Below are 62,446 nucleotides of genomic sequence, written 5' to 3'. Positions count from 1 at the left end.
ACTGGAGTGTTCAAATTTCTTTCATCATTACGTAAGTGAAACTTATATTAATTAAAACTGTTATCAAGCGCGAATTATTCTACTGAGGTGTTGCTTTCATTTCACCTATACATATGTGTATGCATAAATAATAGCATGAACGCATTTAAGTTTGAAGTTTGACATTTTTTGTGGTGCAAAGGGCCCATTATAAGAGACATTTCGCAGATTGTTTGACTCTTTCTATCGGTGTGTAAGTGTTGACTGTCAACTGAACAAATTCACATAACTTCCAATGAAGAGTTAAAATGAACAAAGTATCATTGTTTTTCGATTACAGCATTCGTTTCTAATGTCATTAAATTTAAAAGATGTAATAAAGAAGAAAACATATTACTAACTTATGAGGTCTAAAACAAATCAAAATTCTAAAAAAGGAAATTAAAATATTAAGTAATTGAGCCATAACGATTTTTTTTAATTGACGTTGGTGTTTACCAAACCAATATCGTATTATTATCATATATCCTGAAATCAGCTTGTTATACACGTTTTATCATAATATAGTGTTCCTTACGCAATGATAAAAATGCAGAAACGGAGAAACTTCTCCTCATATGCTCTCTTAAAAACAAAATAATCTTCAAAGTTATGACAACGTAATGCATTCCCTAAACCAACAAATTATCAGTAATTGTAGTTATAAAATGTTTTCCTTGACATGCACTCTAGTTCATTGAACCCACTGACCGAAAATTCCCGGGGCACATCCTCGCATGATCTCGCTATATATCGTGTTTCATAATAATAATTTATACATAATGTATGATTGAAAATAACAGCCAACAGATGAAATCCCACGGAATTCTAGAACTTATTATCAAGTATATAAATGGCCAAACACATCATGAGATCCTATTCCCGTAGCATCTTAGAGCAAATCGTATTAGTTTCATGCAAATAATTAAGTTTTAGACTTACATATTTTATGGTCAAATATATGAGAAGTGTCAAATATTATAATTTTGTTCGTGCTATACAAGGCGTAAAGACGACAACCGAATCACTAGCCAACACAAGGCCAATAATGTATGTCACCTTATAGTGATATGCCATTATAGATTTATGTCCCTTTGTGTGCAATGCGGATTTCATATCAGGGGCCTACAGACCGCCAAATGATAAACTATGGTGTCATATAACTGCCGCAAGATAACCTGTTAACCTGTTAACGTTCAAGGATTGTTTCGTGTTAACCACTTAATTTTTCGCGATATTTCTCTAGCTATTTCTCTAACCTGTTCAATAAGATACATATCATCAGATTGAAACTGGCTTGAAAGTGCCTAGAACTGCCATCTGTTACATTTTTAGCTGTACTTCATTTACTGGTTCACTAGTTAATGTTTGCAAATGACACTTAGTAAGTAACGTACTAACTAGTTAACTAGATAAAATTCGTGTTGCCCTTCGTATACTAGTTAACATGTTAGTGTTGTATAGCTAAAAAGAGTAATAGGTGGCAGTTCTGGGCACTTTAATGCCTGTGTTTAATCTTTATTTATATTTATCTTACCAAAAAAGTATCGAAACAATTCGCGAACGCTATCATGTTATTTTACGGCAGTAATATGCCACCATAATAAACACCTCATTTACATTATTGGTTTTGCGAAACGGAGTCTACACATCGAGACATACAACTGAAGAATGATGATTCGTATTTGTCAATATTTTGGAAATATCACATCGTTATTGTACATGCTCAAGAATACGTACTAGCGGCCAAGGATATATAAAAAACAAATCATGAACAATGTAGTATAACTTGAGCTGCAAATATTATTTTGGAATAATTTTTCATCTTAAACAAATGTTATCTCTGGGACCCGGGACCGAACCATTTATAGGCTAATTTATATAATATCAATCTGATATTGGTTAACTATTTAGATAGGGCCCAGATGAATAAGAATTGATTGTAAAAGGGATAAAGAAATAACCATTCTTGTATGAAAGCACAACACATGTTTTCGAAATTGATCAATTTATTTTCAACACTACCGAAATATTTAAACTTCTGAAATTAATTTACAATTAATCACATATATATGTGGCATGAACTCCCATTAGATGGCATCATCTCCGACTTCATGTTTTTTCACCCTTATTGTTTTATTCGAGAGAAATCCGGAGCAGTCCACAAAGTTTTCACACATAAATTGTTAATACTCTGCCAAATTTAACAGGTAACGTATAATAACTTAGTTTAACTCTACAATACTAATGGTCTTTCCGATGGGACCTCAATTCTGGTCCCATGTGACAGTGTTATAGCAGGGTAGAACTAACCATGGTTAATTTTTTCTGTGTACTATCCTCAATAGATAACCACCTAGTATATTAAACTCATAAACACCCAGATAAGAAGCTTGACTTTTGCTGTCGGATAGCCTGGTTTGGACACAAAACAGCCGTAATTTGAAAGGGCAAGTATTTATCCTTCTTTAAATAGCAGCGAAAAAGGAAATTTATTACCGGCTGGATAGAAATTGTTTACTATATAATAGTATATAATAGTTACAATATAGAACAAATGATGTTCACGAGGTGTTTACGGTCTTTTTTCTATATGCCTAAAATTGGAGTTAAAAATGATTAACGTTACGTCATTTCGGCATGCACGTTACATTTATGTTAACAAATTTACAAGAACGGAGACCAAACTTCTTTTGTATCAAACAACTGTTTATATTGAATCATATCATGTCAACTGAACTTTTGTTTTAGACAGCGATCGATCACCTTTTAACAGCTTCCAGTAAGACAGTAGCATTACTGTTGGGACTCAAGTGGCGCATCGTGGTGTTCAAAACTCATGGTATTTTTCGTTTCAGTTATAATCATGTAATGTTGCAACTATTTTCGGTACGTATAAGGCCAAAAGGAACGAGGGACCCTTTAGTTTTTCATCGCCGTTTCTTAGAATATGTCCATTAAAGATTAGTTCACCGGTAGAATTATAAGTGTGTCTTGTACGTTTTGCATTTACTAATTTCCATGAGTGAGATAAATCGACCTTTGTTGTTTGGACGTTCTCCTTATTCAGCTCATTAAATGCAGGTTAACACATTGCCTTTGAAGTTAACGGAAGAAGTGTTTCCTGCTTTTTGCGCTTAGTACTTTGTATCACTGACGTTATGTTTCTGCCTGCTGGCACAACTCTCGTCTAGCTATCTTTTAAGTCAAATCATTTTTACAGACTGTTGTACGTTTTCTGCAAAGTATATCAAAGAAATATAACAATAATAATATAATAACATTTGTGACTACATGTACATTATACAATTTTTAGCAAGCATACACTAATTTATATCTCCGTAGTCTTCCTTTTGTCTAATGATCAACTTGCTAAACATTACAAAATTCAAAAACTGGCAAACTTTTAGAACTCTACAGTTTCTTCGTCCTAAAATTCATATCTTTAAATACTACATGTACAAACGTCTGAACCTACACCGTATTTGGAATCACAGTGCACGATTCTTATCCAAGCTTGCATGCCAAATCTATTTGCTCTCAGTTATGGATATCAAAACAGGTTTGTTCATTTGACCAAATGTTTTATTTAATAATGATGGTTTTTTAATATTGGCAATATGATTTTGTACATAAAATTGATTATGTTTTTGCATTTATCTGTTTTGTCAATGTCAAGGCTTGTTTTGTTTCCAGGTCAAGCTTTGTGCCTCTAAATGGGGTTTTTCTTAAAAGTTAGATACTGGACTTGTCCCTGCTTTGGGCTCCACCAGTAGGCGAGTAGTTCTCGGACACTTTTAGAGGTTTTATCGATAAAGTATCCTTATTTTAAAAGATATATGATATTCCAATATTTATAACAAACTTCAGCTTTTCTTCTGTTGAAATAATGCAAAATCAAGTGAAATTAAACAACTTAGGTCCATTCTCATAGGCTCCGAATGTGGTGCTCAAAAGAGGTTAAATTTTAGTTCGACAGAAGTAGTTCTCGGACACCCCCTTAAATGATTAACAAAACCGGGAAACATGCGCTGAAGTGATTTTTTTATTTAATATATTTAAAAGTGGAATTTTCAAACCAGTAGGTAATATATATCTCATTATTTTTCATTAAAAACTAATCAAATTGTACCTATATACATATAACATGAAGCTCATAAAAATGAAATAAGTGGTATCTATTTTTAGCACAAGTGTAATGTAAACGCTCGACTTATAATAACATGAATATTTTCGTAAATGCAGAATGTCGTCTGCGTCAAAAAAGGAAGTATACCAAACAATTCATTTAACCTAACTGTTGCCCGTATTTTAAGTTGTAATTTTTGCGGATGCGCACTATAATTTTGATTCCCAGCGGAGGTAAAATGTGATTTTGTAAACAACTGGAAACTTTTGGAATTCAACGTCTTATAATCCTAACCTAAAGAAAAGATTTGGTACCTGCTGAAACTTTTCAAACACCTGATTGATTTAAATCAGGTGCTTGATATGTAAATTCCAAAATGAAGCGAAAATCCTGAGTGTCCGAGAACTACTCGCCGACTAGTAGCGTTTTGCCTCTCACCATGAGTTCTATTTGTATAAAAGCTAATGAGCTTGACCCTGCTTTGGGCTCTGGCTCATTGCCTCTAACCAGGAGTTTTACTTGAATGTTAGATACTGGGCTTGACCCAGGTTTGGGCTCTATCTTACTGCCTCTTACCAGGAGTTTTGCTTGAATGTTAGGTACTGGGCTTGACCCTGCTTTGGGCTCTACATTACTGCCTCTAACCAGGAGTTTTGCTTGAATATAAGGTACTGGGCTTGACCCTGCTTTGGGCTCTACCTTACTGCCTCTGACCAGGAGTTTTACTTCAATGAATAACTACTGGGCTTGACCCTGATTTTGGCTCTACCTTACTGCCTTTAACCAGAGTGTTGATTATTTGTAAGCTACTGGGCTTGCCCCTGCATTGGGCTCTAGCTCATTTCCTCTAACCAGAAAGTTTGCTTGAATGTTAGCTACCGGGTCTGACCCTGCTTTGGGCTCTAGCTCACTTTCTCTAACCAGGAGTTTTGCTTAAATGTTAGCTATTGGGCTTGACCCTGCTTTGGGCTTGACCCTGCTTTGGGCTCAAGGTCACTTCCTCTAACAAGGAGTTTTGCTTGAATGTTAGCGACTGGGCTTGACCCTGCTTTGGGCTCTACCCTACTGCCTCTAACCAAGAGTTTTGATTGTATGTAAGCTTCTGGGCTTGCCCCTGCTTTGGGCTATAACGTACTGCCTTTAACTAGGAGTTTTACTTGAATAATAGTTACTGGGCTTGACCCTGGTTTGGGCTCTAGCGTACTTTCTCTAACCAGGAGTATTACTTAAATGTTAGCTACTGGGCTTGACCCAGCTTTTTGTTCCACCTTACTGCCTCTACCAAGGAGTGTTGATTATATGTAAGTTACTGGGCTTGCCCAAGCATTGGGCTCTAACTCACTTCCTTTAACTAGGAGTTTTGCTTGAATGTTAACTACTTGGCTTGACCCTGCTTTGGGCTCTACCTTACTGCCTCTAACAAGGAGTTTTGCTTGAATGTTAGCTAATGGGCTTGACCCTACTTTGAACTCTACCTTACTGCCTCTGACCAAGAGTTTTACTTGAATGTTAGCTACTGGGCTTGACCATGCTTTGGGCTCTTCCTTACTGCCTCTGACCAAGAGTTTTACTTGAATGTTAGCTATTGGGCTTGACCCTGCTTTGGGCTCTAGCGTACTGCCTCTAACCAGGAGTTTTGCTTGAATGTAAGCTAACGAGCTCGACCCTGCTATGGGCTAAGCTTACTGCCTCTGACCAGGAGTTTTGCTTGAATGTAAGCTTCTTGGCTTGACACTGCTATGGGCTTAGCTTATTGCCTCTAATCAGGAGCTTTCTTGAATGTTAGCTACTGGGCTTGACCCTACTTTGGGCTCTAGCTCACTGCCTCTTACCAGGAGTTTTACTTGAATGTTAGCTACTGGGCTTGACCCTACCTTGGGCTTTAACTTGCTGCCTCTAACCAGGAATTTTGCTTGAATGTTAGATATTGGGCTTGACCCAGCTTTGGGCTCTTCCTTACTGCCTCTGACTAGGAGTTTTACTTGAATGTTAGCTACTGAGCTTTACCCTGCTTTGGGCTCTAGCGTACTGCCTCTAACCAGGAGTTTTGCTTGAATAAAAGCTAACGAGCTCGACCCTGCTATGGGCTAAGCTTACTGCCTCTGACCAGGAGTTTTGCTTGAATGTAAGCTTCTGGGCTCGACCCTGCTATGGGCTTAGCTTATTGCCTCTAACCAGGAGCTTTCTTGAATGTTAGCTACTGGGCTTGACCTCACTTTGGGCTCTAGCTCACTGCCTCTTACCAGGAGTTTAGCTTGAATGTTAGCTACTGGGCTTGACCCTACCTTGGGCTTTAGCTTGCTGCCTCTGACCAGGAGTTTTGCTTGAATGTTAGATAGTGGGCTTGACCCAGCTTTGGGCTCTACCTTACTGCCTCTGACTAGGAGTTTTACTTGAATGTTAGCTACTGGGCTTTACCCTGCTTTGGGCTCTAGCTCACTCACTACCTCTAACCAGGAGTTTTGCTTGAATTCAATCTAACGAGCTCGACCCTGCTATGGGCTTAGCTTACTGCCTCTAACCAGGAGTTTTGCTTGAATGTTAGCTACTGGGCTTGACCCTGCTTTTGTCTCCACCTTACTGCCTCTGACCAAGAATTTTACTTTAATGTTAGCTACTGGGCTTGACCCTGCTTTGGGCTCTAGCATACTGCCTCTGACCAAGAGTTTTACTTGAATGTTAGCTACTGTGCTTTACCCTGCTTTGGGCTCTAGCTCACTCACTACCTCTAACCAGGAGTTTTGCTTGAATTTAATCTAACGAGCTCGACCCTGCTATGGGCTTAGCTTACTGCCTCTAACCAGGAGTTTTCTTGAATGTTAGCTACTGGGCTTGACCCTGCTTTTGTCTCCACATTACTGCCTCTGACCAAGAATTTTACTTGAATGTTAGCTACTGGGCTTGACCCTACTTTAGGCTCTAGCTCACTGCCTCTAACCAGGAGTTTTATTGAATGTTAGCTACTGGGCTTGACCCTGCTATGGGCTAAGCTTACTGCCTCTGACCAGGAGTTTTGCTTGAATGTAAGCTTCTGGGCTTGCCCCTGCTATGGGCTTAGCTTATTGCCTCTAACCAGGAGTTTTCTTGAATGTTAGCTACTGGGTTTGACCCTACTTTGGGCTCTAGCTCACTGCCTCTTACCAGGAGTTTAACTTGAATGTTAGCTAATGGGCTTGACCCTACTTTAGGCTCTAGCTCGCTGCCTCTAACCAGGAATTTTGCTTGAAAGTTAAATATTGGCTTGACCTTGCTATGGGCTTAGCTTACTGCCTCTGACCAGGAGTTTTGCTTGAATGTAAGCTTGTGGGCTTGACCCTGCTTTGGGCTTAGCTTGTTGCCTCTAACTAGGAGTTTTCTTGAATGTTAGCTACTTGGCTTGACCCTACTTTAGGCTCTAGCTCACTGCCTCTAACCAGGAGTTTTATTGAATGTTAGCTACTGGGTTTGACCCTGCTATGGGCTTAGCTTGCTGCCTCTGACCAGGAGTTTTGCTTGAATGTAAGCTTCTGGGCTTGACCCTGCTATGGGCTTAGCTTACTGCCTCTAACCAGGAGTTTTCTTGAATGTTAGCTACTGGGTTTGACCCTACTTTGGGCTCTAGCTCACTGCCTCTTACCAGGAGTTTAACTTGAATGTTAGCTAATGGGCTTGACCCTACTTTAGGCTCTAGCTCGCTGCCTCTAACCAGGAGTTTTGCTTGAAAGTTAAATATTGGCTTGACCTTGCTATGGGCTTAGCTTACTGCCTCTGACCAGGAGTTTTGCTTGAATGTAAGCTTGTGGGCTTGACCCTGCTTTGGGCTTAGCTTGTTGCCTCTAACTAGGAGTTTTCTTGAATGTTAGCTACTGGGCTTGACCCTACTTTAGGCTCTAGCTCACTGCCTCTGACTAGGAGTTTTGCTTGAATGTTAGCTACTGGGCTTGACCCTACTTTGGGCTCTAGCTCGCTGCCTCTAACCAGGAGTTTTGCTTGAATGTTAGCTACTATGCTTGACCCAGCTTTGGGCTCTACCTTACTGCCTCTAACCAGGAGTTTTGCTTGAATGTAAGCTAATGAGATTGACCCTGCAATTGGCTTAGCTTACTGCCTCTTGCCAGGAGTTTTTCTTGAATGTTAGCTACTGGGCTTGACCCTGCTTTGGGCTCCACCTTACTGCCTCTGACCAAGAGTTTTACATGAATGTTAGGTTCGGGGCTTGACCCTGCTTAGGGCTCTAGCGTACTGCCTCTAACCAGGAGTTTTGCTTGAATGTAAGCTAATGAGCTTAACCCTGCTATGGGCTGAGCTTACTGCCTCTAACCAGGATTTTTGCTTGAAATTTATATACTGGGCTTGGCCCTGCTATGGGCTTAGCTTACTGCCTCTTACCAGGCGTTTTTCTTGAATGTGAGCTACTGGGTTTGACCCTACTTTGGGATCTTGCTCACTGCCTCTAACCAGGAGTTTTATTGAATGTTAGCAACTGGGCTTGACCCTACCTTAGGCTCTAGCGTACTGCCTCTGACCAGGAGTTTTGGTTGAATATTAGCTTCTGGGCTTGACCCTGCTTCGGGCTCTAGCTTACTGCCCCTTAACAGTGTTTTTCCCTAACATTTAAGCTACTTTGCTTGTCTTATGTGGCTATGGCTTAGTGCCTCTTATCAGGAGTTGTATTTGATTGTTAACTACCCGGCTTGCCCTTGTAGTTGTCATTGTTTTCATATGAAACGTCTGTTTTTTTATTTATTGGGGTGTGGGTGGAAACGTTTCCTTCTATACCATAAAAAATACTACATAATTTACATTGTTACAATACTTGGAAATGACTTATTCTTATGTTGTCATCAAGGTATCTAACCCCAGTCTTATCAGCACGAAGGTCAATTATCTTCATTCATTTTTAAATAACGCCCGAATTCGCCACTTTTAAAGTTCTCTAATACATACGCTTAATTTTATTTTGTAAATTATTTCAAAAAATCCTGTTACATCTACTTCAGACCTTCCTTTTAAATTAAATTCAATTTTGAGAGAAACTGGAATAAAACAAACAAGATTGTGTTGCAATTGATTTTTCTATTCTGATTCCACATCAAATAAATCCAAACTTGATCAGTACAAATCATTGCACGCTTCCTTTTCATGTATTGAATATCATGATTCAATTCAGTAAAAATTGAAACAACTTTCTGATCTTAATTGAAAAAAGCCTTGTAAATTTTATATCGAAATACATTTACAATGTTCATAGTTTTGAAAACTTTTAATTCACTTCTTCTTTGATTTCCTTTTATTTTCAATGCCAACGCTAAATAAAAACCGTCACTTTTAGTCTAGGCTAGTAATCGACCACCAGCATACTTTCATAGACTCCGTACGCGTTGACTCCATATATAAGTTTAAGTTGTTGTTAGAACGGATCAATTAAATATGATTATGTAGTTAATATTGCTGTCCTGGATATGGCCGGTCGCAAATTTGATTTTTAATCTCAAATTTAATTCACCTGTTAACGTTCCACAGGCAGACAGCAAAATTTTAACCGCTAATCGGCTAATGGAGAACTTCTGATTATCGTCGCGTTGTGGAACAAATATATAAACGTACAAAGAGTATAGTTACATTTATTTCATTCGTGTTTTTGGTTCTTTTTCACAAGAAATCCAACTTAAAATGACCTAATTATCATATATCTAGGAAAAAACTTCTTGTGTATTTTTTGCTATACTTTTGAACGTATTATTTATCTATTTTAAATAACATAAATATTTTAGGGGGTCAACAGGCATCTAAACGTCACATACTTGTACAAACTTAATCACTCACTACGTACGTCATGCGTTCTTAATGTCTTTCTTGCAGTCCTCGTCATTGTCGTTGTGTTGCTGGAGCATAAAGGTAAAACACAAGGATTCTATTATTTTTTCTGTGAAATAATATTAGTATTGTATAATTTGAACATCACTTTTAAATTCTTTGCAATTCTTAGTTCTAAATGATCGATAAAAATGTATTTTTTCATCATTGCTGAAAGCACACCCACTAGTTGAAAAAAATTGTAGCATAGTCTATAAAATGCTAAAAGTTTAAATTTTAGTTACATTGGTTGAATTTTAAATCCAGTCTTATTTTCATTGAGTCTTAGTTGTTATATTTATTTAGTCAGTTATCATTGTGCGCTCTTTACAGTCCATGAACTAGCATAACGGTCACCATATTGAGATAATATTAAAAACGCCCAACACTCAGTGTTTAGATTAACTGGCTACGTTGGAAACATTCCTGTCTTATGTTTTACCTACGGACCGCTTCAATTGTGTCCATGTTGATAAAAATAAACGTAAACCAGGGTGCGTGGCTATGTGGTCTACTATTGAGAGCTATTCAACCAGACATAATGCAACGCAAAGCAAGCTTTTAGCGCCACCTAGGTCCTCGTGGATATAATGTTGTTGACTCGCGGATGGAGTTTGTACGATTCAGGTCACTACATAGAAAACATGCGTCCTAAAACTATGTGGACTGGGCTTGATTTCTCCCTATGTTTCTAATAGTTGTGTTATTGTTGTTTTTTATCCTGAAGAATATTTGCTGTTTTGTATTACATTTGTCGTTGGAAGCCATTTGATAATATTCCGACTACTTTGTAACCTTTTGATGTACATGATGAATACCTTTGAATTGTTTGTCAACGCTTAATGATCATAAATTATTATTTTAAAGATGACGCTTAGATATTTGAGACGTCTGTTTCAAAGCAATAGCGAGGCTACCTTAAAGCTTCTAATATCAAACAGAAGGGGGATCAAATGTTAGTTCCATACGTTTTAACCTAAATATATTATAAATCTCAAGTAAATATCATTTTTTTTGAAATCACAGACTTCAGCACCTAAACGACAACCCCGCACATGACTTTTTAGCTTCGTTTTTCAACCATTATGCACTTGTAAATGTACCATGATGACTTATTGCAGATCTAAGATGCTGTGGCCAAGATGGTTCTCATCAGCATGGTAAGTTTTGCTTCCTCAAGTGAACATAGATAATAGTAGAGTTGGAGTTCTATTCAAATGTAAGGTTCATTATTGAATTTTATATCATAATCACAGTTACAGTTACATACACAACATAGTAAATCATTGCAATGGACTCAGATTCGTTATCTATGAGCGAGTATGAAGTCCATTGATTTAAGGTCCGTGCCTTCGTATATCTTAAATTATGCAACAGTGACGTCAAACAGACACTTGCGAAATCTCAATAATAGCAATGTTTATGTGTATGACATATTGCGTATGATATTAGAATACAACATTTACTAGTAATTATCCTTGAATTTTCAAATTTGACCATCTCAACATGTGTTAGATTTGGTTGTATGAAGTGTACGAGCACGAGATAGATGTTGGAGTGTCCAATGTCGATGACGTGTCAGCACGACATTCATCTTTTGAATTTCTTATAGGGACAATTATATGTTTTAGCAAACTTCACACATTAACTTTATCAACCTATAGTGAAACGCATCACTCCTTCTAATATTCAGTATTGGTTTTATCATTGTTCATTCCAAATGATGGGCGCTTAAAGAAGGCCATTTTCAATTGGTCGAAATCTAGTATCAATAAATTGTTGTCTAACCGCATTGAAACTGTCTGTGAACACTAGAGTTCTTCAATCAACGTCAAATATATATTTCCAGCCTTAACTTTCCACGCTAATCAAATAGTTTTAATGGATATGTGAGAAAGGCATGGGTTCGTTTTAATCTTTATAGCACCGTTTCAGTAATTATATACATTTATTTCCATATAGTTCGAAGAGCGTAATAACGTATAATATAAGAGAGCACGTTCTAAAAATAGAAAAGACTTACTTATTACAATACATATATAACTGTTCTTGTAATAGAAACATAATGTAGTAAACAAATAATATATGCGTTGTAATTGTCACGTGGCGTTAAAAAGCCATAACATACAATGACATAACAAAGTACATATACCACTAACAAACATGTACAAAACAGTTTACATCAATCACCTACCAAGTCTGTGGGACTGAACTCCTCACTATTAATCATACATCTCGCAGGTGAATGCAGTTCATGCTGGTTATAACTGAAAACTCAAAAACATGAATGCAATATTAGATCTAAAGAACAATTTGCAGATTATGCTATATTGAAACCAATCCTCAAAAGTCTACTAACACGAAAATACAAAATTCAGCCTGACAAATATACCAAATGCATGATTTTATTTCCAACAAATTGCAAACACAAATAAAATAGTTAAAAGATCAAATGCAAACAATACTGGCCATTATAATTTTCCTTTACTTACACCAACTTAAAACTAAAGCTTCAGTCACCTGACCAATTTCAAAGAAATCACTCAACCATATAACATATCAAGGGAAACAATAACAAATAACAGGTAAAACATTAATGTCAACCTGCATGAATTGTCTCCCTTAAACTATCAGAATTTAATCTGGGTTACACATACAGCATGTATTTTACAGACTCCATACAGTGGTTACTTCCCTTGCTTAACAGTAATCACTGTTATCGATCATATCACATGACGGCATTCAAAAATTTCGTATCGTCATTAAAAGGACGTTTTTCCTCATTTAAAATTTGAAGATTTGTTATAAAACATTGAAAAAATGTTGTTTTTGTAACTTTGTTATAATAGTTATAATATACATGCCAATTTTTTTGTAGTTGCTTTCGCATGTGGTGGTAGAGATCAATTATGCTTGTCAAGGCAGATAACTACGTACATGATTGTATTTTCTCGTGGATTTACTAAAAAAAGTTTTGCTTCCTCAAGTATATATAAATAAAAGAAAATATCGTATTTAAGACACTGCTTTATTCCAAATTACAGTTTAAAACACGGTAAATTAGCGTAATTGACAGCGGTTCGGTATCCATCAGCGAGTCTGCAGTCCATCAATGAAGTGAATGCAGAAATATTTTCGTTCGTAGTGGCAGATACCTGCTCTACACGTCATGGGAAATCACTATTTCATAGATTGGTACTTTTGCAGATTGCGGTCACCACGGCTAATGGAGTGATGTTTTCAAAGATGTAAACAAATACGTTTAAAGTTAAGTTTTCAAAGAAGATCTTATGAAGCTGAAATCAGGCTTTACCCGTTCATGGTGGCTAATATCCATATTGATATTTTACAGACTGTGGTAAACACAGCCATTGGAGTGATCATTTTCATAAATGTATATGCTTCCCCGGGTACAGCGGAAGCAATTGCGAAAGAATGTTTAGTTTTTATTTCAATTATCTAGATGTTTGTGTATTTTTGTTTTTCTTTCCAGACTTGAATAACACTGCTTTTTCTTTGTATTAAATATAATGCTGACCACTTATATGTATTTATACCTATCAATAATTAAGGTACCGTCTTTAAGGCTATTTAATTTTCTAGAGGATATGAGAAATAGCATGATATGATATCGTGAAAACAATTAACATGAATAAGACGTCATAAAACAACGTATGAGCTGAATGGATCAGTCTATAAACATTTGTATTGAATAAATATATTGCAAGCATAAAATACATATTTTCTTAGTAAAGTTCGTATATTATTTTAATAAATAAATTTTGTTTGCATAAAATGTCGTAACGTTGGTCGAGCTATTATATATAGCTCGAATCAAGCTATTTACGCACTTGATGGTAGACAAGCTCTAGTCGTCAATGTAGATCACTTCGTATTAGATTGTATTTTTCAGTTGCTCCTACTACCCATGGTAAGTTGTCCTTCTTTAAATTAATATAATTACAGAAAATTTAATTATAAAAGGCACTGGTTTATTCCAAATTCCAGTTTTAAACACGGCTAATTAGTTTAAATGACACAGCTTCGTTATATATCAGCGAGTATGCAGTCCATCAATATAAAAATCCGCATATTTTAGCCAGTTGAGTCCAATCACTGCCTAGTTGGTTGGATACAGCTTCGTTATCAATCAGCGAGTTCGCAGTCCATCAATAAAACAATCCGTAAAGTTTAGTCCATGGAGTGATGTATTTAAAGATGTATACAAATACGTGCAAGTTAAGTGTTGGCGTTTACCAAGTGCCATTAAACTAGGTTTATGTTTAAACTTTTTGCTACCGAACTTGTTTTTCACATATGTATTCAAAGAAGATCTTATAAACCTGAGATAATGAACGTACATGTTGGCTGATATCTATATTGGTATTTTTACAGACTGTGGTCACCACGGCCATTGGAATGATAGACATAATTATTGTGAATGCTCCTCGGGATACAGCGGTAGTAAATGTGAAAGTATGTTTAGTTTTTATTTCAATTATCTAGATGTTTGTGTATTTTTGTTTTTCTTTCCAGACTTGAATAACACTGTCTTTTCTTTGTATTAAATATAATGCTGACCACTTATATGTATTTATACCTATCAATAATTAAGGTACCGTCTTTAAGGCTATTTAATTTTCCCGAGGATATGAAAAATAGCATGATATGATATCGTGTAAACAATTAACATGAATAAGACGTCATAAAACAACGTATGAGCTGAATGGATCAGTCTATAAACATTTGTATTGAATAAGTATATTGCAAGCATAAAATACATATTTTCTTAGTAAAGTTCGTATATAATTTTAATAAATAAATTTTGTTTGCATAAAATGTCGTAACGTTGGTCGAGCTATTATATATAGCCCGAATCAAGCTATTTACGCACTTGATGGTAGACAAGCTCTAGTCGTCAATGTAGATCACTTCGTATTAGATTGTATTTTTCAGTTGCTCCTACTACCCATGGTAAGTTGTCCTTCTTTAAATTAATATAATTACAGACAATTTAATTATAAAAGGCACTGGTTTATTCCAAATTCCAGTTTTAAACACGGCTAATTAGTTCAAATGACACAGCTTCGTTATATATCAGCGAGTATGCAGTCCATCAATATAAAAATCCGCATATTTTAGCCAGTTGAGTCCAATCACTGCCTAGTTGGTTGGATACAGCTTCGTTATCAATCAGCGAGTTCGCAGTCCATCAATAAAACAATCCGTAAAGTTTAGTCCATGGAGTGATGTATTTAAAGATGTATACAAATACGTGTAAGTTAAGTGTTGGCGTTTACCCAGTGCCATTAAACTAGGTTTATGTTTAAACTTTTTGCTACCGAACTTGTTTTTAGACTGTCGGCTGCAAGCCGACAGTCTTTAGAGAGCGGTATTTCAGAAACGCGACTAGTCGCCTGACACGACATATTGAACATGAATATATTGATACACACCACCTGCGTAGCAACAGATCTACTTACGTGAATGTGGGGCGTCAAGTACCTGCTTATGTGTATTTAACGCGTTATTGCCCTTTTTATGACAAACATTGCGTGTTACTCTTAGTATAGTTGTACCGTTGCAATTTGGTGAGTTTTATTGAACAAAATAATGAAAAATAATGAAAGTATAGCATTTACATACGAAGTCATTTTACCCTACATCCAATAGTAAGCTACACCACATGTTTGCACCCCGTGTGACGTCACACATATCCCGTCATTCAAGACTGACCCGGCAAACCCCGGCAAAGAACTTATTTTATGAATGAAAGCTATTAAGAAATAAATCATACGCGGTTAAAGAGTTCATGTCATGTAATATTTTGTGAAATAGCTTTTATGTTTCAAAATATTTTTTTCAGCAGCATTCGAACTATTGTATTTGTTTGAGTAAATTATCTGGATTATACCTATCACAGTGTGTCAACGTTATGCCTATTGTTATTTTGGACTATAGGGTGTAGTTTTTAAAGTCATACACAATATGGCGGCGATTATGCGGAAATGAAATTGAATGTTACTTCGAAAACGTTCTTCTACAAAATAACCGACCTGTATTTAGTGCTATTGCTTTAACATCAATCGAATCAAAAATGGCATCAATGTATGCGTCTAAAAATGTTAAATTTAGATGGAGACAATCCAGAAATGAGCTGTCAGGAAGTGATCGATTTCGGACACGAAGGTACATGTACATTAGTCTGAAATAATAGACGTGTTATACGGGATTCTTCCAATCCCTGACGTCTAAAAGGTTTTGTGCAAAAAGCGGGGGTGTTTGAAAAATATTGAAATTGTATTAAGTGAAGTATTTTAAGGTTGAAATGAATAATAAAGTAAAGATTTATATTCATATTTTACCATGGAAGTGCAAAGCTATTTTGCAAAAAACAAGCATCTAATGCATTAAAACACATTATTCACCTTTTCATTAAAAGAAAAGTTGACTGACACAGACAACAATTATGCCAAGTGGAACAACTTGACCCAATCGTAACAATTCGGCCACCTCCGACAAGCTTCGAGATAATACAATCGTAACAACTCGGCCTTGGCCGAACAATCTGAACACCTTAGCCAGTATCCAACAGGGATTGACTATCTCGAAGCTTACCGAAGATGGCCAGTTGTTACAATTGATGGCCGAAATGTTCCGATTGTTGTAAAATTGTGAACTGCAGCCTTGCAGGTGCCCTTCATGTATATATTGTTATGTTTTGACAGAATGAAATGAAGAAAAAACCATCAAACTCATAATTATTTGCTTGATATTACTTTTTGGTTACGGTATTTATATAAAATAACATTATCTGGTAATATTTCTTGTTTTTATGATATATTATAGATGCAATATGCTTTAACCCGGAATAACTACCCACTATTCGTACAAAACAATTTGTACGTGAAGGATTTGCTGTATCAAAAATAGTAAAAAAATCTGTCAATGTACAATTATTTGGACTAGAAGGTACATCTAGCTGATCTACATCTCTTAGTCTAAATATTTGTACGTTGACGGACTCTTTTTACGATTAAAAAAAAAATGTATATATATATATATATATATATATATATATATATATATATATATATATATATGGCAAATCCTTCACTACAACATCTTCATGTTACTTTCAATTCAGAGTTAATTATTCACTAAAATTATTTCGCATTTTTAATTGTTGTTTAACCTGAAACGTCTCAACCATCAAAAAAGAACATATATGCTTCAATAGTCTAAAAAAATAGACGTGTTATATGGGATTCTTCCAATCCCTTACGTCTAAGCGGGTTTGTGAAAAACAGGGTGGGGGTTGAAAGATATTGAAATCGTAGTTAGATATGTATTATATGTTTGAAATAGATATTAAAGGTTTATATTCGTATTTTAGTTATAACCATGTAAGTGCAAAGATTTTTTTCACAAAACAAGCATTTAATGCATTTAAACACAACCATTTTACATCTATGTAAATCTATGCACCGCAGCCTTGCAGGTGATCTTCATGTATAACAGTTTATATCATTATGTTTTGACAGTATGAAATGAAGAAAAACACTCATCAAACTCATAATAATTCGTCGGCTTTTATTTTTTGTGAACATAACTCATATTTTAGATATATATAATTACCTGACCCGGAATCCCAATCGGAATAGCTACCCACTTTTGGTACAAAAAAATTGTATGTGAAGGATATGCCATTTCAAAATTTGTAAAAAGATCAGTTAAGATACTATTATTTGGACTAGTGCTTCAAGTGTTTGATTTATTGTCTCTATAATGTATAATGCACCTGTCAATTGTAGAGCCAAGCTGGGAGCTGCCTAAAAATCAGTTACCCAGTTAGCTCAGTTTGACAGATCTCTATGCAAGTGTTCACATGGTCGTGGGTTCAAGCACCATACCAGTAGCATCTTTTCTCAAAGGTTTACTTTAGAACCCATCATCCAGGAGTAAACAATTATGATTTTTTTATTAAATATTACAGGCCATGTTCTTTTGTAAACTTTCAGATTGAGAAGTGCCTGGATACAAGGCTAGTATTGTTAGCATCATCTGATACAATCAACTGGAACAAAGCTGAAATGGCTGCCTGACCTGACTTAAAAATTGGATGGCAGTACATCAGACTAGAAGTATTGAGTTGGACAAAATGAAACCTGAGCCTACCAAAGCTGACAGATTGCACAAGAAACACATAAATGCAGGTATTTACTGAGATATTGTAATTATTTTTTGAAACTTCTCATTCATTTAGGAAGTTCAGTTGAAACAGAGTTGGCAAAAAAAATGAATTCAAATGAGAACTTTACTGGCCAGCACAGAATGGTAATATGCTAGTCTACCAATATAAATGTGCCTGGTTCGAATCAGTAAAGCTGATGAATGTACTGGTTGTGTAGCCAGGATGTGAGTAGGTCTGCACTTGGCTGATAATGCATATCATATGTTTAAGCTGCACTCTCACAGATTGTCTGTTTTACCAACTCTTTTTTTATTTCTTGGTCTTGTAATGAATTATTTTATGCGAATTTCTGAACACTGGACATAACAGACAACTGGAAAAAGGGGATCGCTGCTTTCTTATATTAATTCAGTCAAAAAAGACAACTGAAAATATTGGAACGCTGTTTTCTTATTTTAATACGGTCAAAAGATGATGTTCTGTGCCAAAAATCTCATTATTAGTAAAGCGTAAGTAATGCTTTTAACCAAAAAAAAAACAATAGTTACAAATGTAAGTGTAAAAAACATGATCTTATCTTTTGTCAGCAGTCTTATTTCATCAGTTTTCATACTGCTTTTCATTAGCTTATTCCAAGCCAAAAAGTAAAAGAAGTTGTCAAAACCTTCAATCTGTGACTGAGAGTGCAGCACTCTTACAGATTGAATGTTTTGACTACTTTATTTATTTTTTGTCTTGGAACGGGCCAATTTATGTGCAAATGCATGTTAACCATTCATATAAGATTGGTGACAATGAATTTGTCAGAAAATGTTTATATTTAAGTTCAAAATGTTTTATGTATTTTTCTTAAACCGTTAGTAACGCTTTAAGCCATAAAACCTTTGTTTTCGACCTGAAATATGGAAGTCTGCAATCTAATATTTTGTCAGTAGTCTTATATCACTGGTTTGCAGATATTTTAGCAAAAAAATAGGTCATTCCAAGACAAAAAATACAAAAGTTGTAAAAATAGTAAATCTGTGAGAGTGCAGCTTTAAATGACTAAATGTTTTGATTTGGCTCAATTTTCACCTAAAATCTTATAGTTTTGTGGCATATAAATGGTTTGTTTTTAACAACATTACATGTGCATATGTATATATTTGTTTTTATATTTGTAATTTAGATTGGAAGATTCATTCTCTGGAAAGTAGAAAAGGGCATGTTACATACTGTTATCACTGCCATGACAGAAACCATATTGAGGAGCTGGTCCACATGTAGGAAGAATTGTGCTATTGGTTGGAGCAGCACTATTCCCCAGCCATACACCAGCACTTAGTTTGTCATAGGGAGCATTTCTGAGCTGTTATGGAGACCACTAACTATGCAGGTATGTCATAAACAAAATCTTGGTTTATATTTTTTTTTTATAATTTAGCATATGTTGAGAAGAAATTTATTTCTAGATTGAAGGCACACACTATAATTTGATGCCCAAAAATATATTTCTTATTTTAATGCGTTATCATGTCTAACTCATTTGACTTAAATAATCAAAGCAAAAGAAATGCAATTGATTAATCTGCAGATATGCAAATGTAAACTTTTTAACTGGGGAAATTGTTGCCACTTGTCTATTTATTAAAGAACATATTTATAATTATTAAAGAACATATTTATAATTAATAATGTTTAATCTGTACACAAATCATATGCCTTCTTTGTTTTAACCATCAATGTCAAAGAGTCCAGCATGATAATGCATTAAATTGAAAAAAAATGCATTAATTTATATGAACCCTTTAAAACAAAGACATTTCCTAAATCCAATAAAAAATAATTGAATATTGATGCAGAGTTCAGTTAGAATATAACATAACTTTTTTTGCAGTTGTTGCAGTGAAACTTGCACCAGTGTGTTTTCTGTGGAGATAAAGAGATAGTGTCCAGCAATGAAGACCCAACTCAAGATCTGACCTTGTAAGGCCAATATGAAATAACTGTGTGGGAAAATGGGAAAAACCTGCAGTCAGGAATGCACGGAAATCATCAAAAGAACAGTGTTAAATTAATCTTGAATAACTTGACATTTATTTTGTTTGACATATTTATTCATGGTGCAGTGAAAACATTTTTTTTTCTCATGGTTATTTAAATTTAGAATTGATAGGAGGGAACATCACTATGTAGTTTCATGTTCATAGTCAGATCAAAACCCATGTACATGCCCAAATGAGCATTCGAAAATATCAAAATGGTACTTGTTGTATGTAGTGTAAGTTAATTAACATAATAAACAAAAATATTTAATCAATTTCAATTTATTATGCCCCTTTCAAAGAAGAGGAGTATATTGCTTTGCACATGTTGGCCGCTACGTCCGTCTGTCTGACAGTAGACCAAAGCTTATCCGGGTGATAACTCTACAATTCCTAGACCTATTGTCAAACTTGACATGAAAACTTGGTTTAACCAGTAGTTGACCCCTTTTGATTTTAGGGGTAATATGGTCAAAGGTCACAGTGACCTTGAACAGGAAGGTGTCAAACCATACATCTGACTGATAAGTTGACAATGCCTGCACCTATGGCCCTCAAACTCAACATGGAGGCTAAGTCTGACTATTAGAAGATCCTATTGATTTAAGCGGTCATTGGGTCAAAAGTCAAGGTCACAGTGACATTGAATGCTAAAAGGTTGTACTAATAATGACTGGAAAAAGCCTGCACACATGGCCCTTGAACAACTTGACTTTGGGGTTGGGTCTGACCAGTAGGTGAGCCCTATTGATTTGTCACAGACCATTGAACGCAAAAAGTTTGCCTGTGTGACAACTCGACAAAGTCTGCACCCATGGCCTTCAAACTTGAAATTTAGGTTTGAGGTGACCAGCAGATGACCCCTTTGGATTTGGAGGTCAAGGTCACATCTCCAATATTGGTCATTAAAACTGTCATTTACTTATTCCCTGCTGCTAAGAGGATACATGTTTATCAGCAAATATCAGCAATGATCTGAATATGAGTGAAAACTGTACCAACTACCCTCATACTTTGAATAGCATAATCTTAAAACTGCCTCAAAGGCATCTTTTGTCAATGAAAAACCAGCTGTCATTTCGGTCCATGCATATTTCATTCAATTGTCCAGATATTCTTGACAACATGGCGCTAATTAATGCTGCAGGTTTGAAATTAAGACATTAGTTTTTTTTCTTCAGCACCATGCAGATTTATTAACACTTTTATAATAAAAACAAACTAGAAAACAAATTTTAAAGATATTAATTTTTTTCATGGTATGATGCCACAGCACCATGCAGATTTGTTTTCACTTTTATATCAAAGAAAGTAACTCGAGCACAAATTTTGTAGATATGTGGACTCTGTTGATAGAAGTTCTGGGAGGCATTTTTAGGCTTGAAAGAGCATCATTTTAAAGTTATATTTTTATTATGTCCCTTGAATCTTGGGTATAGTTTGTATAGTATTTGCATTTTAAAGACATTGGCTTCAACAGACCCTAATGAAATGAAGGAATGTAATTGCTTGCTGAAACTGTTATAAGCGACGACATAAATTGAAGCAATTTTAACATAATGAATATGCATTTAACTAATTTAAAGCGGTTCAAAATTAGGAAATTTGAATTAAGAATCTTGTAGGCAATTGGATACATGATTAAGTAGGGCCAATATATTTGTGCTTATTATAATCACATTTATCCTTCTTCATCTACCTTAAAGAGTGTTCATCATTTGTATGAAATCATTTGATCACGTTTCATTTGAAAGAACTTTGCGGTAGTGTTTGCTTGCTTCAGTTACGTCACCGACAGTCTTGCAGCGCTTTCAGCGCTTTGATTCACATATGTATTCAAAGAAGATCTTATAAACCTGAGATAATGTACATTCATGTTGGCTGATATCTATATTGGTATTTTTACAGACTGTGGTCACCACGGCCATTGGAATGATAGACATAATTATTGTGAATGTTCCTCGGGATACAGCGGAAGTAAATGTGAAAGTATGTTTAGTTTTTATTTATATTATCTCGATGGTTGTGTATTTTTGTATTGCTTTCGAAACTTGAATAATAATACATTTTCTTTGTATTAAATATAATTTTGATACCTTATATGTATTTATACCTATCAATAATTAAGGTATCATCTTAAAGGCTATTTATTCTTACAGAGAATATGACAATAAACATGATAGAATATCGTGAAAACATTTTCATGAATTTGACGGCATAAAACAACGTATCAGCTAAATCGAGCTTTTACATTATTTAATAGAAATTAGTCTTACACGCCCAGTTTACCACGTTACCTCAAGTAAACATGTATAACTCAAGTAAACATATATAACAATAAAGTTGGAATTTTTGTGCAAATGTAAAGTTCATTTTTAAAGGCACTGGTTATTTGAAAAGGAACAGTTACAGTTTACATACCAACTATGGTTAATTAGTGTAATGAACTCATCTTTACATTTATTGCCTTTGGTGTGTGAATTTAGCAAAACAACCGACATTCGAGATTCAAAAAAATAATGTCGAGCGTAAACGACATTGACCATTTAAAATGAGTGTCGTGCTAATATGACATTCGACATTCAAACACAAATGTCGAGCTAGCCTGACATTTGACATTCAAAGAGAGAATCTCGTTTTGACACGACATTGGACATCAAAAAATGTATGGCATACTATCGCGAATACCCAACGACATCCTAGAACATTTGTTTGTCAATTGTTGTACAAGTACAAGTTATGAATGACAAATGTCGAATGGCATATGTCGAACGCACGATATTTTTTTAACGTTAAACAGCCGATGTCATGCAAGAACGACATTCTTTCTTAAATGTCCAGTATTTAATTCTTACCATCACAGCATTAATCATTTGAATGTCTTATATCGAATGTCGTACGTTTAGCTAACTTCACACAATAAGACCATATCAAATCCTGTTTAAGATGAACTTCCGCGGACGGGAAGAGTTATTGCTCTCCGATGGAAAAAATAACACATTTTATATGATCAACGATACTGCCTTATACTTTAATTTTCTTTTAGTAATATTCGGCTTAAAGAACACAGGCGTATAAACAACTTGTTTAAATAATGTATCATAATTCTCTGCATTGGATATCAGAAATGATGTATTCTGTATGATTTCCATGTTAAACATTCTAATTTACATGTTTTTTTGTAACTAAGTTTGAAAAGTAAAATATTTATATGCAGTATATTGGTTAAGACCAAACAATATGAAAACTCTGAATCACAGTGGCTTAATGACATGAGCTCATATAAGACCATTAAGCCTTGATAAATCAGTTCAACTAGACAAAATTATTATTTATCATGGCTAGATGAGCTCCTGTCACCAAGCCACTTTGATTCTGCGCTCTGATGTTGTTTTGCCTCAACCAATAAACACTCCTGTTACAAGATGTAGATAGTATCCAATGATGGTAATTACACGAAATATATTTCTTTTAACTTCATATACATGTTTTATTGAACGTAATTTTTTTTAATGCGATATAATTTGTTAACTTCATAAAAACTTTATGAATAAAACTATTTCTTATAGAACAATTTATATTTTAGTGCATACTTATTTTTTTATTAAACAATCTTTTCTTTAGTCCATAAACATTTTTACTGAATAAATTTTATTCAAGTAAAAAAGAGATATTTTTTTAGATAAGTTTGTTTATATCTTAATTGGATAAATATATTTGGCATAGGTTGTTGTAACGTTTGTCGTGCCAAATTATATCGCTGGATTCCAGCTTTTGCCGCACGTGATGGCAGATATATACTCTAGTCGTCAATGTAGATCACTTCGTATCAGATTGTATTTTTCAGTTGCTCCTATTACCCATGGTAAGTTTTACTTCTTTAAGTTAATATAATTACAAAAAGTTGATTATAAGAGTTGGTTTATTTCAAATTTTAAACACTGCGTATTAGTTCAAATGGCACTACTTCGTTTTCCATCAGTGAGTTTGCAGTCCATCAATAAAAAATCCGTAGTTAAGTCCGTGGAATCCAACCGCTTGCCTTGTACGTTTAAATTATTGCTTACTGCGATCACCGCCGGTCGTCTTATGGAGTTATTTTGTACTAAAAATTTTAAAAATTCCTGATAGTATAAGTTTTCAAAGATCATCTCATAGATCCGATATATTGTTATATTTGTTCATGGTGTCTGATATCCAAATAAGAATATTTGCAGACTGCGGGCAACACGGCGTATGGAGTAATACCGGACATCATTGTGTATGCTCCTTGGGATACAGCGGAAGTAAATGTGAAAGTATGTTTAGTGTTTACTGATATAATATAGCTTGACAACAGAATGGAGTTCATTGTGCCATTATATCTAAATTTCTTTAAAATAATGATACTGCAGATGAACTCAATAGTGTTTCAACACATAGGTTGGATCACTGCCCGCAAATTTGTTATTTTCTTAATTGAGCTGGTTTTCCGACGTAAAAGACCGACGAAACCGCCTTTGGGCGTGGGGTCGATAGTTTCAAGCGATAAATCTGGTGTTTATCTTATTTCAAACTGTCACAATAGAAACATTTCGCTGAGCCAATATAAAATCAAAACTGGTCTGTACCAACAGAAACGACCTTAATTACAAATAGTGCATGTCAACGCGTAATGTTATTAATGACACCAGTACGCTCATTAACTACGTGCACGCATTCTCATTTTCTTACTTTAAACATTAATTTGGGATGTCAAGTTAAAACGATATTGATATACCTTGGAAAAAAAGTAAACGCCAATATAATAACAGATGCCTAGATCAGTCATTATTCAAAAGATTGAAATAGTTGCCACCTTGTTAACTAATATGCTTGTCACACTCTTAAGATTTCAAAGGAGTTGCGGCGAGATATAATCATATGTCTATTACAAAAATGCAGGATATAAAAAGTGTGCCGTTTATCAACTTACTGTTTGTACCTATGCTATTTTTAGCTAATTAAGTATATTAAGAACTTTCTAGACCTGTCTACGAAAAGTGAAATAAGATATTGTAAAACTTATTATTTTATGGAGTAAACAAATCTTTTTATGTTTATATTTATATATGTATGCCGACCCAAAACGAAACTTATCTTAGATTAAATTATGACAAATGTATGGAAAGGCGAAGAAAAGACAAAAACAAAAACGGATGGAATATTAATATGATTAGGCCTTTCTGTTATTTTACTTCGATAGCCTACTTGTTGTGTGGGGGCCACGGATTTCCATTTGACGGTTACTCGTGCACATGTGATGTGGGATGGTCAGGAGAGACGTGTACCACCCTGGACATAGGTAGTAGCTTAAGCAGAAAGCTCTCCCATACCGCTGCGCAGCAATTTTGTTAATAAAGCACGATGCTAAAACAAAATAGCGCTATTAGGCTTAAACGGAAAACGGTTCACTAATATACAAGGTGAAGTACTGAAGTGTTATTTCAGACGTTAGAAAAATAACGTGTTGTTTTTACACGTACATTTTCTATGCAACAACCTATATCGATCAGAGCGCTTTCCGCGTTTTAGCAACATTCTGGACATTAGAACGTATGGATTGCTCTACGCTTACTTACCGTTACACGTCAAATGATTCAATTCCGGTGCCAAACATAATGCAATATGACGTACATTAGTGACAAGACTTGGTGTAACAAATTTAGTATCCCTGTCAGACTGTCACGAATTCTGCTACGACTTGCAGCGATTTCATTTAAACCCTTCACTTATAGTGTTTCCTTCTTGTAGTGTTAAAGTCGAAGTCGTGATATAAAGCAGGACGTTGAGCTGTGTCGTCTTTAATTTCATAGTGTCGAAGTGATATACTTTATTATGCGTGTCAAAAGAAATGCCGTGACGTTGTGACAGGAGTCTTTTGCATTGTATAGCACACCATGTCGGGACCAAATGTTGTGACAGTGTAAAAGTTTTTTTGTTGTTTTGTTTTTTTTCTTTCTATAGCTTGCCATACCGGGAGAAATGACGTCACAATATGAAAGGGGTCATTTCCTCGTATATCACAGCATGTCGGTGGAAATGTCGTGAGAGTGTGAAAGGGGTCGTTTCGTCGTTTAGCACAGCATGCCGGGGGAAATGTTATGACAGTGTGAAAGGGGTCTTGTTGTCGTTTATCAAGTCATGTCAGGAGAAATGACATGACAATGTGAGATGGGTATTTTTGTCGTTTATCACAGCATGTCGGGAGAATGTCGTGACAGTGTGGAAGAGGTCTTTTCGTCTTATATCACAGCATGTCGGGAGAATGTCGTGGCACTGTGTAAGGGGTCTTTTCGTCTTATATCACAGCATGTCGGGAGAGTGTCGTGGCAATGTGAAAGGGGTCTTTTCGTCTTATATCACAGCATGTCGGTAGAAATGTCTTGACACTGTGTGAAGGGTCTTTTCGTCTTATATCACAGCATGTCAGTAGATATGTATTGACAGTGTGAAAGGGGTCTTTTCCTCGTATATCGCAACATGTCAGGAGGAATGTCTTGACAGTGGGAAAGGGGTCTTTTCTTCGTATATCGCAGCATGTCGTTAGATATGTTTTGACAGTGTGAAAGGGGTCTTTTCTTCGTATATCGCAGCATGTCGGTAGATATGTTTTGACAGTGTGAAAGGGGTCTTTTCTTCGTATATCGCAGCATGTCGGTAGATATGTTTTGACAGTGTGAAAGAGGTCTTTTCTTCGTATATCGCAACATGTTGGTAGATATGTCTTGACAGTGTGTAAGGGGTCTTTTCTTCGTACATCGCAGCATGTCGGTAGATATGTTTTGACAGTGTGAAAGGGGTCTTTTCTTCGTATATCGCAACATGTCGGTAGATATGTCTTGACAGTGTGAAAGGGGTCTTTTCTTCGTATATCACAACATGTCGGTAGATATGTTTTGACAGTGTGAAAGAGGTCTTTTCTTCGTATATCGCAACATGTCGGTAGATATGTCTTGATAGTGTGAAAGGGGTCTTTTCCTCGTATATCGCAACATGTTGGGAGGAATGTCTTGAAAGTGAGAAAGGGGTCTTTTCTTCGTATATCGCAGCATGTCGTTAGATATGCTTTGACAGTGTGAAAGGGGTCTTTTCTTCGTATATCGCAGCATGTCGGTAGATATGTTTTGACAGTGTGAAAGGGGTCTTTTCTTCGTATATCGCAACATGTTGGGAGGATTGTCTTGACAGCGTGATAGGGGTCTTTTCTTCGTATATCGCAGCATGTCGGTAGATATGTTTTGACAGTGTGAAAGAGGTATTTTCTTCGTATATCGCAACATGTTGGTAGATATGTCTTGACAGTGTGTAAGTGGTCTTTTCTTCGTATATCGCAGCATGTCGGTAGATATGTGTTGACTGTGTGAAAGGGGTCTTTTCTTCGTATTTCGCAACATGTCGGTAGATATGTCTTGACAGTGTGAAAGGGGTCTTTTCTTCGTATATCGCAACATGTCGGTAGATATGTCTTGACAGTGTTAAAGGGGTCTTTTCTTCGTATATCGCAACATGTCGGTAGAAATGTCTTGACACTGTGTGAAGGGTCTTTTCGTCTTATATCACAGCATGTCAGTAGATATGTATTGACAGTGTGAAAGGGGTCTTTTCCTCGTATATCGCAACACGTTGGGAGGAATGTCTTGACAGTGGGAAAGGGGTCTTTTCTTCGTATATCGCAGCATGTCGTTAGATATGTTTTGATAGTGTGAAAGGGGTCTTTTCTTCGTATATCGCAGCATGTCGGTAGATATGTTTTGACAGTGTGAAAGGGGTCTTTTCTTCGTATATCGCAGCATGTCGTTAGATATATTTTGACAGTGTGAAAGGGGTCTTTTCTTCGTATATCGCAGCATGTCGGTAGATATGTTTTGACAGCGTGAAAGAGGTCTTTTCTTCGTATATCGCAACATGTTGGTAGATATGTCTTGACAGTGTGTAAGGGGTCTTTTCTTCGTACATCGCAGCATGTCGGTAGATATGTTTTGACAGTGTGAAAGGGGTCTTTTCTTCGTATATCGGAACATGTCGGTAGATATGTCTTGATAGTGTGAAAGGGGTCTTTTCCTCGTATATCGCAACATGTTGGGAGGAATGTCTTGAACGTGAGAAAGGGGTCTTTTCTTCGTATATCGCAGCATGTCGTTAGATATGTTTTGACAGTGTGAAAGGGGTCTTTTCTTCGTATATCGCAGCATGTCGGTAGATATGTTTTGACAGTGTGAAAGGGGTCTTTTCTTCGTATATCACAACATGTTGGGAGGATTGTCTTGACAGCGTGATAGGGGTCTTTTCTTCGTATATCGCAGCATGTTGGTAGATATGTTTTGACAGTGTGAAAGAGGTATTTTCTTCGTATATCGCAACATGTTGGTAGATATGTCTTGACTGTGTGAAAGGGGTCTTTTCTTCGTATATCGCAACATGTCGGTAGATATGTCTTGACAGTGTGAAAGGGGTCTTTTCTTCGTATATCGCAACATGTCGGTAGATATGTCTTGACAGTGTTAAAGGGGTCTTTTCTTCGTATATCGCAACATGTCGGTAGAAATGTCTTGACACTGTGTGAAGGGTCTTTTCGTTTTATATCACAGCATGTCAGTAGATATGTATTGACAGTGTGAAAGGGGTCTTTTCCTCGTATATCGCAACATGTTGGGAGGAATGTCTTGACAGTGGGAAAGGGGTTTTTTCTTCGTATATCGCAGCATGTCGTTAGATATGTTTTGACAGTGTGAAAGGGGTCTTTTCTTCGTATATCGCAGCATGTTGGTAGATATGTTATGACAGTGTGAAAGGGGTCTTTTCTTCGTATATCGCAACATGTCGGTAGATATGTCTTGACAGTGTGAAAGGGGTCTTTTCTTTGTATATCGCAGCATGTCGGTAGATATGTTTTGACAGTGTGAAAGAGGTCTTTTCTTCGTATATCGCAACATGTCGGTAGATATGTCTTGACAGTGTGTAAGGGGTCTTTTCTTCGTACATCGCAGCATGTCGGTAGATATGTTTTAACAGTGTGAAAGGGGTCTTTTCTTCGTTTATCGGAACATGTCGGTAGATATGTCTTGACAGTGTGAAAGGGGTCTTTTCTTCGTATATCACAACATGTCGGTAGATATGTTTTTACAGTGTGAAAGAGGTCTTTTCTTCGTATATCGGAACATGTCGGTAGATATGTCTTGATAGTGTGAAAGGGGTCTTTTCCTCGTATATCGCAACATGTTGGGAGGAATGTCTTGAAAGTGAGAAAGGGGTCTTTTCTTCGTATATCGCAGCATGTCGTTAGATATGTTTTGACAGTGTGAAAGGGGTCTTTTCTTCGTATATCGCAGCATGTCGGTAGATATGTTTTGACAGTGTGAAAGGGGTCTTTTCTTCGTATATCGCAGCATGTCGTTAGATATGTTTTGACAGTGTGAAAGGGGTCTTTTCTTCGTATATCGCAACATGTCGGTAGATATGTCTTGACAGTGTGAAAGGGATCTTTTCTTCGTATATCGCAACATGTCGGTAGATATGTCTTGACAGTGTGAAAGGGATCTTTTCTTCGTATATCGCAACATGTCGGTAGATATGTCTTGACAGTGTGAAAGGGGTCTTTTCTTCGTATATCGCAACATGTCGGTAGATATGTCTTGACAGTGTGTAAGGGGTCTTTTCTTCGTATATCGCAACATGTCGGTAGATATGTCTTGACAGTGTGTAAGGGGTCTTTTCTTCGTATATCGCAACATGTCAGGAGGAATGTCTTGACAGCGTGATAGGGGTCTTTTCTTCGTATATCACAGCATGTCGGGAGAAATGTCGTGACAGTGTGATAGGAGTATATTAGATGTGTAACAAAGCATGCCGGAATAATATTATTAGATAATTTTCAAGAGGACATATTTAGACCTGTTTATTGAGATTTACATTGATTGTGAAACAAATTTTAATTAATCGTTCTGATAAGCATGATGTTAATTAAGCGAGAGTGTGGTCTTGTAAGAGAAACCGCAGTACACGGAGGAAGCTTTTTTGTACGGCTTAATGACCATTCGAAACTCCTCGGCTATTTTCTACGAAAACAACCGCGGATGTATATTGACGGTTTACAATGTTCGAAATGGATACACTTTATCTACGCTGAAAGTAGATCGCGTTGTAATTTCAATTTAGCAGTTAAACTTAAAGACTTAACTCTTGGAAATCTTAATTATGTTTGCAATAATACACTTCACTGGCAATCAATTTAAACTTAGATCTACAAATACAAGCTAAAACATTCCATTTTATTAATAATACATGTATAATTCAAATTTTAAGAACTACTTCTACGCTATACCGGCACTAATCCGAGGTTGCATTCGCAAAAAAATGGCCGAGGAGCTCCGAATACTGCGACTAGCGGACAAAATGTGCATGCTCTACATGTCGCCAAGGCATCGGACTGTCTTATTACAAAAGTAGTTGTGCAACTGTTCGTTCGTTTTCTTTCCGACTGTCTGAATGAGTTTAATGCATACCATATGCTTGTGAAGTATTTGATTCATTCCAAATTAAATTGACAATCTAAAGTCATATTAACATTCTATCAATTTGAACACAGACGCGGCTTGGTCCAGCCCGAGACATTTTGTCTTGCACAATATATTGTATAGTGTGCGTCTGTTTTCATTGATTACTCTTTTGTTTGTATACACTAATAAGTGAAAAGATATGTGATTTTGATACACGCAGTGTATTTATAATATAACTGCAAGATAAATACGTATTTTGCGTTCTTTTTAGTAGTTATCGTTGTACATGTAAATATCAGTGAACACAATTGGTGTTCGTAATTATCTTGATATACCATGGTTTTTAAGGGTATTTGTCCGGCGTAATTTTGTTTTTGTTTTTTTCCGATATCATTGCTAAAAAGTAGGGAAGACTTCCAGTGTATGTGCTATATTAATATGTAACTGAATGTCATTTATTAGACTTTTAATCATAACAGTGTTGTATTTGGCAAGGTAATTTATACGTTCTATATAAAATATACGCATCTTACCTGTAAAAGAAACTACAAAGAAGTATAACCCCAAAGATTACCAATGTAAAGTTCGAAAAAAAATGCCGTGGGCAATAACAAATATTATTAATCAACTAATACGTATTTGACGCGATACCGGGACAAAAGTAGTACTAATACTTGATAAATGGCGACAATATATGCCAAAAGTCGCCGAATATGAGTTACTGCCTTTTTGATTTGCTACTAAACTCGCAAAATACGGTATTAAAAAAATGGACCATTTTCATTGGTTGTCGAAATTCGCCCCAATTATTTTAACAGGCAGCCATTTTGTTTTCCGTTTTACCGACTGTTTTAAAAATTGTTTGCCTTGTTTAAAACATTTTTGGAATTAACATTCTGTAGAGTCCGTCACAACCACTTTGTACGGTTTGATATTACAGTTGTATTTAACCTTTTGGTGGATTTAATGACAGTTATTTTTTTGGAAACCGATAAAATCAACAACGAAGGTGAAAACGATTTTGAACTTTTGGCAAACGATTTACGAAATAATCACGAAAGGTATGCTTCTTTAGACTGTACAGTGCAATCGACGTTAGTCATAAATATGTGCAATGTCACCATAAAGGAATGCAGGTTAAAATCAGCAAAGTTCAGTCTAGAAAAGCAGAATCCATTGATGAAAAGGGGATACAAGCTTCAATAATAACCTAAGGTAAGGTAATAGAATGTTTTAACCGAAATGTCGTAACGTACGTAATAGTGAAATAATAAAATACTCATTAATAAGGTGGTTTCATTTTCGCCGAGTTTGCACTCAATCAGGAGTATTGCCCTTCGGGCTCAGACAATACAGCCGACCTCGGACAAATAACTGGGCACATATGAAATCACCTAATTAATAACATTATATTATTGTCGAGAGTGAAAATGTTATGGTAGGTTTTGAAGCCAGAAGCAAACATTGTATTACGCCTTAGACATTCATTAGGTATTCTCTTGGACTTAAAATAATTGAATTTATTGAACCTCAATTAACGGTTAGCAGAACCACCATCAACGACAACAACAACGGCAACGACGACTACCACATCAACACCACCAACAACGACGCCAAGGCCAACAACTAGCACGAAGACGGTTCCGACTACAGCTGCTAGTAATATAGTTTAATAGCAGCATATTTTTACGGTTTAAAATCTCGAATATAATATTATCTCAGATAATCAATGGAAGAAAATGATATATTGAATATGGTACAATATGCTACCCAACAGTTTCTACACCCACTGTCCTCGTGATTTACAAATATGCTACCCAACAGTTTCTGCACCCACTGTCCTCTGAATGTGGTACAATAAGCTACCCAGCAGTTTCTCCACCCACTGTCCTCGTGATATACAAATGTGGTACAATATGCTACCCAACAGTTTCTACACCCACTGTCCTCGTGATTTACAAATGTGGTACAATATGCTACACAACAGTCCCTACGCCCACTGTCCTCGTGATTTACAAATGTGGTACAATATGCTACCCAAATGTTCCTACACCCACTGTCCTCGTGATTTACAAATGTGGTACAATATGCTACCCAAATGTTCCTACACCCACTGTCCTCGTGATTTACAAATGTGGTACAATATGCTACACAACAGTCCCTACACCCACTGTCCTCGTGATTTACAAATGTGGTACAATATGCTACCCAACAGTTTCTACACCCACTGTCCTCGTGATCTACAAATGTGGTACAATATGCTACCCAACAGTTTCTACACCCACTGTCCTTGTGATTTGCAAATGAGGTACAATATGCTACCCAGCAGTTTCTACACCCACTGTCCTCGTGATCTACAAATGTGGTACAATATGCTACCCAACCGTTTCTACACCCACTGTCCTCGTGATTTACAAATATGGTACAATATGCTACTCAACAGTTTCTACACCCACTGTCCTCGTGATTTACAAATATGGTACAATATGCTACTCAACAGTTTCTACACCCACTGTCCTCGTGATCTACAAATGTGGTACAATATGCTACTCAACAGTTTCTACACCCACTGTCCTCGTGATTTACAAATATGGTACAATATGCTACCCAACCGTTTCTACACCCACTGTCCTCGTGATTTACAAATGTGGTACAATATGCTACCCACCAGTTTCTACACCTACTGTCCTCGTGATTTACAAATGTGTTACAATATGCTACCCAACAGTTCCTACACCCACTGTCCTCGTGATTTACAAATGTGGTACAATATGCTACCCAGCAGTTTCTACACCCACTGTACTCGTGATTTACAAATGTGGTACAATATGCTACCCACCAGTTTCTACACCCACTGTCCTCGTGATTTACAAATGTGGTACAATATGCTACCCAACAGTTTCTGCACCCACTGTCTCTGAATGTGGTACAATATGCTACCCAACAGTTTCTACACCCACTGTCCTCGTGATTTACAAATGTGGTACAATATGCTACCCACCAGTTTCTACACCTACTGTCCTCATGATTTACAAATGTGGTACAATATGCTACCCAGCAGTTTCTACACCCACTGTCCTCGTGATTTACAAATGTGGTACAATATGCTACCCAACAGTTTCTACAACCACTGTCCTCGTGATTTACAAATGTGGTACAACATGCTATCCAGCAGTTTCTACACCCACTGTCCTCGTGATTTACAAATGTGGTACAATATGCTACCCAACAGTTTCTACACCCACTGCCCTCGTGATTTACAAATGTGGTACACTATGCTACCCAACAGTTTCTACACCCACTGTCCTCGTGATTTACAAATGTGGTACAATATGCTACCCAACAGTTTCTACACCCACTGTCCTCGTGATTTACAAATGTGGTACAATATGCTACCCAACAGTTTCTACACCCACTGTCCTCGTGATCTAAAATGTGGTACAATATGCTACCCAACAGTTTCTACACCCACTGTCCTCGTGATTTACAAATGTGGTACAATATGCTACCCAACAGTTCCTACACCCACTGTCCTTGTTATCTACAAATGTGGTACAATATGCTACCCAACAGTTCCTACACCCACTGTCCTCGTGATCTAAAATGTGGTACAATATGCTACCCAACAGTTTCTACACCCACTGTCCTCGTGATTTACAAATGTGGTACAATATGCTACCCAACAGTTCCTACACCCACTGTCCTCGTGATTTAGAAATGTGGTACAATATGCTACCCAACAGTTTCTACACCTACTGCCCTCGTAATTTACAAATGTGGTACAATATGCTACCCAACAGTTTCTACACCCACTGTCCTCGTGATTTACAAATGTGGTACAATATGCTACCCAACAGTTCCTACACCCACTGTCCTCGTGATTTACAAATGTGGTACAATATGCTACCCAGCAGTTCCTACACCCACTGTCTTTGTAATTTACAAATATACAACTCGTACATCATGCATGTGTATAAATTCATTTCCTCAGGCAACCAAACAGATACGGGTGAACCCTCTTTCATCTGCAACAACCACGGCTCGTGGGACGGAAGTTCCTGTCATTGTTTTAGTGACTGGATAGGGGCAACATGTTGGGGCAAGTAAAGCTACTTTTTTATCGTAAAGGGATTGTTTTATTGCCCCTCGTTTTCGACCAATGTTTCGCACTTAAGTAACAGTAAATAACAAAATATTGATACGTTTTTAATTATAGTTGTCTTTTTTACTAGTGTTCTATGAAGGATTTTAATATAAATACAGGAATTGTACGATTTCGATAATTTTCTTAAAAAGGTTAACAAGATTGCCATATACATTGTAAAGGGATCATATGCTTTAGATTGTCGATTTGCTGTTACCCCCCCCCCCCTTTATAGACTGGTTCTTTGTTTCTCCCGTTGTGATTATTATTATTTTGAAGTCGACAGGTTTAGACACATTTATTGTTTTTAAGCGATTCTAAAACAAGTTATAACACTTTTATATGAATCGCTCTAAAAGGCATGCTGTGAATCAGGCGTCAGTGTGGTATTGTGGTTTGAGTGAATCCGCAGTACAAGGAGGAAGCCTATTATAATCTGTATGGCTTAATGACAATTGCTTTCATTTTTAAGTTTTCTCTTGGACTGAATTTTACAGAACCATCATCAACACCAACAACGGTAACGACGACTACCGCTTCAACGACGACAAGGCCGACAACAGTTGCTTTTAGTAATTTAGTAAAATATAAACATTTTTAAATGTTTTAATTAATCGAAGATAAGAGAAATATGATCAGCACAATGACTTTTATTCCATTTGTATTAGTTTGTTGTCACATTTTTATAAATACACCGGATGAGGAGCTCATATTAAATGCTAACAACAGTTTACATTCTACATATTTGATAAGTAACCGGAACAAGTGTTTTTCCTTTTAAAGTCTCTTCGAACTGCATTTATCCAACTGAAAAAAACATTTAAGCTGGTCATGCCTGCAACATCACACAAGTCAATGTAGACATCACCAGTGGCACGTCCAGTGACAACCCAGCAGCCTTTGTGTGTCCGTACACCAGTAGCCATTCCTCACACGAGGCGTTCGTCCTTGACCATTGCACGACACTCTCTAGTGATCCAAGCTCGTGGGCGATAGGCAAACAGGTATATATTCATCCTTTAGTTAGTTATATTGCCTATTATGTCATTAAAATTATATGTACGTAGTTATGCTAATTGTTAGATTTGTTGTGAAAATTGTCAAGTTCTTTGCAGCAAAAAAAACTGAAGTATGTTTAACTTTAGTCGAGCTTCGTTGGCTCGAACTCGCATGGCTCGAACTCTCGTTGGCTCGAACTGCATGTATAGGACCGATTGATTTATACTGATGGTAAGTATTGGCGCTTGGCTCGTATTTTCCGAGGCTCGAGGTATTTTCATCGGTCCCTGGGAGTTCGAGCCAACGGGGTTTGATTGTATGTGTATATTGAGTGTGGATCATCGTGAATTAACAACTTAAATATGCAGTAACATCGAATATGGCGTCAAATTCTAATGTTTTATCTCTACTGTGTTTCCAGCTTTGATAAAGGCTAAAATTAATTTCAAACTATTATCCAAATATAAAGAATCAAGTCCCAAAACCGTCTGACTTTGGTTTGGTATTGTTTTATAGAGCATTTATTTGGCGCCTTTACCATTGGTGTTGTTCTTATCGTGGAACATAGAACCTAGGCAGTTTAAACATAAAATACCGTTATCATTCTTTTTTTTCATATTTCATTTTTGACATAGACTTTTCCGATAGTTAGAAAAATAACTTTTCAAAGCTATATGTGAAGCTATTTTTCTTTACTTTAGAGGCTATGGATATAAATTTTAAAAAAGCAAAATCTTCTTCCAAAAGGTGTATAATGGAGGTTGTAGCGGAGTACCTTTGCACAGCGCCGTTGCTGCCTTTGACAACGGCAACTATGTGGCCCAGGGCGGTTTGTCCGGAGTCCTAGTCGACTGTTTGAACAATGGTTTCAAAGTAAGTATCTATTATGATTAATGGCATTATTTGGTATACACTGGAAACTCCAAGGTTAGGGGCGGTATTCATAAAATTTCTTAAGTCATTTCCTAACTTTTGTATCTTTTTAGTCATATGAAATAAAGGATTTCCAAAATACATTATTTTCTTTGAACTTATTAAAAAAAAAAATACTTCAATGTTAAAAACACTTACACATTTCTTTTAATTTGACAATGAAAGATTAAAGAAATTGACTTAAGATAGGAAATGACTTAAGGTATTTTATCAATCCGGCCCAGTCCCATTAGTCTTCATGTTAACCTATACCACTGTTTTGACGCACAAGGTCCAAGTGTATGTTATATATGACGGATAGAGATCTTACAACTGAAACAACTTAAGAAAACAAAATGGAATCGTTCATTGACTGCCTATGAAAATATAATTTTAAATTTCGCGACGATGTATGTCATAATGGTAAATTTATTGCACACACTACATCCAATGTCTTAATAAAGCAGTGCCGGTTTGATTGAAGCTGTTCAATCTCAACCCTGACAACGCCCCTAGCACTGGTTACAGCGGTTTTCTTTTGCCAATAGCCGTAAAAGCCTACTCAATTATTCTGAAGAACACAGTTATTCGTAGCAGATACAACAATAGTGTTCACAACTGCTAATCAAAAGGCCATTTAAAAGTATGATAAAATGCAGCAATTTTTCATTTTGTCTCTTAAGTTCAGACTCAAGTGGATCCACTTCCTGTGTCCGAACTCACTGAGTCGGAGACTCAGGACTACAAATCTTTATCAAACTGTTTATAGCTGAGACATAAGGGTTAAAATGGCAAAATGTTTTGAAATTACATGTTTAACAACTAATTTACCTGTAAAACAAATAGCACTTTTTCGTCAAAGAATATACTTTAAAAATTAACTGAGTCCGAGTCTCAATTAATATTCAAGTCGTTAGTCAATACGGCCCTTAGTTTTGTATCCCAAATGGCGGCATAATGTATATAGTTACTTGGTCGTACCCATGAAGCATTGTTTATTATTTTAGATTGCTGTTCAGGAGTGCGGTCTTCCCCCGGCCATAATTGCGATTGTGGAGGGTGGCATTAACCTGAGAGACCCTTACAACTACTTCACTCTCGAATGATTTTAATATACTGACATGTTAACAAAAATTGTTAATAAACGGAACTGAATGTCAACTTAATATATGTATGACTTGTGTAAGTTATGAAAGAGATCAATATACATTATTATAAGGGATATGTCACTTGTCATCATCTCAAGACATGCTAATTTTTATTCAACGACTTGTTCAGCTTCTGGCCTTCACTCCTTTTCCCTAATGAGTAAATCCATTCCAATTGAACCACAAAATTATGTGACTATCTACCATCGCCAACTGGTCTTATGAAGGGAGTGACTGAATGATTGAATGTGCGTATCAAAACATCATCTGACTAGAAAGCGACTCATGGAATGGGTCGTGGTCAATTAGTGACACCAAATGATGGCATCGTTGCATCAAGCTTTATAGTTTTTACATCGCTATTATCGAAAAATGATTTATATTTAGGTGATTCTATGCCAAACTTGTTTGACCTTGTGATCAACAACAGCATGCCATGGGCGACAATTTCCTTGAATTGGCTTTCTTAAAAAATATTGAAAAAAATTCACTGCTTATAACCGATTTGTTTAAAATTGGGACAGTCTACCAAACTAAATCTTTGCGATTTTTAGAAATATATGACCACCAGAGGAGATGGCTATTTTCACATATATATTGCTATAGTATAAACTATACAGAAAACGGTTTTGAAGTTTGGCTACTATTGGCACATCTTTGTTTGACTCGAGCCAAAATAAAGTGTTACAACCTTACATTATACAGTTTGTATAAAAGTAATAACTTCAAAACTTCAAAGGGTTGAAAAAAACTGAACTTCTTTGATGAGTATGCTTATGCATTCCATTAGACTCCGTACCATTTGCAAATACAAGTACAGGCAAAAAGTCATAAAGTTTTTTTGTTATTTTAAATGGGAAAGCAATTAAATCCGTAAACACGTAGCAAAATATGTTTGAAATGAATACCAGCCACACTTATCTATTAAAAATAACCAATCGCATTTACATAGATTATCTTCAGTAATGAAGAAGTAGTTTCATTTGTGTTTGTAGAATGTCCAAGTGCTTCAACAAATTGTGGATCGGGTACAAATATGCGCGGAATTTAAGGAGGTACAATTGATTGAAAAAATGTGTTTTTATAAGGAGTGCGAGGATGGTGTAATTAAACACCAGCACTTTACGAAAATGTGCGTTGTAAATTGAATTCAAACACTTCTAGAAACGTTGATACGAAGATTAGTATATTTTTATCAGTTTTATTCATGGAAGTCATTAATATATATTTAGTGGGACTGTAAATGCTCTTCTTGAAATATATTTATCAACGTTCGAACACATTTTCATCAATCTATACGAATTCTAGAGTGGAAGTGGTAACCCGTTTTAAAGGCACATCATGGGTCCGGATTAATCTTCAAAGGGAAAAGTAAAACAAAGGTCCAATTACGTGACATGTTATTAATAGCAGAAAACGTAATCATCAAGTTTAACACATGAATTAGTATTATATAAAATCCCTTTCAGTTCATTTTTGGTCCATTAATACCAGCTTAATTTATGTTGAAAATAAAAGCTTCCGTTCGGTAACGGCTCCCTCAGATGAGGGGGACGAGACCTCCGACAATCATTCCAGAAAATTATGGTAATATGTTCTCCCATATAAATAAAAGAAAGGGGTTTATAAACCACGCGCTAGCAATTAATTGGTACGAACAAAGGTCATTGTTAAATCCAAATTTAAATTAAAGTGACAGTCTTATTTAAAATCAATACATACATATGTATAACAAACATAAATTTTGAGTGATACACTTTTAACTTCTTTCTAAATAATGCATTTATGGAAAATAATAATTATTGATAGCAAGATTGTAACCGTGAATTTAATAGTTAATAACATACTAAATGAATGGTGAGTGCTCAATGAATTATTGTGATCAACTAAAGTCTCCAAAGGTAGAATACCATGTTTTCTGTCCTTTTCTTTCAAATTAAACTCGGTATCGTTCATAAGAACCACTGTTTCGACATTTATTCATCCCTTTAATTATATTAAAAAATGTATTTATTGTGGTAAACCTTGTTTGGGAGTAAGTGTGCATCTTTACATTAATACAAATTTTATAATGTTTTCTATTGACAAATGCAAGGATAAAAAGTACTAAAAGTAAATTCTTGCAAATAACTGTCGTTGTAGCACAGTTATACTTGTTTCATTTACCATCGAACAATCAGTTTGATACAACATCCAAAACTAGCACAAATACCAATAGTAGTCCAAAGAAGCTAGCACTTAACAAATTTGCAATATTGCGTAATGTCAGTTTAATGACCTGCTCGACAATGTTTTGTGGAACTCCCTTATCAAACGCGTAAGCTACCAAGTCGATCGTCAGCTTTATGTAGAAAACTGTGGCTTCGGCTGATCTACTGACAACTTTGCGTTTCCTCGTAAAGCTGATACCGCCACTTGCAACGACCTTGAGTGTCCCCGTAACGTTGTCAATTGCAAACAAGTCTGTATCATCAGCTAGAACGTAAACAACAACAAACATGTAATCAAGTCTATATTTTAAGCTAGAACGTAAACAATAACAAACATGTAATCAAGTCTATATTTTAAGCTAGAACGTAAACAACAACAAACATGTAATCAAGTCTATATTTTAAGCTAGAACGTAAACAATAACAAACATGTAATCAAGTCTATATTTTAAGCTAGAACGTAAACAACAACAAACATGTAATCAAGTCTATATTTTAAGCTAGAACGTAAACAACAACAAACATGTTATCAAGTCTATATTTTAAGCTAGAACGTAAACAACAACAAACATGTAATCAAGTCTATATTTTAAGCTAGAACGTAAACAACAACAAACATGTAATCAAGTCTATATTTTAAGCTAGAACGTAAACAATAACAAACATGTTATCAAGTCTATATTTTAAGCTAGAACGTAAACAATAACAAACATGTAATCAAGTCTATATTTTAAGCTAGAACGTAAACAACAACAAACATGTAATCAAGTCTATATTTTAAGCTAGAACGTAAACAACAACAAACATGTTATCAAGTCTATATTTTAAGCTAGAACGTAAACAACAACAAACATGTAATCAAGTCTATATTTTAAGCTAGAACGTAAACAATAACAAACATGTTATCAAGTCTATATTTTAAGCTAGAACGTAAACAACAACAAACATGTTATCAAGTCTATATTTTAAGCTAGAACGTAAACAATAACAAACATGTAATCAAGTCTATATTTTAAGCTAGAACGTAAACAATAACAAACATGTTATCAAGTCTATATTTTAAGCTAGAACGTAAACAATAACAAACATGTTATCAAGTCTATATTTTAAGCTAGAACGTAAACAACAACAAACATGTAATCAAGTCTATATTTTAAGCTAGAACGTAAACAACAACAAACATGTAATCAAGTCTATATTTTAAGCTAGAACGTAAACAACAACAAACATGTAATCAAGTCTATATTTTAAGCTAGAACGTAAACAACAACAAACATGTTATCAAGTCTATATTTTAAGCTAGAACGTAAACAACAACAAACATGTAATCAAGTCTATATTTTAAGCTAGAACGTAAACAATAACAAACATGTAATCAAGTCTATATTTTAAGCTAGAACGTAAACAATAACAAACATGTACGTATTATTAGCGATTTCGTCAGTGGAAATGAGTTATGAGGAGGAAATGAAAACGTTTTATTTAATTCACGAAGTTTCGTGTCATATCAGCACGCACTCATAGCTATTTCTACATATTTTGAAAAGGGTTCTTCAAATTAATTGCACCTATTGTTGTTAGTTTTTGTTTTAAATTATCGTATCTCTTGGTTCAATTTGTGTTTGTTGTTAGAGCGAATACCTCAACAGGACTACCTATGGCGTCACATTTATATAAATATAGTTGTGATAATAAGCTTTTTCTAAGAATACATACACACTAAGGTAGACATCATTTAGGGTACTTATAATGAATTCATGGCGAGACAAGCAGTGATGCGTAGGAATATATTACAGAAGTTATCGAAGAAACCGAGACTGATTTATTCAAGCATCTGGTTGAACATGCATTTTGTCCGAAAATAACCCACATACAGATATATCAACACAATTAAAAAGCAAAATTGCGGTATGATCTTGAAAGCGAAATAAAACTATAGTCTGTTAAATGCTGTTACAATATTCCTTATTTTATTGCACCTTTCTAAAAAGCCATTAAAATGTATAAGAGAGCTGTATTTGACGATATAGCATGTTATAGAAATATCTTTCATTTATTCATTTATTTCAATATATCGCAAGGGATATTTGGACACAATTTAATATATATGATATTGATGAAATATGTAAAAAAGAAATAGTTATTTCATGCATGAAGTAACATAAGAATAATAGGTACACTTACACAATGGGTTCAAGTCAAACGCAATATCATTGATATAATAACGACGATTACCTATTAAAACTTACCTGATAGGTTGTATCCAACAACGTTATTTGGTGCTGATCCGTCAGCATCGATTGCAGTCAGGGTTACCAACGGCGTTCCTTGTTAAAACGAAAACATATATCTTATGTCAAATCTGTTTTGTTTTTGTTTAACGTAATATATGATTTTAACAGCAAATGTGGATACTCGGATAGATTTCTGTATAAAACACTGGATGTTCTGAATCCGTATCACTTAGAAGACTTATGCACATGCGAAAATCTGCTTCCGTCACACATAATACTGCGAAATACAGTTGACGTTTTACGGTCGGACTTCAACGGGTGGGTTGGGGGGGGGGGGGTAAAGAAAAATAGTTTTTAAATATATTTTAAAAAAACTTATGGATAGAGACGTAAATTCTAAGTTAGCTGATATGTGAGGATTGTATCATTTCTCGTTTCTTGCGTAAAGATACATCTATGTGTCGTCTCATGTGATATGAATTACGGCAAGCAACACAGATAGGTCGATCTATGTATTATGAGACTTCTTAGGCATAAAACATTTAACAATAACCGATTAAATCAGAATAAACTCACTTACAAGGAAAATACTGAACAGGATAGTTTCGTTCATCAAAACTATTTTTTTAAAAACGTGTATTGATCTCCAAGTGACAAATAATTATGATGTGCTTGCAAATTACCGTAAGGCAGAATCTTGTCTGGTTCCATTGTATATTCGGACTCTGTAAACACTGGTGCATTGTCGTTGGCATCACTGATCGAAAGAACCACCGTTGCCGTTGCTTCGGAACCCTCTTGGTCTTTTGCGCTATAAAATATAGCAGTTGAGGATCTCACATGAGAGGACATTGAATAGAGTTTTCCAGAATTGATAAAGAAAACGAGCCTTAGAAAGATTTTTATGCAATAATAGTATGAGTTCAATGATTTTCGTATTGAATGAGGATAATTGTTTGTTTCAGTCTAAAATCGTAATTTGGTTCACCGAGTGAGCGCCAAAATTATATTTCACAAGTGGCGTGAACAGCGCGCCAAACTGTAAAAGTCTATAACGTCATTTCGGAAATCACGTCGTTGAATCCGTGTTCTAGCTCTGTGCGCGCTGACGTTTGATTTGGAATAAAGCACGGGCTGAAGTTCCAAAACAGTGAAAACAATCGAACTGTTATTTAAATGTTTGAAACAGTTAAATATCATTTTATTTCACTGCTCAAACCCCATAAACCATCGGAAACATATAATAAAAATACGTATTTGCAAGTTTAACGCGCAATTTACATATAACATCGCATTATAGCGCGGTCATATTAAATGTTTTTGTTAATGACATAACGTCAGCTTTTTTGAATAGATTTTAAACTTGTATTTATTAAAAATATACAATGACGTTATTTCATGATGGCGACATTATTTATGATATAAAACTATGAACTTAAAACGAGTAAGTTTAGAAAAAACTTAAAAAAACATTGATGTACATTGTAGCAGACAAAACTGTATTATTTAAAATAATGTGCTTTTAGTAAGACATACAGGTGAACTTACTCTGGCGTATGTGTACTGTAAGTAAATATAATATAACACTATCTATATTAAGCAAACAAATACGTTTAAAAACGTACCTGACAACAATTTCGTATACAATGTTAGATTCATAATCCAATCCCTTGTCATGTGCAAGACTGACTGCACCAGATGATGAGTTGATGGATGCGAAGTCATCAGTGCATGATTTGATGGTGTAATGTACGTCTCCTTCACCCGTAGCTTTTGCTAGGAATAGTAATCCTCCGGCGGAGATAGAGTTCTCCGATATATCACCAGTCAGTTCTATTTTTCCATTTGCCATCTGCAAACCAGGAGCAGGGGAAGTCCATCCTGCGAACGTACCCCCTACAACATGTGTTACCTTTCTAAAGATGCATCATATTAGTTCGTCCTAATTAACTAAACAATATAATAGTCAGTATAGAAACTCATTTTTAAAGAAAGTATTACAAATAAAACAACAACGTAATAGTCCATATTACGGTAAATATAGTTGAAAAAAAACAGTTTTAAGATAGATGTTATGTCTAGTTTATGTTGTTGTTTTTTATTTGTGACATGAATTAAAGTGACAGTAAACATGCAATAATACCGACTTGATGTTTCTGCATGCAAAAGAAATAACACAAATCCGATTAGGACGTCGAACTTCATCTTCCTAACTCTCGACTGCTACTGACTCTTACACTAGAAATCAAGCACCAACCATACCTGTTAATTAATGCAAAGCCACAAACCAAGGTTAAACTGTCGAAACGGGTTCTTTGTTGACATGTCAAGACTTGAGATAAAGACAGGAAGCTGTTCAAAGTGGTTTGCGTCGTTGCATATTTGTAAACTGGTCAGAAATTTGCATTTTCCGAGAAAAACGCTCATAATTGTATTGAGGTTTCACTTATGACTGCAAATAGTATATACAGGAACAACGTATGAATTAATTGATACTGTATCATCTGTTGTACCCATGGTACCGTGGCACTAACATATGTGTGTTAGTGTGTCCAGCACTACGTAAAGACACCATGAAAACGTAGTGGTAAAACATGTCCAACACTTACAACGCAGACAGACAGACAGCCAGACAGACAGACAGACAGACAATTTATTTTGACTTTTACAATGTACATCGTCAACAACACATTATGATATAACATATTACGTCAACGTGTATGTAAAGTAACAGATAATGCCAAAAACACAATTGTTTATCCCGATTCAAAAAACGCGTCCATTACCCGCCTCATCACCTGAAAAAAATAGCCCTTTTTTGTCCGGGGCCGTGAAGGGCCCATCGATGATATCATATAATCAAACATTGCGCAACATGGTGACAAATCACGTGACGATGAACCATCAGAACATGGGGCATCAGGATGACCAATGTTTAATGACGTCACGGTGTATTACATGATCGGGATATAAAAGTTTTTAGACAGTTTGCCCTTATCGATTTTGACTATGACTGTCTGTGCACCCACTTCATATTTAAAACGGTAGATGCGCTAGAAATAATATTGGACGCGACAAAAGATATCGTCCTTGTTGAAATTCGAATGATATTGAAGATTTATTTCTCTTTACTCAATGTCCATGTGTTAGTGATCTACGGGAGAAGGAAGGATTTTCAAAAATGCAATCAAATAGTAGAACTGAGTTATGTCTGTTTGCAAAATACTCACTTAAAGGTGCACACGATACAGGGGGGGGGGGGGGGGGGGGGGGGCGTTTTATGGTTTGATACAAATACATTGTGAGAAAAATGTTCAAAAGCAAACAAAATGGTGGATTTACAAAAAAAAGTACCGATTCTGGCACAAGCGCTTAACTGGTAATGATATTCCTAATATTATCGTCAAGTTTGTGGCGAAAATGACATTCTTTCATCGAAAGCTTCGTTTTGTATCAAGCATTGAATGATTAAACAGTTATTGAACAGAGTGTCGGTTATGTTGTAATTTTCAGCAATGGACGTGTTGATTTTATCTTCAATTTGACGTATTTTCTCGACAATCATGGCACTTCTGTGCATGCTGTAACTGTGTGCCGAATTCAGATCAACCTCTCTCACTCACACTCAATTAGCTAATCCTTTGTAATCACATAACGGTCCAGATATTTTCGAGTGAAAAGTATATCCGTATTCACAGGTGTGAGTCAGACTCAAGTGCTTTGCGTGAGTGGGACATTTGTGAGTGCTCGGCTAGGCCACTTGAACAGCCATCGAGGATTGGTTGTGAATACGAATTGAATCATTCTGATGGATAAATGTACATGACAAGTAGAAAAGGTGGAATATATCAGATTTTGGAATAGATAAGGGACATCCTCGTTCCCAGAACATATTTAAGAGACCGGGATAATCCATTGAAGTACGTGTGCTTTAAAAAGGTTGCCTTCTATAAAAGAAAATCAAAAAGATGCGCCAATCATATATTTGTTTTGTTTCGTAATGATCTTGAACGCCCAGCAAACTTGATGTTTGCTTTTCATCGATGGCTGCAATAACATTTAGCTAAATGTACGCGAATTTAGCAGCCTAGCGGCGTGACATTGGCGGCCTATATTTGTTCTCTATTTCAAAAGTATTGTCCATGCGTTTAATTGGGAAATATGATAAATCAATGTTTTTTCAATCGTACATAATCATAGCGGTCTTAAATTGATGTCCACTTCAAAGCATGTTAATATGATTTTTCCCTTAAACAATGCTAAAATAATGTTTTTCAATACAAAATTCATCACGTTGGAGTGATTTTTTTCCAAAGGTCATTCAAGCATTCCAGCGGCCTAGTGGCGTGTAGTTAGCGGCCTAGTCCCAAACCTCAATCCAGCAACCTCCCCCCCCCCCCCCCAATAGGGGGAAATGCCGATATTAGCTAAAGGAGTTGGATTTATGAATATAACATTTAATTTATCACTGTTTTGGAAAAGAACTCATATAAAATAATTTTAGCCCGCTAGGCAAATAAGGCAACTAGGCCGCCAGGCCGCTAACTATACGCCGCTAGGCCACTAGACCTATTTATGTACACGGTTTTACAGTGTTCATGTTCATTTCAGAGCGTGGTCAGAGAATTGATATGTATTTCCAGCATATATTCAGTTGGATCATCATCATCATCATCATCAACATCATCATCATCATCATCATCATCATCAACAACACAACCACCACCATCACCATCATTACCCCCAACATCATTTTATTATTATTTTTATTATTATTATTATTATTATTATTATTATTATTATTCATTATTATTAAAGACCGCTTTATGCAGACTACAAAAGCAGATTATAAATTATACCAGTACATAATTAAATCATGTGATACAATGGAAAACGGCTACATATTTAAAACAACAACAACAAAAAATGCATTTAAATGCATTTTGCAACAGTTATTTACGATTTTATATTTATTAACCAAATGTTTTAAAATGTTAAGTTTCAGAATAACAATTATTGTCATTTGTTTGTCGCCATATCTACCAATACGGTACATAAATCGAAAATAAACAAATGTTTACTGTAAACATCACTATAGTCAAACAGATAATCCGCTATGATCATGAAAACATACATGAATTCGTACTGTATAGGTCACTTGCTGAAGTGGAGTGTTAGCGAGGCGTGTGAATACGAACCGATCACTTGAGTGTCACTCCCCCTATTTCACTCAAGTGATCACTTGAGTGTCACTCCCATTATTCCACTCAAGTGATCACTTGAGTGTCCCTTACGGGAATGTGGTTGGAGTGAGTGAGAGTGGATGTTATGAATTCGGCCCTGTGATTGCATGTGCATATTCATATAACTTGATGGTTGATGTTTGTTTTTTTTTTGTTGTAAAAACGCTAGTATATGAGTAAAGCAGGTCATGACTAAACTTGTTATGTTATAGATATTTCAGAACATTTAAGAATTCAGTTTTTTAGCCTGAGTCTCACACTCACACTCCATACATTATTGCTATTGCTACAGTAAATTTGTTTATTTGTCTCTTGTATTTTTTGTAAGTCAGTTCAATTTAACATGGCAGCATTTGATCCATGCTTATAGTTCTAAATATGTATTTCATCCATCATAATACAAGTATGTTAGAATACTTCTTGTTATCTCCTGTTCCCATGTTGGCCACGAGTACAAGTATAACAAGCAATAGATGCATTTACGCTAGTATGCCAAATCTGGCTTTTTCATTTGGTAAAAATTAATATTATTAAGATGAATATGAATAAAGACTCAAGATTCAAGATTCAACACATTTATTAAGTAATTTGAACACAATCGTATTCCTCATTACATGATCAAAATATAATTCAATTATACATATATACAATGATAACACAATAGGTTTGAATGTGAGACACGACATCTATAATATGATCACTATTAATAATCAGTATTTTGCACATCAAATATGTACTAAATAGTGTTGAAATTGACATTGAGGATGGACAAACATGCGTTAAGCAAATTATTTAAATTATATTTGTCACCAATAAAACCAACCATTTAAACTTGTGGTGTGCTGTTTGAAATGATGGTAAGTATTCCTTCAGAAGGATACAAGAAAAAAACTCTTGGATGTTTTTATTTTATTTTTTAGGATTCCTTCTGATTATGGACATATGTTAAACAAAAACTTATTTGATATAATCTTGTGACATTACGGGGAAATATGTAATTTTCTTCTGAGTTATGGTTTTTGTTTGGGTTGGAATAATTCGATTGGACCAATATTAAACGCTAGTTTTTGTTTATAGAGGTAAGTCAAGAACTTCGAAAATGAAAATAGCTTTGTACACATTTGAGATAAAATAAAAAATGAATTCAAGTGCATAGGTGGGTATGTGAAGGTGGCTGGGGAGATCGGGGCCGGGATACAATAGACAATATTTATAAACATGGAGTGTTACCAACAAGTTAGTCTAATGAGACTTTTAGACTTTTTATTGCCTTAACAATTTTACGTAATGATAATGTCTTAATATCGCATGAAGGCCAACCTATCATTATTCTATCCGCCTCTTACCCAGTGGGGTAAAACGTGCTTTACACACACTTAATATTATTTGTATCGTGTGAAATTCGAGTTAAGATTTTGATTACAACACTTGGGTTATAATAATATTTATGTAACAATTTCAGAGGACATTAACCACATTCAATGAAATCATGTTGCAACTTGCGTTGGATCGCCTTTCCACTGCTCTTTATCTTATTTAACGCGTCGTTTACAGTTTATATTTACTTATAAAAATAGGTCTAATTAAAACAACAAAGATAACTACATCCGGCCAGACCATAAAACTGGCATGTTTCTTATCAACATTTGAAAAATCATCAATAAAACGAATGAATGCAATTCTGACATAACTTCGATCATATTTTGTCAGCAATCATCCATCACTGCAAAAATGGTTTGAAGACAATACATACAAACAAATTATCGAAAGGTCAAATTTTTAGAGGGCAGCTTTCATTACTTTAGAAATGTTATGGAAGAACATCCGCGGTTAAGGAAACATTATTAAACAACGAATACCTATCAATTTTGGAGTATAAAATAAATATATTTCTTATTTATGTCCTGACTCAGCGAAAGTTTATACTAATATTAATATTATCATCTCGGATCAGCTTTATACATCAATGAGGTTAAATATATTTGCTTTTAGTGCATGTCAAAGTAAACTACGTAAGTTCTTCATCAGGGAGTAAGAGAGCGAAAGGCAGCGAAGGGATCATGTTGTCTTATTTACGAAGACATAACTTTTTTCCCTTCTGAAATTGCATCAGGTTTAAAATTCAGTCTTGCAACTGTCATAAAGAACTGTCAATCAGTGCAATATATTGTGACGTCAATAGAATCAGCGTTGTCACTGGAATTGCATGTTACATAATTAAACAGTATGCGTTGCTATATGCGCATACGCAATTAGAAAATTTATTCATAAAGATTTGTCCTCAACAAAAAGTAACGACAGTTAATTAATAAGAAACTTAACATTTCAAAAATCTAGCGCCCTAGGTTTGTAGGTTTGTTGATCCTTCATTGATTTATTTTCATTAATTTGTGTGTGTGTGCGTGCGTGCGTGCGTGCGTGCGTGCGTGTGTTAGGATATCACGTCAAACATATTCCTCCTTATTAAACTCTAAAACTTGATTAGATTTAATTTCCTTAAAATATAAGTTTACTCGCAAAACAATGTGCCATAACTGCTTATATGAAAACTTTTAAAATTAGCAGCGTAATTCTTTAAAAGAATATTGCACCTGTCTAAAAACTGCCAAGTGATTGCCCGGCAGTATATTCTAAGTACATCTATTTTTTTTATTTAATATTTATCATATCTTTTCTATGGGGGCATAACCTATTACCTTTTGCAATCAGCTAAAAAAACTATAAATAATTTGCATCGCTCAGGCTTAAACAAAGTATCAATCTGATCAAGCATTCATAATCTTAAATATGGGGAGGACAGTCTATACTTAGAATTTAGTTATTAAGTACCATACGCTATCTACTTTTGTCACAATCGACCTAAAATAAAAAAAATAAACCAACGCTATGATGTTAGAAACGGTTTGGGAATTATAGTAACGCAGTTTTCAAGGATAAGCCCATTAGAAACAAAATCGTAATTAGCACCTTTTTTTTATTTTGTTTGACCTTTCATCTCCGGGCCACTACCAATCAAGCCGAAGTTAAAGAAATTGTTGACTATGTGGGGCGGTTTCAGTCATGGATTTTAGTTGTTATTTAGACATTTTTAATCTATATAAACGTCACACATACCAAGACATTGATTTTCTCCACTTTGAATTCATTTTAAACACTGGTCAAAGTTCACTCAAATATAAAGCAAAGTAATGGCAGAAACTATGGCACTTATATAATTTAAACTCATGACTAAAATCGACGAAGATCTTTATTATATCGGCCCCATTGACTTTGTCCTAAAGTTCCTTATTATAATAAAATAATTACATACTAGAGTACTATTAAAGAACGAATCAGGAATTTAAGGGCCTTCCACAGTGCAAATTTAGGTTGGGAAGGCTAGAAATAAAGCTGTTTCGAAGAACATTATTTTTCGTGAGTAGACCATAAAACTCATTGTGACATGTTTTAGAGTAATAACGAGTTGACGAAATTTTACGAAAGAACATTTTATGTGATTTTGTTTAAAAAGGCATTTGCAATTTATTGACAAGTTTTTCGACAGTGTAACGTTGTTATCGTGTCACAAATGCCCCAGACTATCAACAATGTCTTGTGAGTTATAGATGATATAGTATAGAAACATAAAACTCATTGTGACATGTTTTGGAGTAATAACGAGTTGACGAAATTTTCATGTACAGTTGGTATCCTTGCAGAAATGGTATACAATGTAATAGTCGTATGCTTTTAGGATTTAAAAAGGTCAAGTATTCTGAGAGTGCTTTCAGCCAAAACGTCTGTCGAATGACCATAAAAGTCAGTTAAATATGTCTTGATTTATGACGATTTAGTTAACATGTTTTGAAAGTAATGAACATATTATGAGAGTTCTTTACGCCAGGATACTTTAACACTCTTAAAAAACATGCTTGAATATGAAATATGTTCCTTCTATAAAGAAGCCCTAGTTGTTGTGTTATCAGTTTATTGCCCTTTTTACTTTCGCTTCCGGTTCATACATAAACAGAGTGTATTTCAACGCGTTCAATAGTATCATACAAGCTAGATCGAAAGTATGTGCTTCGGTAAAAGTCTTAAAACGAAGATTAACTGTTTTTTTTTCACCATTTTTAAGGAAACAAAGTGCAGTCAATGCAGCTTAAAATGCTCTGTTCGTTTTATTTCTGCAGTTTGATAAAAAGATAAGTTTTAGTCATGTAAAAAGCTGATTCATCGGCCTCCTACTAACTAGAATTGAATACTCCAAACGTGTTTTGATGAAATCTGTATTTTCGGGCCATCTGTTGTCCATTCCCTTATAGTATTAACATGTAGAGGGAAGTGATAACACACTTTGCCTTTGTTGCTAAGAACTGCGCACCTGGGTCATCGCTAGTTGGTCTGATGCCTGAAGACATCTCGGAAACTGTGCACAATGCTGTGCATGACATAAGTACTATCAGCAACTATGCCAGAATCAAATCCGTATGTGTGTTTTTTACAGGCCTCATGTCGCTTTTGTCATAAATGCCACAACTTACATACCAGAGGTCCCCCGTATATGTTTTACCTTCATCATATGTATCTTATTGGATTTTTTTTTAATAATTACGTTTCTGGCGGACAGGCGAAAGTCACATGGTTACGCCACGAAAGTATACGTCACTTGCAGTGTAAACACCTGGATACGCACCTGTTCATTATACCGAGTAACCTGCTACGCAGCGTGCCCGAAGGTTGTATTAGTCTATCCGGAACGGAAAAAACATGACCTTTTTCTAGGATTCCTGAAATAACATTTTTGAAATAAAAATACTATGAAAGTTGTTTTTTTTCATTTCACGAAAGAGCGTGTGTGATGATGTTTACTGTCATGACGCGCAGTAATGTTTATTTACTGTATTATTATTATTATTATTATTATTATTATTATTATTATTATTATTATTATTATTATTATTATTATAACGCCTTTCAAGGGTAATTATGTTTTGTTTAGAACGTAATTTGTATAAAATTAATTTGAATATGGAACTCATTCATTAAAATCTCATTACTTTTATTGTATTATAAAAGAAAAATAAAGTATTACGTTACAGTGCGTGCCTCATCTGGCATTGAGGTTCCAGATTGAATTTTCCACGGCTAAAAACCTGAAATGCATATCCGGTGTGCTAGAAATGAGTTTCAGTATGAGAAATACTCAATAATAATAATAATAATAATAATAATAATATCTTTATTTTACGAAGGTGACATATTAAGATCATGTACAAAACTACAGAATCTTATTTTCGATATGGCCCTCTGAAACAGAATGAAAATATGGCAAATAATCATAAGACAAACATGAAGACGATGCTAACAACGATGACGATGATGATGATGATTATAAGTATGCTGTTGATGCTGACGATAATGATGCATATGATGACATGATGATGATGTTGAATCAATATTAGACAGATACTCTCAGTTAAATATAATTATGAATAAAACATCACAATTTGTATAATCACAAGTTTCCTATGAGGTACTGTTTGACCTTTATTTTATACGTATTAAAGTTTTTTGATTCTCGTATTTCCAAAGGTATATTATTCCAAACAATTCTGCTGTAATATGTAAACGATGCTTTCATATAATTAGTACGAGGTCTAGTTTGTAAAACAATATCTTTGTGTGCCATTGATCTTAGCATATATACATTATTGTCTGAAACTGTTACTAATTCTGACATATATGATGGAGCCATGCTATTCAACGTCTTGTAAACTAATACTGCTGCGTGGTATTTACATCTATCCGAGAAGTTTAGCCATTTTAGTTCTTTAAATAGATTTGTTGATGAATCTCGTTTAGATTTACCAAGTATGATTTTTGCAATTCGTTTTTGTAAGTTATTTATTTTATTCACATATGAATTGGTTCCCTTGCCCCAGACCAAGCAGCCGTAATCAAAATTTGGCAGAATATATGCATTGTAAAACATTCGTTTTGTATCAGGTGTGAGGAAATATATTATATTTTTTAGAAGTGCAATTTTCTTATTCAGATTTTTACAAACATAATCGATTTGCGCATGCCAGTTTAGTGTATTATCTATATACAAACCTAATAACTTTTGCACAACAACATTAACTATTTGAACATCATTAATACAAAGTTCAAGATTCCCAGTGTTTTTTAATTTATTTGCAGACCCTATTAACATGCATTTAGTCTTGGAAGGATGCAATGACATATTATTTAATTGACACCACTTATTAACATAATTTAAATGATGTTGTAATTTATTTTGAATATCCGTCAACTGATATCCAGATTCATAAAGTGTTGAGTCATCTGCATATAGATCTATATTTAATGTTGGATGCATAACTGCAATATCATTTATGTATAAAATAAAAAGCAAGGGTCCCAGTATGGAACCCTGGGGTACCCCAGATGTAACAGTGAGTTTTTGCGATTTAATTTTGCCAATCTTTACAATTTGGTTTCTATTTTCAAGATATGATTTAAACAAATTCAATGCTATTTCAGAAAAATGATACAGTTTCAATTTATAAAGAAGAATTTCATGATCAACTAAATCGAAAGCTTTTCTCAAATCCAAAAATATCGCACCAACTAGTTTACCACTGTCAACATCTTTAAGCCAAGTATCTATAAGTCTTATTAGAGCAGTGTTACATGAATGGTGTTTTCTAAATCCAGATTGTGTTTTGTGTATGACATCGGTTTTCTCAAAGTACAACTGTACCTGTGTCGCTATATGCCTTTCAAAGATTTTTGATATAGTTGGGAGTATTGAAATGGGGCGGTAATTATTGGGGTCCTCTTTGTTGCCCGACTTGAAAATTGGTATTACTCGTGCTTCTTTCAGTTTATCAGGGAAAACTCCATGCGCTATACTACTGTTGATAATTGATGCTATACAAGGTGTAATAGTATCACCACATTGCTTCAAAATTTTGGGGCCTACTCCATCTATGCCTGTGGCCTTTCCAACATTTAATTTATCAATAATAGTATGGACTTCATAAGGGGTAATATGTTTAATCTCAAACCTATTTGTACCTAGTTTTGTATCTAGAATATGTTTTAAGTTTCTAAAATTTGTATTCAAAAACTTTGTTTTATTTATAATGTTTGAAATGCTTACAAAATGACTGTTTAATTCGTTTAAAATATTTGACGGATCTTCAACCGGAAATTCATTAAATGTCATTTTATGAGGTAATGCTGTCACAGTTGATTGATTCAAATGTGAAATATCTTTTAGATTTTTCCATAAATATGTCGGATTTTTATTGTCTTTTATTGCATTGTTGAAAAAATTCTTTTTACTTTTCTTTATCATAGAAGTTACTTTATTTCTAAGTATTTTATACTGGTCTATGTTGCCAGTTTTTCGGCATTTATCCCTGTGATTTATTATAGATATAATTTCCTCAGTAAACCAATCAGGCTGATTCTCGCGTTTCACACGTTTATCTTTGACTGGGGCATGTTTAGATAAAATGCCATTTAGAATTTCATAAAATCTTTTCAGTGCATCATTGGAATTTGACAATGAGTCTATTTCATCCAGTCCTGAAAACATCAATTCTGCCTGAAAAGCTTCTTTTTCAAATTTCTTAAAAGATCTATATTGTATAACTGTATGGCTATTAGGGGCCAATTTTGGTAATTTGTCTGTAATAGAATGTGAGAAACAAACGGGAAAGTGGTCACTTAGTGATAAGTGAGACACACACCATTCAGTTACATGATTACTCATATTCGTATATAAATGATCTATTATAGTAGAGTTATTTTTTGAAATTCTTGTTGGTGATTTGATTAATTGTTCCAAGCCATACTTCGTGGTAAGATCTGCCCATTTAGTGTTGTTATATTTGCCACTTTCCGGCGAATAATTGATATTAAAATCTCCAATTAAATGAAACCCAATATTAGAACTATCAGCTATTTCTAACTGCTTATCATATAAGTCAATCCATTTTTGTTGGGAGTTCGGAGGTCGATAAATGAAATTGATTAAGAACGATTAACACTCATGTTGTAACATTATCCCCAAATCATTATGAAGATATAACTTTTTTGCAAGAAAACCTGGTCAGAGCTTAACAATAAAAGTTATTACAATTCGAAACAATATCAACTATACATGCACGCAAAATGGAAGTCGTTTGGATAAGTAGTACCAGCAATCTGTTTCTTTTGTATTTTCTTCCTAAACCTAAAAAAATCATTCTAAAGACAGATGAACGTTTCGAAAGAGGTAAATCGTTTAGGGAATCATTTATCATCTGCAGATTGATAAAGTTGTCGTAATTGAATTGATGTTTGCGAGGAGAGTAACCGAATAAAAACCATTTACAGGAGTCCTTATTGCATTAGTGTTTGCAAGGATATTGACCGAAGCAAATTTACGTACAGGCATCGTTATGGAATTTTTGTTTGCAAGGATATTGACTCAACCATATTCATGTACAGAAATCGTTAAAACATTGGTGTTTGCAAGGGTGGTGACCCAACCAGTTTCATGTACAGGTAATGTTAAAGCATTGGTGTTTGCAAGGGGGGTGACCCAACCAGTTTCATGTACAGGTAACGTTATAGCATTGGTGTTTGCAAGGTTGGTGACCCAACCAGTTTCATGTACAGGTCATTTTATAGCATTGGTGTTTGCAAGGTTGGTGACCCAACCAGTTTCATGTACAGGTAACGTTATAGCATTGGTGTTTGCAAGGTTGGTGACCCAACCAGTTTCATGTAAAGGTAACGTTATAGCATTGGTGTTTGCAAGGGTGGTGACCCAACCAAATTCATGTAAAGGTAACGTTATAGCATTGGTGTTTGTAAGGTTGGTGACCCAACTAGTTTCATGTACACTTAATGTTATAGCATTGGTGTTTGCAAGGGTGGTGACCCAACAAGATTCGTGTACAGGCACCGTATTGGTATTAGTGATTGAAAGGTAATCATGGCGAGAATGCACGAGGTAAACAATAATGTTAAAGGCGTATCTCGTCACTGGAAGGTTTCCCTTGGCAGCGATATCATTATTATATTAAGTCAATATGTCCAATTCTTTTTATAAAGGGTTTACAGATGTATATATTCATAGTGAATTATTATATTTCTGTTCAAATACGTGCAGGGGTCCGTTAAAACAGACAATTAGAAGAATGTAACATGTCATACATATTCAAACGAATCGTATATATAAAGTCTATAAATGGTTAGAAAAATTGCTGTACAATGAGATTGACATTGCCCATCGGAAGGAAACAGAAGTGTTTGGTGTACTTATTGTGATATGTGTTTGAACGGGTGACGTGGCCGTTATTAGAACTCACGTCCTAAATGCCAGGTATAAATGAATATTCTATTGAAGTAAGTAAAGCAGTGCTTGGTCGTTTAAAGGAACTATATAATCTTACATTAAACAGTCGACATTTTCTTATCAGTAAGATTGAATCCATAATAGTACCGATGTACAAGAAATGCAACAAAGTGCAAAGGCAACACATTATGATTACAAAAATGAAAATATCTTTCTTTAAATAGCTGCAATCACCACAAAGCCTCAATAAATTGATGAATGAATACAACAAGCAATTTTTGACCCATTTCTGGAAAATGCTCCTTGATTGGAAATCTGGTGAAATCGTGCTTAATATTTGCTCAACATCTTATTAATGCTCAGAAATGTAAAGTGATTTTTCAATAATTTGTTTGAAACAGATACTATTCGTGTTCCTTCACGTAATTGATTCACAAAATATGCAATGGGAACAATATATTATAATGTCATATGCTGTCTTGAAATATGATTGCGAACGAAAACAAACGCAATAAGTTAATGTCTCCCCTGAATAAAGTAATCAATTATGTCGTTTTGATATGTCTATCTGATTTTATTACATGCTGATGACCACAATTTATTTCTGTAAAAGATTTCAGCGCTTGATGTGAGTGCAATGTTTTCTAACAATATTTCTTTCTTTGTCTTGCAATCTTTTCCATTTTTATTTATCAAGTGCTGATATTTTGACTGCTCCATTTCTTTGCATACATCAACATTTTATCGTTATAAATTAATGGTTTAATGCCATATAAAGAAGCGAATTAGTCTCCCAGAACCATTTTTGCCAAAAAGATAATCTAAAACAGAACTGTGGCATATAGTCGTGAACAACATTAAAAGGGTCATGTTTGGCATTGTTGTTCGGAATTTCTAGTATATTTATTTCTTTAATAAAAAGTACAAATATTTGAATTATTTTTATTAGCATTTATTTTGAACATTAGAACACAACAAAGCCGAATTCGACATTCTCCTTTTATTTTGTTTGGCATAACTTATACGTTTATTTCATACATTGAACAACAAAATGGATCCAAACGTGTCCTAACAGTTGCATAGTTAAGATCGAGATCAGGTGAAAACGATGTAATAGTCATAAGACAAATATATACATATACTTTGCTGATTATTTGAGTCATGGCAATCATATATATGAACCGCTATTGTCAAGTCGCATAAAAGTAAATTTACATTTTACTGACCGTTCCAAGGCGGTACCTAGCAATTCTTAATTAACATTCCTAGGTTTTATATATAGTATGTATGCACTGTGCTGTTTGTTGAGTTTTGTGCTTTTCTTCCATGTTTCCTGTTTGTGATCTTTTGTTCTATGTCTTTGGCGTTTACCCGGTGCCATAAAACCGGGTTGGTGTTTAAAGATTTTGCTACTGAGCTTGTTTCTGTAGCTTTTGCATAAATATTTATGTTTACATTTTCTTACATCAACGTAATCACCGCGCCATTAGTAATAGGTGCTTTTATTTTTAGCGTATATAAAACATTGAATACTGATCAAACTGATTTGGGGATAAGCAGTTCATTAAAACCAATACATGTGTCAAGCGATATTAATAGGCGGAATTTCTCATCAGCTTTCACAAAGTATGGGCTTATAAATCGCTGAGTGGTTTTACAAATGAGTCGTATTAACAAACGCTTGGCCTTTTATGAAGGTATGGTCAGTAGGCTGACTAATTTTAATTTACTTGTGTTGAGCGTTGCGAGATTCACAAAACAATAACATGGTTAAGTATACAATAATTGTAAGAGCCAATGCATAGTAGAATAACTTAAAGTCTATCTCGCAACGCTAAATTCTAGTCATCGCAGAATTGAGCCAGTGTGCCATGACGAACATTTATCATACTACAACCCTGTTACAAGGAAATGTTTCCATTGAAGTTATTTATGCACTGAAAGCAATTTATCAATTTAATCACACGAATCGTTAATAAAATTATAGGCGGACACTTCATCATCAAGTATAAAGATCTTCTGGTTACGCACACTTTTCATTTAGGTCGAGAGCTTCACGATGGATGTTTTCAGTTTGTCTTTGTTAGTTTTTATGTCGCAGCTGGCTTGCGGTTTCTCTCTTAGAACAGGCCATCCACACACATGCATTAAAGAACTGGGATTTAAAGATATATACTTAATAGAAACATTACCGGGACAAGGTTGGGATAACCTTCAGAATGAAGATCGCGTGACAGCAGATCAAAAGTTCTTGATTCCTGATATGTTTTCCGTGTATCCATCTAAGACGAGTCAGTTACACACGGTATCGGAAATCATAGAGCATTGGGATGAGCATACGAGCACCACAGCCATATCAATCAACAGAGGAGTTGGGGTCCAAATTCCTGGGATTGCTAACATTAGCGGGAAATTTTCGGCCGGATATGAAAAAATGAAGAAAAGGCAATTTTTTGAACGGACCGTTTCTCTAAGGTCGCAGGTAATGCAAACGGATTGCAAACATTGCTATTAGTTGTTTATATCTTTGTTTGTTTTAAACGTTTTGTGTAAGATACGTGCGGTAATTATAGTTATTGATTCTTTAAATATATGTAACAATAAAACCTTTTTATTGATATCTACCAAGATATGCGATGATGCGTCATTCCTTCGTTTCTAGGATCGCTATTCAAAGTACAGAACAAAAATTGGATCGGTAGGCGCACTTTCAGATTCTTTTTTTAAAAAAGTAAGTAAAATCGGAGAATATATATTGCTTAACCAAACAGACCTTGCAACCTATGAAAGCCAGTTACTCGTCAGGGAATATGGGACTCATGTGGTTACCGCGGTTGAACTTGGAGCGATGATTGTTCAGGTAAATGCATACTCAGATTTGCAAACATGCATATTTAGTTTATTTATGTATTTTTCTAAGAGTGTAGTTTGTTAAGCCATTTATTTATCTTCTTAATTTTGTAAATAAACAAGGTGGACTACCTCGATTCGAAAATTCTTCAACATTCTTCTGAAGAAAAGAAAAGACTTCTAATCGGAGGTGAAGCATCGTTCAATATTAAAACTATAGCAAAGGTAGGGACGAGTTTCGAATTCCCAGCAAATACTACGAAAAGGGACATGGAGTATTACCAAAACAGCGTACAATCGGTGGAAGTCTGGACAGTTGGTGGAATAGAATACAGGTAAACTTCTATCATAAATAGAGATATAAATAAGATAACAACTGAAATCAAACATTAAATTATTAATCATATACGGTTTCTCAGAATTTTAAAAAACGAGTTCGAACTGTACAGAAATGAATTGCTATACAAATAAATATTTTTCTGTATATTTTTGTATAATGTTTTGGCCTATATCCACTTTTTCAGTACAGCAGAAGGATTCAATACTAGTTGGATCGAATCAATAAACAACAATCAAGTGCCAATAGACAAGGAAGGCGATCCGATATATCATTTTATAAACGAATATACCCTTCCAGATATGCCGTCTATAGCTGTTTTTAAAGCGTATGAGTCAGTGAAAAACGCAGTTTTATCATACTATAAACATAATACAAATGCTGGCTGTACCCTACGTGGGTCTCCTTATTTTGACTTCAGTGCTAATGTTGATGATGGAACGTGTAGTCCGCCAAAAGAAAGCTTTGTATTTGGTGAAGTCTATCAAACATGTACGATGCATGGAATGCCAGAAGACTGTATCGGCAACGATTTATGTAGCAGCGTAACTCAGAAAAATCCTTTAACCGATGACTTTTTTTGCGAAAATGACTACGAGCCAATAGCGCTGAAACATGGCACGTTCAAAGGTTCATGTATTGTCAAAAAGGAAAGAAAATGTGGATTGCTTTGGTCTAAGACTTGTTATGACTTTGAGACATATTCAACGTTAGCCAATTACTCTGCTTATTGGTGCGCTGCGAAAAATGCTACGAAGCCTTCCAGACGGTTATTGTTTGGTGGAACATTCACACCGTTTTACGAAAACCCCGCCACACAGTCTATTTCATGTCCCCATCCATTTTACAGGTTAACAATTGCAAAGGATTTGTCAGTGTGTGTGAGCAGCAATATTGAATTAAGCAACAAAAATTCCATTCCCTTCGCCGGCTTTCACAGCTGCACTTCTAAAAACCCCTTCACCAACGACAGAGGATATTGCCCTACGGGTTATAGTCAGCATTTAGCAACTGTTGTTGATGGGTGTGAAATAAGTGTTTGCGTCAAACTCGGTGCACGCAATATAACCAGGTTGCCTCACATCCAAATGCCGCCATACATTGACAGGCCAATAAAAGCATCTGCGACCGGCGTTGAGGAAAGATTTTCTTTCAATGCACAGACAAGTGAATGGGAAAACGATTTATTTCAACAAGGCTCAACGAACCAGTCAACAGAGGAAGAAAAGAATGGAACAAATAAATATTGTACATGGGACAGTTCATTTTTTCTATTGTTTCCTTTTGTCATGCTCTGGAATACGTTTTACAGCTTTATGTAATACGCTATCTTAACCGTTCTCCGAACAAGTCTTTGTATTTTTTTCTGTTTGAAAATTGTTTTGATAGATTTTCGCGCAAAGTAATATGCTTAAACATAAATGTCAAATGAGATGAGTTATCGTGTGTCTTATTTCTACACATGAACTGTAGAACATGATTTCACGTCTGCTTATATTTGAAATATTTTCATGACTATTTCGTTTTCTGCGTGAACACCACTACAAGTAATCACATTTGCTTTTATTTAATTTTGCTTCATTTTGTTAGTTTTTTATCATTATTGTTTGTTTCAAGTGTGATTTGAGGTGCGTATGTGTTGTATATAGAAGAGTGTTGCTTGTGTGGGTGTTCGCTTATGCTCAAAGTATACATTACAATAAAATATGGGGGGAAATAGTGTTAACCCTTTAAAATTTAATGTTTACCAATCCAAAGTAATTAATCTTTTTTTCAAAATTATCAGCATTATATATACGAGTATATTGGGTGTTGTGAGTATTCCGAAATATTTATTCTATTCCTATAAAGATGTGTGCTTTTGATCTAATAAACTCGAACGACTTAGGAAAAGTGTCTTTCATTCGCAAATGTCAAATCATGAATAAAAGTTAATTTACATTTGACGACTGACGTGTTCTTGATAAAATAATAGAAACCCCAGAAACAAACACAGTAGCTTTATTCATAACCAAAGTCGTATTTAAAGGGACATGACTCAATAACAAACAAACGTTCGAAAGCAACTCCCTTGAAAACATAGATATCGCATAACGCACATTCATTTGCAGTTCGTGGGGGGAAAGAAAACGATGTCGTCTATTGTGCCTCTTGATTTTGGGAAAACAGCTAAATCCATGAACGCGGGATCTGGTGGATTTGGCGGTTGCACGATTGTTTCCAAGTCTAACAGGCTGATCTTAAGCCAGGTCAATGCATCAGTGTGTGTTGAGGCGTTGCCAATGTGCAGTACATCTTCATCAGTGTTTTGCATC

General features: G+C 35.3%; 3 protein-coding genes and 2 long non-coding RNA genes across 5 annotated transcripts; 4 read left to right on the top strand and 1 right to left on the bottom strand.

Annotated features, from left to right (window-relative positions):
- The first annotated feature begins 3,519 nt into the window (after positions 1-3,519).
- LOC128239989 (uncharacterized) lies at positions 3,520-14,455 on the top strand. The gene is made up of 5 exons (XR_008261987.1): positions 3,520-3,580; positions 9,989-10,024; positions 11,104-11,142; positions 13,896-13,913; positions 14,378-14,455. It is a non-coding gene; the product is annotated as an uncharacterized LOC128239989 (long non-coding RNA).
- A 253-nt stretch (positions 14,456-14,708) lies between these two features.
- On the top strand, positions 14,709-36,287 carry LOC128241020 (teneurin-4-like). Its single transcript, XM_052958006.1, has 11 exons — positions 14,709-14,730; positions 14,939-14,956; positions 22,109-22,189; positions 24,048-24,065; positions 24,418-24,498; positions 25,425-25,523; positions 32,263-32,376; positions 34,709-34,816; positions 35,359-35,433; positions 35,687-35,865; positions 36,282-36,287. The coding sequence occupies exons 1-11, from the start codon at positions 14,709-14,711 to the stop codon at positions 36,285-36,287; spliced, it is 801 nt and encodes a 266-aa protein (XP_052813966.1).
- A 324-nt stretch (positions 36,288-36,611) lies between these two features.
- LOC128239987 (uncharacterized) lies at positions 36,612-37,938 on the top strand. The gene is made up of 2 exons (XR_008261986.1): positions 36,612-36,733; positions 37,780-37,938. It is a non-coding gene; the product is annotated as an uncharacterized LOC128239987 (long non-coding RNA).
- A 1,232-nt stretch (positions 37,939-39,170) lies between these two features.
- LOC128241709 (protocadherin alpha-8-like) lies at positions 39,171-44,577 on the bottom strand. Its single transcript, XM_052958749.1, has 5 exons — positions 44,512-44,577; positions 43,990-44,260; positions 43,048-43,175; positions 42,380-42,457; positions 39,171-40,395 (listed from the first exon to the last, which is right to left on the bottom strand). Exons 1-5 carry the CDS (start codon positions 44,567-44,569, stop codon positions 40,097-40,099), a joined length of 834 nt encoding a protein of 277 aa, XP_052814709.1. The 5' UTR covers positions 44,570-44,577; the 3' UTR covers positions 39,171-40,096.
- A 14,459-nt stretch (positions 44,578-59,036) lies between these two features.
- Positions 59,037-61,453, top strand: LOC128241019 (macrophage-expressed gene 1 protein-like). Its single transcript, XM_052958005.1, has 4 exons — positions 59,037-59,426; positions 59,607-59,804; positions 59,918-60,129; positions 60,319-61,453. Exons 1-4 carry the CDS (start codon positions 59,037-59,039, stop codon positions 61,451-61,453), a joined length of 1,935 nt encoding a protein of 644 aa, XP_052813965.1.
- The last annotated feature ends 993 nt before the right edge of the window (positions 61,454-62,446 follow it).

Source organism: Mya arenaria, chromosome 7, assembly GCF_026914265.1.
Source record: "Mya arenaria isolate MELC-2E11 chromosome 7, ASM2691426v1".
Classification (NCBI taxonomy): Eukaryota; Metazoa; Mollusca; class Bivalvia; order Myida; family Myidae; genus Mya; species Mya arenaria.
Note: the sequence above shows the minus strand (reverse complement) of the source record. Positions and strands in the feature narration are given on the sequence as shown.

Excerpts from the sequence above, each read along its gene's own strand:
- LOC128241020 (XM_052958006.1), top strand. The coding sequence starts at position 14,709 with ATGGATCAGTCTATAAACATTT. Across the intron at positions 25,524-32,262 it reads GTGTACCACCCTGGACATAG|CAGAACCACCATCAACGACA; the intron begins GTAGTAGCTTAA and ends ATTAACGGTTAG. Across the intron at positions 32,377-34,708 it reads GGTTCCGACTACAGCTGCTA|GCAACCAAACAGATACGGGT; the intron begins GTAATATAGTTT and ends TCATTTCCTCAG.
- LOC128241709 (XM_052958749.1), bottom strand. The coding sequence starts at position 44,569 with ATGAAGTTCGACGTCCTAATCGGATTTGTGTTATTTCTTTTGCATGCA. Across the intron at positions 42,458-43,047 it reads AGACAAGATTCTGCCTTACG|GAACGCCGTTGGTAACCCTG; the intron begins GTAATTTGCAAG and ends CGTTTTAACAAG. Across the intron at positions 40,396-42,379 it reads TGTTGGATACAACCTATCAG|CTGATGATACAGACTTGTTT; the intron begins GTAAGTTTTAAT and ends TTTACGTTCTAG.
- LOC128241019 (XM_052958005.1), top strand. The coding sequence starts at position 59,037 with ATGTCGCAGCTGGCTTGCGGTTTCTCTCTTAGAACAGGCCATCCACAC. Across the intron at positions 59,805-59,917 it reads TTGGAGCGATGATTGTTCAG|GTGGACTACCTCGATTCGAA; the intron begins GTAAATGCATAC and ends TAAATAAACAAG. Across the intron at positions 60,130-60,318 it reads GTTGGTGGAATAGAATACAG|TACAGCAGAAGGATTCAATA; the intron begins GTAAACTTCTAT and ends CCACTTTTTCAG.